We start from the raw sequence: 63,897 nt of genomic DNA, 5'->3' as shown, positions 1-63,897 counted from the left end.
ATATGGAAAAGAGAAGTATTTTGTGTTTTGTGCTCACAAGTTAATAATGTCTTAATGTCTTAAACTGCCGATCTTGTTACTATGCTAATTAATAGTGTTTTCACTATATTTTGGATATAGATATCCATCGCAGAATTGATGTCATACGGCTCGTTCACTGAATCGCTGGCCGTCTCAGTGATCTGCCGTAAAACAGTGATTCTGTCCTAATTCCCTTGCATATTAATGGTGGAGTTCCCTTTAAAATCTTAAATGATTCCCTTTGAGCTAAATTATTGACCTGTTTCCCTTACATCCTTATTTACTTGTTCTATTTTTTATCATCTGTTTTTTTGTTCTGTCAATGTCATTCTGTTACACTGTGGAGGCTTCTGTCACGAAAACAAATTCCTCGTATGTGTAAACATACCTGGCAATAAAGCTCATTCTGATTCTGATTCTGATCACTGGAGCAGTCATTGCTCCAGTCATTCTGCAATAACCTTACCTGTCAATGAACCTGCTATTTATCCACTTACCTGTTGTCTCTGGCTTGATCTGTGACACCCACATTAAAATTTATTTATTTTTAATAGTCATACAAGCAAAGGCTATAATCATGGCAAAGAAAGAAGAAGAAAAAAATATATAAATATATAAAATATTAAAAATAAAATATGCCATTTCAACTACACTACCAAGGTTAGCGGGCTTTTATGCTCACCAAGATTGCATTTATTTGATTAAAAATACAGTACAAACAGTAATGTTGTGAAATATTTTTACAACTATTTGAATATATTTTAAAATGTAATTTATTCCTGTGATAAAAAAAGCAGGATTTTCAGCAGCCATTACTCCAGCCTTCAGTGCCACATGATCCTTCAGAAGTCATTCTAATGCTAATTTTAAAAACCTTAAAGGTGCACTAAGCGATTTTTGAAAAACATTTTTGTCCACTGTGTCGGACCAAGTCCCAAAACACACTCGCAGCCAATCAGCAGTAAGGGGCGTGTCTAGTGATAGGGAGAAGAGAGCACTCAGTGAGTGCACAGGACAGATATTAGCAGATTGACTATAGATAGCGAGAGATGGCAGATAAAAAAAGTAAAATTTCAGAGGAACAATATATATATATATATATATATATATTTTTTTTTTTTTTTAAATTCTACATTTTTCCCAAGTGAAACCTTTTCACTCTTAATGAAATCTCTATTAAGACTCTATTAATGGAATTTCGAAATAAATTAGTTGACTTAAGACAGCAGTCCAGTACAATATGACCCAAACTAAAATGACAATATGACTGATCAGCTGATGGCACCAAAAAAAACATGCACAGTCACATGCACAGGGCCATGCTAACCTGCCAAACCCTGACACCCTACATTGCACTACAGTATATGGGTAAGAAGCTCTATTATATTGGTAAAATCCTCAGTTTACTTGTAAAATGCTTTTTAAAATACTGATCATAATTTACACAATGAGAAACCTCTGCTGAGCCACATTGTCAGACCGGTCTTATAATTAAATGAATAGATGTCTCCTCTAAGTGACATGCAGTGAGCACGGGGACCAAAAATGGTAGCTATTTTTCTTCATTAGTTCTAGTTGCACAGGGAAAGAAGGAAACGTAGCTTGGCAGAGACCTCTCACGTAACACTGTACTTCCACCTATTACAGACTCGAAGACGGTTGAGCCCAGACTGGGGAATTGGGCTAGCAGGTAATTAGAGCGAGGAAACGGTGGTATCTACCTGAAAGGGAAGGCTGGGACTCATCACTTTAGCTGTGGCAGTGAGGTGAACAGCTGGATGGCTGAGGCCTGCTGATGCTGCTGGCAGCTGAATGCTCCTCAGAAGCTCTCTGTGACACTGGGACAGCAGATAAACACAGCCTTTCCTCCTCCCCCTGATGCATCATCTGCCCGCCAATCCTCAGTGGCTCCCCCTCGGGAAGATCAGACCGTGAAAGATGTGTCTGTCACACCATCACCGACCGTGAGAACAGATAACCCTTTGGCGATTGCTGGATGCAGTATCCACTGTTGGAAATTCCTCCCAGGAAGTATCCTGAAGCCAGCAGGGCTGCAAAAGGGGCGAGAGAAAGAGAGAGTTTTGGGTTGGACAAACAAAACAGAAAAAGTTGAAAACATGCCCTGAGACAATAGCACTACTTTATGGACTAGAGCCGGAGTGGTCAGAGGAATGTGGTTTAGTTTTGCTGTAAAACCTCGCTGCCTCCTCCTAAACATCATGAAACCTCATAAACGATCAATCAGGAACACTCTACAGCAGAAACAACTCTCAGACGTCACAGAAATACAGTATCTAAAATCTAAGAGGAGAATGGGGTGGTGGTGGGATACAACAAGACAGTTCGGATACTGAGAGCTGTCAGTTGCAGTTTCAATTATGGAAGGAGGAATACAATTGGAGGATGAGAGAAAGCTAAGACATAGTGATTGGCTGTAGTCTTTTGAATGAATGTAAACTGATAAGAGACTTGACAGTAGGAGGTGTTTGTGAAGTCAGTTTGATACCCAAATGCTGTCACAAACTTTAATTAAAAGGCTATATTCATAAATGAACTGCTTTGTTCTATTTATGTGGTCAAATAATTAGGCTATATCTTGATATTTTGTGATTGAAGCATTCTGTAAGTACAGTTTTCAATAATTTACTATCATCTCAATCCCCTGTGAGCCTAGGCCTTCCTGTTGAGCACCGTTTTTGTTGAAGAAATAAAGTGCTATATGGTACCTCTTATGGTTCTACATAGCACCATCAGACAAAGGAGCTGTATAGCACTTAAAGTGATTCCCCTATGATTACAAGCCAATGAACCACTTTTAGTGCGATTTAGCACCATTTTTGTTTAGAGTGTATTGGAAGAATATCACAGTTTCCACAAAAATATTAAGCAGCACAACTGTTTTCAGCATTAGTAATAATAAAAAGAAAAATGTTTCTTGAGCATCAGATCAGCAAATTAGAATGATTTCTGAAGGATCATGAGAAATGAGACAAGAATGGAGTAATGATGCTGAAAATCAGCTTTGCCATTACAGAAATAAATTACATTTTAAAATATATTCAAATAGAAAACAGATACTTTGTAATTGTAATAGCTGACAATATTACAGTAAATTTACTGTATTTTTGGCCAAATTATTGCAGGCCTTGGTGATCATACGATACTTCTTTCAAAAATATATATTTTTAAAAAGCTTACCAACCCAAACTTTTAAATGGTAGTATATATTCAATGAAAACAAGTCTTATTTACACAATGTTGTCTCATTTCAAGGAAATTTAGATATTTTTACTAGAAAAGACAAAAGTGTTTTATGGCACTGCACAAGGGCATCAAGTCTAACTGATGAAAAGTCTACTTTTTGGACTATATTAGCTCTGATGTCAAATGAATTATGATATCATACGGGTTATAGATGCTAAGGGTCTATAGCCAATAGCATCTTATATCACTGTCTCATTTCACAAGTTTCAGTCAGCACTGTGGGACACAGTACTGTGGCACTTTATCGGCTGTCATCCACCATCAGAGACACTAAAAACAGTAAAGAGACAGAGTTCTGCTGCTTCTGTTCCCTTCTCATGGTTGACATTCAATGATTACATATCAAAACTGCATGGACTGCTCATCCTGCTGATTCTTTCATTCTATTAACACCCCCTGCCCTCCTTCCATCTCTCTTCTGTCTAACCCACTGCCATATATTGACTTCCAATGCTACGCTCTACCACCCTCTGCCAACTCTGACCTCTGTCTTATTTCCCAGAGCTTTTAAGTGCCCACCATTGTGTCCAAAATGGCTTTCCCAAACTTCAAGCATGTGGCAAAATTATTATTTTTTTAAATGCAGAAGGGACTGTACCGCAAAGGAAGAAAGCTGACTGATTCATTCACATTATGATTTCAGTCACACTCCAGTGGTGAGGAGATAGGGATTGGGATTGGAACATTGCTTCCCATAAAATTCTCAACGGAGAGTGTCAGGTTCAACTTTCTGTTGACTCCATCTTGGTGTTGAAGATTTTATTTTCAACAAGCTCTCCAATCCTCAATCCCATCTTTTATTTGGGATAAGAATGTTCTGGTAGCTGTTTTTTTCTCAATGGGAAGATCTTGGCTGTTCACTTCATTTTGCAGGTCCCATCATTTCTCATTTTACTCTAAGCCATTATTAAATGCAAACATAAGAGATGCATTATATGCAACAGGAGAATTGGATGAGTGACATAATAGAATGACTGATTTGAGGATGAACGTGGTTGTTATGAAACCGAGTTCCTCTGTTGGAGAAGGTGGAGTAGTAGTCAGAGTTTAGGGCTGGTAACTGGAATGATGCTTGTTCAGTCCCTGCAAGCAGCAAGCAATGAGCCATTGTTGCTCTGATGGGTCATTCTAGGCAGACTGTTCATGTAATAGGTGTAAAGTAACTATGAACAGAACTGTGCCAGCTTAAAAAAAAAAAAAGAATATCGTAACTTACTATACAAGTGCAATCATGCAGAGGAGATTGGGGTTTTTTAAGTCCTTTCCTAATAAAGCTGAAAGTCAGGTTTAGGGTGGGGGATAGTGAGATTGACAGTGGAGCTGAGCAAGAGTGTCAAAAAGTTGCAAAATGCTGAACTATACAGAAATGTGAAGCAAAAATGCAGACTAGCAGCCTATAATTTCAAGTATTTAAACTTTGCTGCCAATACTGATTGAGTAACTGGTGGATTTAGTGCTAACATGACATTTTTAGATACTACAGTGTCCTAAATTCAGAAAATGTCAAACTGATTATTTCATGCTTTATTATGGATATGCGGGGGCAATAAATATATCCATGCCAAATGAAAAGTTTGGGGTCTGAGATGATGAGAATGAGATGCATATTCTTATATTTAGTAAGGACACATTCAATTGATCAACTGTGACAGTAAAGACTTTTACATTGTTACAAAATTATATTTCAAATAAATGCTGTTCTTCTGAACTTTCTATATGTAGAACAACTTTTTTTTAACATTGAAATAAGAAATGTTTTCAGAGTAGCAAATCAGCATGTGCCACTGAAGACTGGAGTAATGGCTGCTGAAAATGAGCTTTGACATCACAGGAATATATATATTAAAATATTACAACAATTTAAAGTAATGGTTTTCTACTTTTATAAATTGCACAGCACATATTTAGACCGTTTTTATTTTTTATAAATAAATGCAGCCTTGGTGAGCACAAGAAACTTCCTTCAAAAATCCCACCAAACCCAAACAATATATATAAAGTCTAAAAATTCTATAATATTTGAACAACTGAATAATTGTTTTTCCTGCCACAGCCCTTCAATACAACAAACAATTCAGTCTCTCAATTCAGTCCTGTTAATTTATCCTTGTAAATCTCTCAGATAATTCAGATCTCCTGCACCCATGTGCAAAAATCAATTAAACGTCCAGCGGTCATGAGAGAAGGCCATTACACTTTATCATGAGTTTGCTGTGAAGTCAGCACAGGAGAAGGGAGGAAGAGAGAAGAGTAGTAGAGGGGTCAGTGTTGTGAACTCAATCAACTCACTGATTATTGTGAGACCCTCTCCCACCAAACCCAAACAATATATATAAAGTCTAAAAATTCTATAATATTTGAACAACTGAATAATTGTTTTTCCTGCCACAGCCCTTCAATACAACAAACAAATCCCTCACAGAGAGACTCTCAATTCAGTCCTGTTAATTTATCCTTGTAAATCTCTCAGATAATTCAGATCTCCTGCACCCATGTGCAAAAATCAATTAAACGTCCAGCGGTCATGAGAGAAGGCCATTACACTTTATCATGAGTTTGCTGTGAAGTCAGCACAGGAGAAGGGAGGAAGAGAGAAGAGTAGTAGAGGGGTCAGTGTTGTGAACTCAATCAACTCACTGATTATTGTGAGACCCTCAAACCCAGGGGGCCACTGTCATCCTGTCGCCATGACTGGCCCTGCTGCAGGTGTTTAGACATGGATGGTTAAACAAGTGTAGGTACGGGCCAGGTCACGTCGCACATTGATGGCCTAGGGAACATGGAGGGAATTCATATGAGGACAGTCCTACAGTTCTGCACCTTAGCTCAGACAGGACACAAACTTCTGAGGCATTTGGAAACGGTGACATTCATCTATAATCCCACAACCAGGTTTCTGGACACCACTCACAGCACCCATAATAGTAGACTAAAATAACTTCATCACACCCCAGAAATGTAAATCTGACACAAGCTGCGAAAATTGATGGATACGATTAGCTTGTCTACTAGCATATGCTCTGCTCCGATAATTTAAATTGGTGTGATTAATTGTGAAGCAAATGTCTGCAGACAGGCAAGCTTTAAAGAGACAAAGCGGGAGTAGAGGGTTTAAACACAGACAAACTTGAAGCTTTACTGCATGAAATCAATTTCACCCAAATATGATAAGGAAATTAATTTTGAGACAGTTTAATCAAATAGTCTGCCATTTCAATTAATTTGATAAAAACTCTTTGTGAACTAGCTACCAGTAACAATTACATGCAAGGGTATAAACAAGTAGCCCCTGGACTGCAATTATGTTAAACAGACCAACGAGGACGGAAATCTTAATCATTTACTCTAACTACTTTATTCAGAGTCAAAGATGACATTTAAGTGTCAGAGTGTGTCTGAAATTGGCCAATGCCCTGAATTCAATTGATATTTTCTATTCTGACGAGTTGTCAAAAGTTTTCACTTTAAGTTTCAAGTTAATCATAAAACTTAAACAAAGGTTAGGCTTTAACTATATTAAACATCCTCAAATCACTACTGAAAAATACTGCGTAACATAACATTCATTCTATGGTGATAGACGGTCCTTTTAAAATAATTGAAGGATTATTAGTCTTTCCTGTCTATCTCTTTCCTTCAGTATTTTTTCGCCTATGACTAAACCCCTTTCTTTTAGCAGGAGATTCAGTTCAGTTTTGTCTGAGAATACAGAGGGACAATGGCTTTAATGATTCCCAGTGCTTAAGAAACCAGCTGGAATTCGATATTGAAGTGATAGAGCCACAATAAACCACTTTGCCTTTCAATTAAATGCTGATTTAAAAATAAGTTATGGTCAGAGTCAGAGGGCAGAGATCTATAGGTCGATCTTTATCTCCAGCAGCTTAAAGAATCATTCCTGAATCTGTGTGCTTATCTCAGAATACAGTTTGGGCTACAGTGGGCCTGCTAATCCCAATAAATGCATTCACTCATTTGAATGGACAGAGAATAGCTGGTGCAAGCCATTGATTACACATTGTCTGTTTTCCACGCTGTCTGCATATAGCTGTGCAATATCCCAGAGGGTTGAAAAATCACAAATGAGGTCTCTTTAATCCCATTTCTTTCTCCTAGACCAGTGGTTCTTAACCCGCGCCCGCGGGTCACAAATTCAAATGCGGCCCACCATGCTGAACACAATAACTTTAAGTTTTACAATTCATTTTAGTTTTTACATTAATTTAAAAATGTACTAAACAAATATAAGCTATAATGTTTTTGTTATGTAAAATAATTTTGTTTTTCATATATTATTTTCAGACATGAGCAGACCTGTACTCAAGTAATTAACGTTACGCATTTAACGAACACTTACAAGCGCACACTTTGGCAGAATTCCATTCAAATAGTCATCAGCAGCCATTAGTTCGGTAAAATTGAGCATCAGAATGGACACATTTGTTATTAAGGGATAAAAACTAAATGTGGAAAATGCCAGCGAAGGAACACATACAAACAAGAGTAGTCGCAGCAGTGAAGGTAGGAGAGTGCTGGACTTTCTGCATCAACTTTCGGTTTGCCCCGTCACTCACTTGAAGATGTTCAGGCTAGAGCCCTGCACGGGACTCAAATATAGGCTCTAGCCCGGCAGCTTATCAGAATTACCTTTTTAATTATCAGAATAGTATTTTTTCCTCCTTCTCCCAAAACAGCTTATACTACTGTTTCAGCTATTAAAAATAGTTCAGTTTTGTATGTAATTGCAAAGTGATTATATTTTGTTTCGTTTTTTTATTAAGTTAATTTAGATAAACATTTGGAGCATTTTTTGGTCATTAAATATATATTTTTGTTTTTTAAAGTACCAAGCGGCCAGCGGCAGACAGTGAGCTGATCATAGCTTATGTTTGATCAATGTAGCCTTCTCAAATCATCACGACTTGCCTAAAATAAAATCTATAGATATAAAACAGTTCAAGCATATAACAATGTTTTAACGTTAAGCATAGATAAATGTGCGCTATATCTTATAGTTTGTGCGGAGAGTGGAAGCTGAAGCGCGCTTTGCAGGACATGAAGGCGCCAGCGCGATCACTTGCATTTTTTTCAGTGGATACGCTGTCATTTTTACTCATAAAGGTAAGAGTAATACATCATTCATAACTGTAAAGGGTCTACTTTTATTTATGTGCACTCACAATATCAACAAAACGTTGTGCTTTTATAAAATAAAGAAAACAAACACGATGCCCTTTCTGCCATCGCTCTTTGAACAGGACCACTTACAAAAATGAACCAAAACTCAGCGAATACATGCCTCACATGTACACATGTATAGACATGATAAATATATCTATAGAAAGCTTTAAATTACTACTTAACAAAATAAAACAAATCAAAAACAAAAACTCTTTCATTATAATCATAATCCGTAAAGACGCAATTCTCTCTAAAGACGCGTCTGAGGAGATGGCGAGTCAGGATCGGCATCGGCAGGATCGGTTTATTAGTAAATAATTCAAATGTATCCTTACTATTTCTCCCGACACATTCATGGTAATTACTTTTGCCGGTGCTTTGCGGCAAGCTTTAGCATATATACAGTATATATGTGCGTGTGTGTGTGTGTTTATGTATATGTATAATTTTGCAAGTGTGCGTACCTGCAACCTCATGGCCAAAAGTATTCTGCCTTAGTCAGCTACATTAACTGGCTTTTAGGCTTCGCTTGCTTTTGAAAGAGTCATTTATATTATCATGTTCATATATATTATGAAGGCCTGGTCGAGCACTCGCTGATGGGTTGGCGATGGGGATAAGTGTCCCGTCCACAAGGCCAATTACTCACGGGACACCCGGAATGGCATGGAAGCCTTGATGTGCCTCCATCACTTTGTGCCTGGCCAAAAGCATACGTAGGCTATGTAATCAGTGACGTGACGGAGCAAGATGTAGTGGACACACCGCCACACAGAGGTCTTACTCAGCCCATATCCATCCCCAACCACCTCCAGAAAACTCCCCACAGCATAAAAACGGAGAGCCGCCAGCAGCTGAATTTCGGGGCTTAGGGGGTAGCTCCGTCAAGTTTGTCTCTACAAAGTTTGACCAACAAGATGTAAAAGCTGCTGAATTTGCTCCCGTGGCAGGCAAAATTTTTGTAGAATTGTATCTTTTGACATGGTAGCTATTCTGACACTATTATGAAATAGTGCAGATAGACTAACTGGCTCCACGGACGTAGCCGTCTTTGATTTAGGACAACTATTTGCGGTCTCGCTGCCATAGTTTGACCAAACTCCCCATCACATCCATTCCCAAAAATAGACTATAAATAGAGAAATAGACTCCTAATTACGTGCTGCCTAATTGTTTGCCAGCCGATGTGCCTTTGTATATAATGGAAAAATGTCACGGTCTAGTGGCTTGTGATGGCGCCGACGATGATGGCTGCCTCCGTGGAGTGCTCCGCAGTTGTTTTTCTGATGTTTTGCTGGACATTGTAGTCGGGGAAGCAGCGGCGCTGTTCAGACGCTTCAGAATGTGCAGACGGGGGAAGCGAGCCAGCGTGCTTGTGAAGCTCAGGCAGCGCGGATTCAGGACGCCGTTGCCTAGCATCCATCTGGCGAACCTCCGCTCTTTACCCAACAAAATGGACAAACTCCTTCTGCTCTCCCGGACAAATAAGGATTTTTCAAACTTTGCTGCTCTGTGTTTCACGGAAACCCAGCGCGTTGAGTCTCCCGGGCTTTCAACTGTTCAGAGCGGATCGCGATGCAGAATCAACGGGGAAATCACGCGGCGACGGGACATGCTTTTACATCAATGAGAGGTGGTGTACAGATATAACTGTGTTAAAGAAGATGTGCTATTCATATCTGGAAGTGCTCTTCATTAACTGTAAGCCTTTTCTACTCGCCGCTGGAGTTTTGCTCATTCATTCTGGTCAGTGTTTACATTCCACCGCATCGGCTCCGCTTTACAGAAACTCGCTGATCAGATCACAGAGACAGAACAACAACACCCGGACTCTGTTTTAATCATCAGACTTTAATAAAGCCAGACACCTCTCCACACAACCTTTCACACCTCCAGCAACCCCCACACCTGCAATTCAGATCAGCAAAGACGAAGTGTGCCAGGTCTTCAGGAAGCAGAAAAGGAAAAAAGCACCAGGTCTGTCTGAAATCCTGTGATGACCAGCTGGCCCACATCTTCACACAGATCTTCAACAGATCACTGGAGCTGTGCGAAGTCCCTTCATGCTTCAAACGCTCCACCATCATCCCCATCCCAAAGAAATCCAAAATTACAGGACTAAATGACTACAGGCTTGTGGCTCTAACGTCTGTGGTCATATTTACTTGTTCTATTTTTTATTTATTTTTATTTTTTATTGTCTGTGTTTTTATGTTCTCTCACTGTCATTCTATTACACTGTAGAAGCTTCTGTAACGAAAACAAATTCCTTGTATGTGTAAACATGCCTGGCAATAAAGCTCATTCTGATTCTGATTCTGAAAAACTAACAACCATCAGTATAATGACAGTTTTATTCTTTGCATAAAAACACTTCAATTAATTGAACACTAATTGAACACTGGGTGTATTACAACTTTAGAATTGTAATATTTATTTGGTTCTGCACTTTTTTCTTGCCACAGAATTACAATCGTATCGACTGAAATATGAAAAAGGTTTTTGCACAGTGGTGGCCACTAGCGGAGTGAGCTGTGAACAGCAATAAGGTATAGCTAAGAGTGGTCCAGACTAACCTTACGAACGAATGACTTACAGAAGGTATACTTAACTAAGAACGTTTTGGGAAACACGTATTAACGTAAAGGTACAACTTAAGGTATAATTTACGAATGACGTAGCGTTAAGAAGGTTTTGGGAAACGCAGCCCAGATCTCTTCAGCTGCGCTGATGGCACGCATGCTGCTGCTGCAGGACACAAAACACCGTCGAGCCGCTCTTGACAGTCGCGGTAGCACGGTCTTAATTGCAGAAATGTGGCAAAACATCTCTGGAAAGAACCTCAGATTATTAAATTCGAAAGTGCTTTCCATATTTCAAGGGTGGCGAACGTCAGTCCTGGAGAGCCTCAGCCCTGCAGAGTTTTGCTTAAACCCTAATCAAACACACCTGAACAAGCTAATCAAGGTCTGAAGGGTTACTAGAAAGCTACAGGCAGGGAGACAGAAGCGAAAATTGTAATTAAACCCTCCGCACCGCTGTTCCACCTGACTGCTTCACCTCGTTAAGTAATTTATAATTACCACAGCGCAGGCAAAAACATTCTCCCCGCCCTCTATGTGATATGATAACTCAAGGTGAGCAACCGGAAGACTACAAGCTGATGGCTGTCCTTCGTGTGTCCAGGGGGAAGCGGGATTATCCTTAAGCGGGTCTGTTCCATACGACTGCCTGATAACACTGGACCCCCTAGTTGAACAGACACCTGGTTGCAGAAAATCCCAGCAGCCCTCCCCTCCGGAGTAGACCACTAATCAGGCGCTATAGAGAGCGAGCGAGAGAGAGAGAGTGATAGAGCCAGTAAGAGTTGAGTCCTAAGACAGGCCACAGCTGAGCTCAAACCTGTTAAAGTCAATTATGTCAGGGACGAGTTCCAGGAGAGGGGAGCCATGAGTGAAATTAAAGCCTGGCTCTTGAGGTGACAGACGGCCTGTCTGTGTGAAGGGATAATCTTATAAACACCTGAAAAATCCTCAAAATAAGGCCTGGCAAATTGGGCGCTAAGAGGCGAACAGCTGCATCACTTTAGCATGTGGTATTTACTGCATCTTATTCAGATACCAGATAACCAGCCGCTGTGTACATGGCCCCGTTTACACCTGGTATGAAATTAAATTCACCCAATCCATTATATAAATGCATGTTATTGATCTTATTGTGAACAATTCATCTGTGCATGTTTCATTTTTTTTTTTAAGTTCTGACCTCGTAATCCAATTCAGATCTGTCTACATCCAATCAACACCTGACGGATAGAATCAAGAGCCCCATCCTACATTTTCTATATTATCACAATCTATTTCACTATGATGTGCATGGCAGTATGGAAGAAGAGACTTAACACTGCATCCGTTTCTTCAGGACTTTAAGATGAGTTTTATATCAATTTTTTTATTTTTTTTTATACTTGCATACAATGTATGATCAGATGAAGATCCAAAAAGGATCTTACGTCACTTACGTCTTACATTAACATTTCAGACATCTACAGCACCAGTGGAAAAATGGAAAAGGTACTGGTAATTTTCTGCCAGGATATTTCCCATTAAGTTTACAGATAATTTTGTCAGAACAATTTACTACCCTTTTGTAGTATTTTTTGTTTAATTTCCCACATATGCACACATATGTGCAGGTCTGTGTATATCTGGCCTTCTGCCCACTTATATGTTTGCCTCGTAACAAACTGCCCCGTGCAAATCGTGATCAGACTGCACAAATGTGCTCAACTTTGTGTTTGCACCATTACTAATTTGCATAATTCTTCTGGGCCTTAAAACAACACAGACACTGGCTGTGAATAAATTATGCTATCAGCAGTCGCAACTCATTCTCAGTTAAATCACCTTAAATGATCTTAGAATGAGGGCACAGTGGAATATTTGCTTTCTGAGCACATTTTAATCTTGTATGAAATTAAACTTTCAAAATGAAGTTCTCATTTAGTTTTTATAGACTAAATGTGACAATTAAAGCCTAAAGTATCTGTGTCTAACAAACTACACTCAGATTCAGCTAATAAACAGCTTTTAGTGTATTGAGTTCAAACTGTCCAAGACTCAATGGCAAATTTCTAACATATTGAGACAATTCTGAGGTAAGCTTTTTTCTGGAAAGAAATCATATTATAGACAGTGATTTTTTTTAATGCCACCATTAGCTTCAACACATTAGTTAACTAAAGGGGTCATATGATGCTTTTTTAAAGATTAGTATTTTGTGTATTTGGTGTATCAGAATATGTTGACATGCTTTAATGTTCAAAAAACACATTATTTTTCAAATACTGTACATTATTGTAGGTCCTCTATGCCCCGCCTCTCTCAAACGCTTCGTTTTCTACAAAGTCCCTCCTTCCGACAAGCACAGTCTGCTCTGATTGACCAGCTGACCCAGTGCATTGTGATTGGCCGAACACCGCAAGCACTTGTCGGAAATGTAACGCCCCTTACCATAATCGCGAGCTTCATCTTTCAAAATAAATGTAAAGACAGTAAATAATGTCATTAGTTTTACCATCACTTCAAGCCCGAAAGGGGAACAGACACAGTAATGATGCGGTACACAAGCTGCGGTTAAGACAGCTGACTCTACTGGGATGTGACGCTGTCTCTCTCTCTTTCTCTCACACACATACGCGCACGCACGCACGCACGCACGCACACACACACACACACACACACACACACACACACACACACACACAATGCGCAAAACTCGCATTTGAACAGTCAAAACACTAACTGCGGTTACTGAAACCATGCCTTCTTTCTTTGCGTGCACATTTGGGCAGCATTATGCAAATATTTCCACATAGTGAGGTAGATATGTGGGGCGTGTTAGAATGAGCCGTTTTAGGGGGGCGTGGCAGAGTCTTAACTTTGATAAAGAATATCTCTTTGGCTTTGAGACTTTAGTCTTTGCAACTTCAGGGATCTTATCTATGCACAATCAGCTTGTAACACTCCAAAGAGAAAGGAAAACTTGAAATCGCATCATATGACCCCTTTAACTAAGTGTGCAGTACAATGTAAATATGGGATATTTAGTAATATAGGATATTAATACAAATGCAGTTTTATTTCACATTTTAAGTTCCATAACATTAGAGGGCTAGTGTGAAAAAAAGTTCAAATTGGCTTTCTAGTGTGATTGCAATAGCAAAAAGTGCACTGCAAGTACACACACACACACACACACATACAGAGAGAGAGAGAGAGAGAGAGAGAGATACGGCATAGGTAAAACCAAAGTTCAAGGCTTACTTGTCATCACTTAATTTATCATGCTGAAGACAACAAGATTTTATGCTCATCTCCTGCATTTTTTTACATTTACATTGAAAGTGATATATATCATGTATATATATATATATATGTAGGGATTTCATATACAGGATACGGAGATGCCACTGGATCACCATCATGAGGCTTTGAATTAATCTAATCAAGAGATACCACAGAGACCTTTTGTACCAGAGCTGAAAAGCCTTTTCATGACATATGGATGCCTCGTGATTGTGGATGCATAGAACCATTATGTCCAGAACAGGAAAAGAATTAAATAATGCCCTCAGGCAAGCACAGGATATACAGCGTGACGCCACATGACTATCCCATGTTTAACCACCTGCTTCCTGCATGACCGAAACCCTTACTTTCTCGTGTCACAGACAAAGAAACAGAGAGTACACAGACAATCATTAAAAAATCATTGAAAGTATTGGAGCAACTATATTCACAAATAATGTTTTATGTCTTAAATATGTGTGATGTGTTTATCGAAACCATGATACCTCAATCTTGGCCTTATAACTTTTCTTTTAGTGATTATGATTACTGTGTATGCAAAATACCTGTTGTTTAAGCTTGAATGAGAGCTTGTCTTATTCGCCGAACATTGGTGTAAATGAATAATTGATATTCAGCATAATTTTCCGGTGATGATAGTTTTATAAGAAGTTCTTTAACACTTGCAGAAATACTCTCCACAAACAGCAGGCAATAAGCCACCATCTGATTGGACAGCGACCTGTGGGCTGAACAAAAGTTTAGAGCAGGGGTACCCATCCCTGCTCCTGGCGATCGACTGCCCTGCAAAGTTTAGCTCCAACACTAATCAAAGACACCTGCATTTAATTTTTAAGTGATCTTAAAGGGATCACAGACAGATAAACCAGTCCCTCGTTCTGTCTTGCTTCTCGGTTATTTCAGGCAAAATTCTAATTTTAAATGCAAACTGCCCAATTAGCAGCTGTAAAAGTGGCAATGCCTGGCTGCTGTACAGGAAGACAGCTATAAGAGCGGTCTGCAGGAGCAGCAGGTGAGACCTCAGCTCCTCGAGAGAGTTCACAGCAGCTGGCATTCTGCCTGTGTCTGGAGATAGACTGTTTCTTAATGGCTGACTTCCCCCATTGATCTGACTTCTGTATTAGTGAATGGGGGATTAACCCTTTATCCACATTTCCTGATCCTTTTTGGAGAGTTTTGCACGACAGGATAAATTGGGGATAGAGAACACAACCAAAATATAATTTCTTTCTCTATCATTACGGACTGTTCACAGCCCTTTCCAACAGCCACAAACCCAAATAGCGAAATCTTAGTAATGATCTATACAGACTTGAGTGACAATCCCACTGGTAAACAGGATTGGAGTTTACAGCAAAAAACTCTCACTTTTGTTTCCTTGTGGACTCGCATTGATTGCTTCAGGTCAAAAATTCATGCTGTTTTAGTTATTGAGAGCTTTGAAAATGAAATGGCATGAAATGTGTTTCCCCTCCTTTGTGACCCCAGAGGGAGAGAAAGAAAAGAAAAAATCAATATAAAACTTCACATACCTGTATATCGCATCACATGTTATTTTAGAGCATTATCAACTGATTTATGAGGTTGGAATGAAAAATATAAGTGACAAGATGTCTGAACAGAAATATTGATCTGCACTTTAGAAGCAGAAAGTAGAATGCCAAAAAGTCACAAAAAATGCATGACTTAGGTGTTGAGACAGATGTAAAGACAAATGGAAAGGGAAAAAGAAGATCTCTGAGGAAACTCGGGATGATACTCCATCCCCTCAGTCTTAGGAACAAGATGATACACAGCAATCAGATGATCAATACAAGCCAAGCGTTATGCTGCTTCCTGAAAGGCAAAGTCATAGTGTTGATTACTAGTGGCCTCTGGGTAGGTTCTGACTATGCTTTGTGTTTTCTCTGGTGGTCTGTACATCATTTTACTGGGCTGTTCTCTGAGCAGTGACCCTGCTGGGAAGAAGTCAGAGACCATGTACTCATGCGGCCATGCTCATAATTAGCCACTCTCAGAGGTGTAGAATTAAAGATGGCAATTTTCAGAGATCTCCTGGTTTTACACTTCATTGTAATATTTTACACTCTGGAACTCTATGCTGAGGAAACTTCCTCCAAACATTCATTCAACATCATCATGATCTTGCTCAAAGTGATTTCATATCTGGATTTGATTTAAATGGGTGCCGTCAGAATGAGAGTTCTCACAGCTGATTAAAAACATCACACAAGTAATCCACACAACTCAAGTCGATCAATTCGATCAAAACATTGTTTGAAGTGAAAAGCTGCATGTTTAGAAGAAAAAAAATCCATCAGTAAATTTTTAACTTTAAACTGCCGCTTCTGACCAAAATATAAGACCATGATCCGTAGTGAGATAAGCACATCCTCATCCTCTTTGAAATCTGTTGGGCTGTTTTTGCTTGTAAACAGTGCTTGATCTGTGCATATTTCTCTCTTGATTCAGACTAGACCACTTTTTCACTGGAAAAACATTATTATGGATAATGGACCTTTAGCCGGAAGCAATGGTTTGACGTAAAAAAATGCCTTAACAACAGGCTTATTGCAAACACAGCTTTTCACTTCACAAGATGTCAATTGTTCAACTCGAGTCATGTGGATTACTTGTGGATTATTATGATATTTTTTATCAGCTATTTAGACTCCTGTCATTCTGACGGCACCCATTCACTGCAGAGGATCCACTGGTGAGCAAGTGATGTAGGCCTAATGCTAAATCTCCAAATCTCTTCAGATGAAAAAAAAAAATTTCATTTACATTTTGGATGGGCTGAGGGTGAGTACATTTTAAGCAAATTTTCATTTTTGGGTGAACTATTCCTTTAAACAAATGGCCCTGGAGCAAAGTGTTGACAAGACACACAAGATGAGGACCTCTGCTAAACAACGACTTAATACTGTATGAGACTTGCAATGGTTGCAAGTGAATCCTAACCACTGATGAACCACCAATATTTGCATCTTGTAAGAACCAAGAGAATTTTGCACTACCATCAGTTGAGGCTATATACTCAATGACTTCCAATCATCTTTTTTTCATAAGGTTGATTTCATAAGGCTGCTGTTTGTTTTCACACCGCCGCAGGATATGAAGATCTCAACAATGCTTCAGTCTCTTATCAAAGGTGACGGGCACGGCTGCTGGACGCCCCTCTGACCTTCCCTGCTGCTGAGCCTATTACGCACCAATTAGCAGCTGCGGCCTGCTGTGGCCAGGAGGACAGCTGCTAGACCCACATGGCAGTAATTCAATAAGAGCTCCCCGCAGGGTGTGAGGAAACATGAGTGCACCTCTCCCTCTCTCACACCTTCTAGAGGGAGATCTTTCAGATGTGTGAAGGCAGCAGGAAATCTTGCTGAGCTTTGCCATGTGGCTGATTGGATTTAGTTTTGGGCGAATTGGATTAAAGGCTCGTCAGAAATGATGCAAACTCTTTAGTATGATGATGGCCAACAATCGGGGGAGAGGAATTCTGTCATAATTGCATTATTCACAAGTTCATTATGACGATGAAGGCTGTAGCACACAAATTTACGGTTACACAGCGAACCTTTTTGTCATTTGGCAGTGTAAGATCAGTGCTCGAACGGTTTCAAGGGAGAGGGTTTATTGTCAATATAATAGGTGACAATGCTCTGAGCAACTACACCATTTAAACAGATGTAAAAGGATTTCAGTGTTTTCAACGAGTGCTGATAAAACAGATCTCGTGTCATAAATGTGCTCTAAAATCCTCTTTAAAAGATTGTAATTATTCCACTGGGAGCTTCAACCATAATCCAGGGTGATTATCGACGAAAAAATGCATTAATGACTACTAATAGCACTTGTGCAATGAAAAAGCAAAACAAAAGAAACTGAAACACTAGAGCAACCCTGGCAATAGTGCATCTGGGTAAACACAAGAAATTGCTCAATAAATCACCACCCTCCTTCAGAGCTGGAGGCAAAGCTTATGATGTGTCATTTCGGCAGTCTTTTCATCAGTAAATATGAGGGCTCCTTCAGTGAGGAGTATCTCCATCAAACACAGAACTCCTCACAACACTCCGACAACTTCCGTTTGATGGCTCACTTTCAATATAAATGTTAAAAAATGCAGGAGATGAGCATAACATATTTTTGTCTTCAGCATGATAAATGAAGTGATGACAAGTAAGCCTTGAGCTTTGGTTTTACCTATGCAGTGTCTCTCTCTGTGTGTCTGTGTGTGTGTGTGTGTGTGCATGCATGTCAAGACTCGAGTGTGCAATGTGAAAAAGGGGAAAAAAACAGTAAGAACAAACTGCAAAGCATGCATGTGAAAAACGGATAGGCAAAACATTTATCTCTGTTTGATTAATGAATCAAGAATATTTATCTCCGTTTGATTGATGAATCAGGGACGGGGTAATGTATGGAAATATATTACTTCAATAAATGCAAAAATATGCTGCTTTGACCTCTTAAAACAGAGTATAACGAGTATTTGAACTTTTACGCTGCACAATGGATGTAAAATAATCTTTTTTTTTCTCATGTCATAGGAATGATTGATGTGCTAAAAATCATAATGCTAATAGATACAACACATGACTGAAAAGTATGTGAACATGATAATTAATGAGAGTACCTATTTCAGTTACACCAATTACTAAAAGCTACACAAAATCAAACATACATTCAAACAATCCTCTGGTTCAATGGGCGCAAATTACTGCATCCATGTTCAAACATCTAGTGGAAAAACTTCCTAGAAGAGAAAATGGTGAACCAATACTCCATAAAATGCCTAAGGTTTTAAAATGAAATATTCAAATAGAACATACTTAGTATGGGTGGTGTTCATGTATCAACATACTTCTGGCCATGTAGTGCACAATATGCAAGAGTCGTCAACAAATTTGAGAGACCTATAATGAATCTTGAATGATATTTTAATGCTTAATTTCTGGCAACAGAAAAAGAGGAAACAAATAGTTCACATCTAGAAACACTACACATTTAGTTATGTTATTTGTTACATGATGTCCCAATGGTTCAAATATGTTAAAGGAAAAGTTCACAAAAAAATAAAATAAAATAAATAAATAAAGTAAATCTGTCATCAGTTACTCACCATCAAGCGGTTTCAAACCAGTATGAATTTCTTTCTTCTGAGGAACATAAAACAAGATATTTTGAAGAATGATGGTAGCCAAACAACATTGGTGATCACTGAATGGAGGAAAAGAAAAAAATATCAAAAAATATTTATAAAAAAAGAAAGTCAAGAAAGTTTTACAATCCATACATACTACTATCATTCAGAAATAAACTTTGAGAATGAAGTTCCAAAAATTTTCAATAAAAGGAAACAAAGATTTACATTTCTAAAACCCTACAGCTTTAGTGCGCTCAACATTTATCTTTTGATTTGTCTTTAAAAATCCCACAAAATATAATTACATTTGGCCAGTAGGCATGACTTAGAGAAGCTCGTTGGGTTAAAAGTATGTGGGAGTTTGGATTACATCTGACCTTGACTTCACCTAAAGAACTCTGAGAAACTCATACAGCAAGTGTCTCCACGGCAGCAGTGCATTACTTAATCAACTGATAACAAAGCCAGATAAGGTCCCAATTCTATTAGGGACCAAAATAACTCACCAAGTTCTTGTTTGTATCTTTGAGTTAGTGGAGATATATTTGCAGGGTCTAGAAGGGAGGGACTGAGCGCTTAATGAGGTCTTCTGTTAGATGTCTCAGCACAATCGGACAGTGAGAGTGGGAGCACTAGTATAATTAAAGGCCTTTTATGATAGTCCTGCACGATTAGCTCTAGATGTAACACACGACAAATAAGCACAGGTGAGTGCTGTCCGCACCTTGACTCCTCTAGAAGACCATTTTAATGAGTGTGAATGCTAAATTTAATGATAGAAACAACAGCTGTTGTTCTGCTTTACCAGAGCGACATCTAACCATTATGTCAAAATATACTCTCTGATACTTTTTCGCATTTGCTACGGCACAACAACTGCATGTAAGCATTGAAAAGCACAGCAGCAAGATGTAAACAGCTGCTTCTTTCACTGTTAGATATCATCTCGGCTGGCGTTATCTCTCAATAATTGAGGATAAAGGCAGAAATAGAGCAACTTGGATCAACAGCAATGAACTGATGGCTGTTGTTAATAAATAATGCAATCAGTGCTTAATGTACTGAGGGAATACACAGGTCACTGTGATCAGAATAGTAATTGAAAAGCCAACAAGTAATGCCATAATGAAGAGCAAGAGGAACAGGAGGGCTAGTTTAATCTGCTCTTTAGTTCTTTTGCTGTATGTTGAATACAAGCTGCTCTGGATTAAATGACTCATGCTTAATGCTAACACTTGAATAAAAGGGCATTTTAGACCACTTAAACAGTTTAACTTTTTCACATAACACACAACCCTTGCTCTTCTCCAGCCTATTGACCTTTAAAGACCTAAAAGACAAAATGCAAAAAGGTCAGAACATTTAATTTATACAGAGCTAATTTATTCAGACCTGAAGCAACCCTGCTCACTTTCATGTTCTAACGCTGTTCGACCAGACTTAAGGTGATGTGAACTGAAAGTGAAAATGTGGCGCGACACGACACAATGAGAACATATTTAATGTTTAATATACTGTAGCTATGTGAAACAAGATTGTGAGGTAATGAGATTTCATAATGGGCAGGGCTACACAGCATGTCAACAAACAATAGGATGCAACAAATAGGAGTAATAATAAAAGTAGGGATGCACGATATATCGGCCACCATATCGGTATCGGCCGATAAATGCTCATTTTTTCTGTTATCGGTATCGGCCCAATAAGAAAATTTGGCCGATATCTTAAAGCCGATAAATAATGCATTATTTCCTTCAGAGACACTTCAGATGCGCGCTGTTCATTTGCAGCCTTTTGTGCAATTGTACGTTGTAATATTGTGTTTCTATATGATGTATATCTGATTTATCTCATATAGAATGAGTTTGGTTAAGTTAAAAGAGCGCTTCAGTTTACCAGTGATAAACTCAAACAGCAGTGCACAACATTAATAACTATGATTGGGAATGTTGTGTATATAACATTCTAATGAGAAAATTATTATAATAAAACTTTGTGAATTCTATGGGTTTAGTTGTCCTGTTTCAGTGCGTTGTTATGGGAAGAGCGCATCCACAACAGGATCACACATTCTGACTATAGCATGCAATAACTGCGTCATTTTGTACATATATAAGTTGTAATATTATGTTTATGTTGTATTAATATTAATCTCAGGATGCATTTCCTTGAATTAAATAAGCTGCCAGCAAAACGCTTCAGTTTACTGTATTCATTCAGCTCTTCAGCTTCAGCACGAGCAGCTCAAACGGCAGATATTTAAAACAGTGGTATTAATTTGTTCCTTTTTCAAAATCATTGATACATTATTAATAATAACAACCACTTGTATTTTTCTATTATTATTTTCATCAGCAATATGGTTTAGTAATTAAAATCATTTAATTATTGTCCGTGCAGAGGCTATTCCATTTTATTGATCTATGGCGCATTCATTTTGATTCTTTACACGTGTAATGATGTCCAATGACTTGTTTGCATTATTTATGCATTATTTTATTTGTAAGACTTTTTTATGACTAAATTTGGTAATGGGAGAGTAAAATTATTTTTAAAACATACACCGTTCAAACTAGGCTGCTTATGTTGAAGTGTTCGGGATGTGGTTTTTAATGATGAGACCTTTTTTGTAATCAGGCTCTCAAAAAGTATATAAAAATTTGGATATAGATTTATCGGCCAACATATCGGTTATCGGCTTTCAAAAATAAAGGATTATCGGTTATCGTATCGGCCAAAATTTTCATATCGGTGCATCCCTAAATAAAAGCATTCCTTTATTGTGTTGCGCCTGGTTAAAACTAGTTAGATTTGTAGAGTAAATTCCCCTAATAGCTAACTGATTAACAATAAAAAATAAAAACACAAAAATATTTAAAATTATATTTGTACATCATTCAAAAGTTTAAGGTCAATAGGATTTTACTATTTAAGAAATTCATACTTTTATTCATCAAGGATGCATTGCATTGATCAAAAATGGCACTAAAGACAAATATAATGCTATAAAAGATCTCCATTTCAAATAAATGCTGTTCTTTTGATTCCTGAAAAAAATTCAAAGAATCCACAAAAAATATTAGGCAGCACAATGGTTTTCAATATTGATAATAATAAGAAATGTTTCTTAAGAAGCAAATCAGAATGTTAGAATGATTTTTGAAGGATCATGTGACACTGAAGACTGGAATAATGGCTGCTGAAAATCCAGCTTTGCCATCACAGAATTAAATTACATTCAAAAATATATTAAAATGGAAAATATGCAGCTTTGATGAGCATACACTCTTAAAAATAAAGGTGCTTCAAAAGGTTCTTCACAGCGATGCCATAGAAGAACCATTTTTGGTTCCACAAAGAGCCATTCAGTCAAAGGTTCTTTAAAGAACCGTCTCTCTCTTACCTTTTTATAATCTGAGGAACCTTCTTTCGCCACAAAGAACCTTTTGTGAAACAGAAAAGTTCTTCAGATGTTAAAGGTTCTTTATAGAACCATCTAGACAAAAAGGTTCTGTAGCGACACAGCTCATGGGAAATATGAATAATTAACCATAACTAGTTATAATTAATTATGAATATTTTAGATCCGCTGTAGATATTTAGCTGACCTCTCAGGGTCAACTGTCTTGTCAATTCTAAGAACGTTAACTTCCTGGTTAAAGGAAATAACTTTCTTACTGTACAATTCTAAAAAAGCTTGTAGCATAAATCTGCATGATTAACTGACTCCAGTTATAAGCAAACAATGAACCACGTCAAGTGTGATACAAGTAAGGTTTTATTAACTACATAAACACTTAAACTAGTCTAACATACTACATAAACACATTAAGCCGGTCTAACATACACATACACACACACACACACATACAGTTGGTATAGGAAAGGGTTAAAGCTTAACTCAGTACAGAAAAGAGACATAAGGAATGAAATTTATGAAACCATTTGCATATTCAGCAGATCTACACCTGAGGGAAACATCAAATTCTTAGTTCAAGAAAGGTGTCACTGATACATAATGTATCAATTAATAAGACTAAGTTTGATACTTGCAAGGAGTGGCTTCACAACAACTCTGTGACTGTTCTTGAATGGCCCAGCCAGAGCCCTGACTTAAACCCAATTGAGCATCTCTGGAGAGACCTAAATATGGCTGTCCACCAACGTTTACCATCCAACCTGACAGAACTGGAGAGGATCTGCAAGGGGGAATGGCAGAGGATCCCCAAATCCAGGTGTGAATAACTTGTTGCATCTTTCCCAAAAAGACTTATGGCTGTATTAGATCAAAAGGGTGTTTCTACTAAATACTGAGCAAAGGGTCTGAATACTTAGGACCATGTGATATTTCAGTTTTTCTTTTTTAATAAATCTGCAAAAATGTCAACAATTCTGTGTTTTTCTGTCAATATGGGGTGCTGTGTGTACATTAATGAGGAAAAAAAATTAACTTAAATGATTTTAGCAAATGGCTGCAATATAACAAAGAGTGAAAAATGTAAGGGGGTCTGAATACTTTCCGTACCCACTGTATATTGCCTATGTACCAATATATAATATACACGCTTGTTTCGATCATAAGAAGGCGAACTCATAGATACTAAGCAAGGTAGGATTACATATAGTGAAAGGATGACAGGAGTGTGTTTCGATTATAAGCCTGCATCACAGTATACAATTTCAAAGACAAAATACACAATGACAATAATATACCCAATGACCTGAAGGATCATGTGTGTTCATTCAAAGAAAGGTTTTCCTATTAATTAATTAATTAGCAAAGAAAAATCCTTCCCTTGTGGATTTTCCTTAAGGGCAAGGAAGCGATTTTCTTCACCTAAATTCCAGGAGGTCGTAAATGTATCGGGTGTCAGCATTGCTATGGAACCAGGGGCCTGTTCAGCTTCCTGGGGTGTTACAGAGTATTTGTTAAATCTAGCTAACAAAATATATATTGTGTGTTTGAGTGGTCCAGACGCTACAGTTCTTATATAGCATCGTGAAGCGCCTTTATTTTTAAGAGTGTAAGAGTCGGTTTTCAAAAGCATTAAAATATCTACAGACCCAAACGTTCGAACAGTAGTAGATATGCGCAATATGTATTATCTGCGGTAAGTGTTAATTGTCAGGAATAAATTTAGTCTTACTCTTTAAAAAGGCTTTGTCAACTAGATTTCAAAAGAAAATGGAATACAATTAAAAACCCAATCAGATGATAATAAAATATTGTGTCAGAAAGATTCAAAGAATTGTTGACAAGACTGAAAATACCCAAATACTTTAAATCCTTAACAAATAAATAATACTTGATAAGAGAGAATGAAAATGTCATTATAAAGTGCAGAAAAATGGCATGAGAGTATATCTAGTAAGAAGGATAATTGCAACAGAGAATACTGAAGAACTGGGAACCCTGTAATGTTCAACTCAAGTTTCCATAATAGGTGTCGATTTCTATTCATCCTCATATCCAACCAATGTTCTAATTAGGCTCTGATTCCACTCGCAGCGCAAAATCTAATCAGCACTAATCTCGACTAAATGCAAAATATTGAATGATTCATTTTTGACCAGAATAGAATCCCATTTAAAAAATAACAGCCTGAAATTGAATGTGACACATCTCCAATCGCAAACATGTCACACGCAGACTACTCAGTGCAGCTGCGTTTATGACAGACACCAGACACAACATGGTGTCATCCTTCTACCATGAGTGACTCTTTTATGTGATTGCTGTGGACAGCCACCTAGACAAGACAGGAGGTGACATTATCAAGCTTTCTTCAATTCTTTGAGTCGCCTGCCACCAACGACACTGTAGCGGTACGGCAAAGTAACTGTGGGGTAAATTCAATCGGAGGAGGGTTAGGTGACAGGTTCAATCAGTCACCACTTGATTGTGCCTTTTCTTAGATTGAGGTCTGGAGGTGAGATGAAAAATAACACAGTAATTTGTTTCTGAAGCATTGCTGTTAGGTCTCTAAAACTCCAAGTGCCAATATCTTGAAAGCCCAATAGCAAATAGAAAGCAAGATGTTCACTCGATGATTGCTTTCACTGCGTCATTTTTTTTTTCTTGAGCAGTTCAAATTTATGAATCAACATTTCTTTCTTGCTTTGAGATAAATACTAACCATCCTCACTGTTGATCTGTCAGAGTTAATCTACTTTACACAAGCACTCTAGCTTCAAACAACTCCACTTTAAAGCAGATTTGAGGGAGGTGGTTTCACAAAATCCATATGATTGCGCAATTCATCTCTGGTGCATCACTGCCAGGTGTAATGTGGAAATCTTTACATCCCATTCTGCTATTAATCTATTTTATTTCTAATGTGAATCTACTGGTTTCATGCTGCAACTGGATGTTCACAGGGTATTGATCTTTTATAAAGAAACAATACCACTAAAGGATGACCATCAATGGCTTTGATGAACGAAACCTCAAGGCAACCGACAGGATTACACAAAACCTGCTTAAGTCTGTGTGCTGCATGTCAAGATAGAGGAAGTAGGATAGATAGGGAGTGTGCGTTTCCTTTTCAGAGATCTAACATAATATATAGTATAAACACACTGTTACCCAGAATACTGCAGCTGACAGTTCAGAAGATACCACTATAAAACATCAGTGAACTCGCTGACAGGACTGGAAGGGAAGACCCATACAGCACACTGGCATTACAAGAACGTTTAGACAGAATTAGCTTCATATTGGACAGAATTTGCTTATTTGGTGCCAGTCATACATTTCACTATGACATTTGTATCAATAAATCAAAATGTCAAATGCATAGTATTTCATTTCACAAATAATTTTAAGGCGCTTCTAATGAGAATCACCTAATAGAGCACAGCAGTCTGGTTTTGGAAATTTCCAGAGAAATTGTGTCGTAACGATTCTGTATAAATCTTTCAAGAGAGACCTACCATGAGCTCCACAATTGTTAAGCAATGATATATGCTTCTGTACAAGCTATTTCTTTAAAAAGAAATATTAAAAGAAAAAAAACAACAACAACGTAGTAGCCACATTCACAGTGAAGTACAACACTATTCATATACCAATCAGTTGTATTACTGTAATAGAATTCTCATCACAAAAACTCAGCAGCGATTGTACTCAGGAAGTTTGGAAATTATGTAAACAAAGAAGTCTATACACTACACACATTATATATTAATACTTAGCCAAAAATAAATAAATAAAAAGTAAATTAATTTAAATACAATATCATACCTTTGTCTTTCTTTAATTTTTTTTCTTTAAAGTCTATGTTGTGATACATCTCAAAGCTAGTTGTTTTGGTTCACAACCTCTTCATTGAAGTTTCTTTGGATACTCCAGTGAAGAAAATACATCTGAAAAAAAACACACCCAGAACCAAGGCAGCTGGGAAAAGTGGACGGTCACTGTTACTATGCTCCATAGGGGATTATTACACTTTTCACTTGAAGAAAAAATATATACAGTGGGGAAAAAAAGTATTTAGTCAGCCACCAATTGTGCAAGTTCTCCCACTTAAAAAGATGAGAGAGGCCTGTAATTTTCATCATAGGTATACCTCAACTATGAGAGACAAAATTAGAAAAAAAAATCCAGAAAATCACATTGTAGGATTTTGCCAGAGAGCCAAGATCATTCCTATCTACCTCAGACATCAGTAGATATCATATTTATCAGTCAAATAACCCCATAAAGTGACTGCTTAAATAAGCTAAAAGATTCAGCAAAGCGCTCTGTGTTGTGTCAGTCAAATTTTATGTTCTGTGAGTCTTATTTACTGTTTGTCTAAAAGATGCTTATTTCCATGTTTCCATCCTTCCCATTCACAGGAAGTTCCTGAGGTTTGCTTTCAGGGGCAAAGCTTACCAATATTGAGTTCTTCCTTTCGGCCTAGCACTCTCACCCCACACTTTCACGAAGTGTGTGAATGCTGCTCCTGACTTCCCTTCTTGACGGCTCTCCATGGGAGATTCCCATCAGGAGGGATCGCCTCTCACAGGCGAAGGGTATGATTCTCCACCCCCGCAAAGCTTACCAATATTGAGTTCTTCCTTTCGGCCTAGCACTCTCACCCCACACTTTCACGAAGTGTGTGAATGCTGCTCCTGACTTCCCTTCTTGACGGCTCTCCATGGGAGATTCCCATCAGGAGGGATCGCCTCTCACAGGCGAAGGGTATGATTCTCCACCCCGCCCGGTGCTGTGGAAATTATGGGTGTGGCCTGTGAGGGGGCACAACTCGTAGCTTCCGGTCTCACAACCGAGGTTGTTGAAACCATCCTCCAATCTAGAGCTCCCTCTACGAGGAAACTGTATGCCTTGAAGCAGAAACTTTTCACTTTCACTTTCTGACAATTGAGACTGTCCTTCTTCTGGCTAATACTTCTCTAAAAAGAGTTGGGGATCTTCAGGCCCTCTCAGTGGCCCCTTCTTATCTGGACTTTGCGCATGGCCAAAGTGTTTCTCTACCCTCGTGCGGGGTATGTCCCTAAGGTTCCCTCTGTTACACCACAGCCTATCATGAATAATTAACCATAACTAGTTATAATTAACTATTCATATTTTAGATCCACTGTAGATATTTAGCTGACCACTCAGGGTCAACTGTCTTGTCAATTCTAAGACGTTAATTTCCTGGTTAAGGGAAATAACTTTCTTACTGTACAATTCTATAAGTTTGTAACGTAAATCTGCATGATTATTGACTCCGGTTATGAGTAAACAATGAACACGTCAAGTGTGATACAAGTAAGGTTTTATTAACTACATAAACACTTAAACTAGTCTAACATACTACATAAACACATTAAGCCGGTCTAACATACACATACACACACACACACATACAGTTGGTATAGGAAAGGGTTAAAGTTTAACTCAGCATAGAAAGAGGCATAAAGAATGGATTTTATGGAACACTTTGCATGTATATTCAACAGATCAAAGCCTTCAGGGATACGTCAGATTCTGAGTTCAAACACACCTTTGTAAAAAGGTGTAACTGATACTTAATGTATCAATTAATAAGACTAAGTTTGATACTTAGCGAGTCTCGGCGGTCTGAAAGAGATTCCTGATGCAAATCTTAAAGCTTCCCGTAGATCTTTGCTGAATTCGGGTCGATGAGAAGAACCAGTTTGAGTCAGTGTTACTTGATGAATGGAAAGGACTAGGCCGAAGAAAGGCCTGGCACAGATGCTTTGTATCCTGAAGCGTTTTTCTCACATCATCTTTGCTTCTGACTGAATCACCGACTGGGGCGGGTCCCTGGAGCCGGGCCTTTAAGGTCGGAGAAGATCTCCGCCTTTCAAGATGGGCTTGTCCAATGAGCAAAATGGAATTTCCGAGCGGGAGGTGGCAATTGCTGGAGGGTTTACGACCCTTTGTTCTCTAAGCATGGTAATTTGCAAATGGATTTAAATCGAAATTATTAACGATTCTCAGGGCCCTAATATATATTGCCTATGTACCACCATATAATATACCCGCTTGTTTCGATCATAAGAAGGCAAATTCATAGATACTAAACAAGGTAGGATTACATATAGTGAAAAGGGAGGATCAGGAATGGGTCCTCTCACAAGCATACTAAAATAGTCTAAGAATATCAAAGACAAAATACACAATGACAATAATATACTCAATGGCCTGAAGAAATATGTGTGTTCATTCAAATAACGGTTTTTCTATGAATTAACTAGAACACAGTCCATTTCTACTCTGCTTTTCCTTGGGACAAGCAGGGATTTTCCATTTACATACTTTTGGCCAATAAACCCAGTGATATCAGCGTTGGTTGCCATGCAACAAAGTGGCCTGTTCGACTTCCTGGGGTGTTACGCATTCCAGGGGGAAGGGTCCATGGGTCCTCATATGGCTTGTTAACTGAGGTTACAGAGTATTTGTCATATAAAAAGAGAATATATAGTGTGTATTATTACACACAGATGCTACACGCCAGAGAGCCAAGATCATTCCTATCTACCTCAGACATCAGTAGATATCATATTTATCAGTCAAATAACCCCATAAAGTGACTGCTTAAATAAGCTAAAAGATTCAGCAAAGCGCTCTGTGTTGTGTCAGTCAAATTTTATGTTCTGTGAGTCTTATTTACTGTTTGTCTAAAAGATGCTTATTTCCATGTTTCCATCCTTCCCATTCACAGGAAGTTCCTGAGGTTTGCTTTCAGGGGCAAAGCTTACCAATATTGAGTTCTTCCTTTCGGCCTAGCACTCTCACCCCACACTTTCACGAAGTGTGTGAATGCTGCTCCTGACTTCCCTTCTTGACGGCTCTCCATGGGAGATTCCCATCAGGAGGGATCGCCTCTCACAGGCGAAGGGTATGATTCTCCACCCCCGCCCGGTGCTGTGGAAATTATGGGTGTGGCCTCTGAGGCGGGGCTCGACAGTGCGACCATTTCAGTCGCATTTGCGACTGAAAACTACTGCGTGCGACTATGAAATTGCCCGGTGCTGTGGAAATTATGGGTGTGGCCTGTGAGGGGGCACAACTCGTAGCTTCCGGTCTCACAACCGAGGTTGTTGAAACCATCCTCCAATCTAGAGCTCCCTCTACGAGGAAACTGTATGCCTTGAAGCAGAAACTTTTCACTTTCACTTTCTGACAATTGAGACTGTCCTTCTTCTGGCTATTACTTCTCTAAAAAGAGTTGGGGATCTTCAGGCCCTCTCAGTGGCCCCTTCTTATCTGGACTTTGCGCATGGCCAAAGTGTTTCTCTACCCTCGTGCGGGGTATGTCCCTAAGGTTCCCTCTGTTACACCACAGCCTATCGTGTTACAGGCCTTTTGTCCTCCTCCCTTCAGGGAGCCTGACCAGCAGAAGCTGCGAGCACTGGACACATACATCCACAGAGCTGCCCTGTGGAGAAGGGTGGACCAACTGCTTGTATGCTATGGTCCCCCTAATAGGGGTCTCCCTGCTATGAAGCAGACACTCAGTCGGTGGATAGTTGATGTCATTACTCTTGCCTACGAGTCCTCTGATCTCCCCTCGCCTTTGGAGGTCAATGCTCATTCGACCCGAGGTATGGCTGCCTCCAAGCCCTTCTTAGCAGGTGTGTCTATGCAAGATATCTGCAACGCAGCGGAATGGTCCATGCCCCTCACATTTGTCAGATTATATGACTTAGATATGCAAGCCACTCCTAGCTCTTCTGTTCTCTCGTCTTAGCTGTGGTCTTCCAGACTAGACTGGGATTTGCAAGTCTGGCGGCGTGGGCATTCTCGTTCCCATAGCTCAGCTCAAGTTCCTGAAAGGGAATGTCTCCAGGTAACGTATGTAACCATGATTCCCCGAAGGGAACGAAACTTCCGGCATCCCTGCGAGTGCTTGCTTCATTCCTAGAAGCTGACGCCGGTTCCACCTCACGTGCTTTTATAGTTTCCTGGTCGCTACATCACCCGCCTATGACGTCTCGCCCTTCCATTGGACTGATTACACATGTGATTCAGAGCATGGTCACGCTGGGGGCATTCCCATAGCGTTTCCGATGCAGCATTTTGTTCCCTTCGGGGAACCATGGTTATATACGTAACCTGGAGACATTTTTACTTATGCTGGGTCATCATATGTCAACCAACAACTGAAACCAAGTTAAGGCCCATTGCAAATGCAGGTGTGTGCAGGAAGAATAAGCAAGTAGTATAAGCATAACCGATTCAAATGGGCTCAGGTGATTTGCTTTGTGTGCTGTTTAAAACTTGCAGATTATGTGGTTTTCATTTAAGCTCAAAACTATCATTAAATAAATTAGAAAGCGCAGGTCAAGACGCGTTTCTGTTCTGTCCCGTACAACCTTCAAATTCAAGCAGGCATTTTCATCCACTTATTTATTTAAAGGCTGTTTTATTTAATCTAAGATGCTTATTCTGGGATTTGCAGCATCATGGAAGATTTCAGAAGTAACTCATTAAATTACAGCACAAGTGAAAACAATTCAAGCTGAACTTTTAACAGCACACCACAGCTTGACATGATGGTCTGTGACGCCGGCCTGCTGTGCTCTTTTCTCTCAATCATCGATTCAATGAAACACGAGCACATCTTGGAAAACCATGTAGTATATCAGTCACTAATTTTTGATGCAGCCCAAAGTTTATTTAACCTCAAGAAAATCACAACGTATTGACATCTTTTAGCTGTAAGTTTCTTGATTATATAATAAAATACATTATACTGGTAATTTGAATAGCATATGAGTTAAAAAGCTTATGATGCTTTGTGTCAGAGAATAATGACACCAGTCGTTTCCTCTACTCCTCTAGTATAGTTGTGTAATAACTGAAACATGAGCAAATTTGGACTATATTAGTGTTGATTTATTGACATTAATATGACTGGAAAAGCCACTATGTAATGATGTCTTCTAACTTCAAATTTCACCATTACATAACCAATTGCATCCTGCTCTAACAGCTCATGATATTATGGAACACAAGGTCATGTTATGCAGTAAGTTGTCTGTTACTTTTAATAAACGAACATGCCTGTGTTTTGTAGTAATTTAAGTAAGCATTCCTATAAAAGGGTGAAGTAGACTTTCAGAAACATGATCTGCACTTCTTTATTAATTATTACTTTATTCATTGGAATTGAATTCATTGTAACTATTAATTATATTATTTAAATTATATTATTAACTACATATTTTTAGACATACACTATCATTCACAATTTTGGGGTAAGACAAATGTTTTAATAATGTTTTAATAAATGTCTTAATTTCTGACTCTGAAGACTAATTCAGCTTTACCATCACAAGAATACATTCAATTTTAAAATATATTAAAATAGAAAACAGTTACTAATTTTTTTTTTCTATTTTACAATATTACTGTTTTATACTGTATTTTTCGATAGGAACATGAAAAAGTCACATTTAATTATGAGGGAATAAAAGAGCTGGATTTCCTCTTGTACTCTTGTACTCTTGTACTCTTGTACTTGCAAATCACTGATAAACTGAAACACAAGGTAAATTAAAACAGCATGAGTGAAAGAAATGCCTGGATATCTTGAGGTTATAACAACTGGCAAAAAACCCTATGCGCTCATGTCTTCCGACAGTAAACATCTCAATTACATAATGCAATCCAATTTGGTAATTTTCCAATATCATATAATACTGTGGACCGCAGAGCAATATACTTAACTATGAGAGAATGAATAGAGTTTGGACTTGCAGGCAGCTGGTTATATTCCCTCCTGTATTAAAAACCCCTACAAAATTACATCTTAAATTGCTGGCTCAGCAGTTAAGCCAAGACCAGATCGCCATTATTCACTCAGAAAGCGAAATTCTCTCTATTCCCACCTAATCGGAGCACATAGAGTGGAACCTGTGAACAGCTGGGGACCGTGGAGCCATTTAATACAGAAATAGTTTGTAATGCATCTCCCCACGCTTGCAGTCAAAATGCATCCTGCCACTCCAAAGAGAACACAATCAATATAACATAGCAAGCTATTGACCTGTGCATTGTTCAACAAAAACTGCAAAAGATGCAATTTTCTCAGAAACGGATGTGACGTGTCAACGCGTTTGCGTGTTGTCCACTAGCTTCTAAGTCTCCCTCATAAACAACAAATCAGGCAGATGCAGAAGGCCAATTCTATTAGCCGTGGAAACATTTTCTAGCAATGGATCCTGCTTTTACAATATTGTGAAGACGCTGCCTTTGATCTCTAGTACTAATGCCAAGGGCTTTACACTCGCGGAAGCCGACTTTGCTCTGTTCTGTATAGCTACCGATATTTTGCTATCCCAGTCTGTTGCTATATCTACAGAGCAACACTGCCAGTATTCCCAGGTGGCTTTATGATAGCCTCTCACTTTCAGCACTATCCCTGTAAGTATAAATTAGGGATGCATAGTTCAATGTGTAGTTGCTAATGGCCACAGCGCAACACTTTTTTTTCCCATACACCCCCAAGACCTTGGAAATGACACAAGTTCCTGGATTTCTTGGCACAAGGCATTTGGCTGGGAAACGAGAGAGTGCAGGCAGCTCTAGTCATTATTTCATTGTTTGTAGGCAGGCTGTGTGTTAATTAGATGCAAGGCGCAGCAAATGTTAAGGAGGATGTTAAGAGCCATAACCGGGCACAAGCAGCCAGAAGTAATGATCTACCAGGGGAGAATTTCCAGGGCAAAGTGGGAAAACAGTATCTTAAATAGGCACACAGCGAGTATATGAGCACCAGTCCCAACTTCAGAAAGCGTGCAAGAGGGGATCGGTCTGAAAACATCCAGGTTTTGGAAGGCAGACGGCCTAATGCGATCATCATAAACAAATGCTGCTCACAGTGGTTGGGCCACGGATCTCTGGAGAAGTAGCTTTATGTCTGCTAGACTCCAAAAATTGCAAGTAATTTTCTCATTTTGCAGATATAACTCGAGACCCCTCAGTGGACAGACTGCTATCTGAATTTGACAAGTGCTTCAAAGCTATCCGCTAAACTGAAACATCTGTCTTAACCATATTGTGCTTCAAATCAAATACAAAAAGAGCCTGTATTTTTCTATGTATGTGAAGATATGCACGGTGGAGTGGTGGGATTTGGTCACTATAAAGATAGTTGTCATGCATGATGTGTCTGAGGTTTTTGGTCTGCACATCACCCAAAGGATTCTGTCTGCTGCAAGAAAAAATTCACATTGGGCACAAAAGCGTCCTCTTATTCCCTTAAGTCTTATCTCTTTAAGTTCTTAAAGTGAATGGTTGTCTGTCATTTCTGCACTGAGGGAGGAGGGTTGAAGATGTGAAGGAGAACACAAACCCCTCCAAACCTGAGAGGGATTAGGAACTTCAGAGGAATGGGGCTAATGGAGGAATGAGGACGGAGACAAAGAATGGAGCACTAATTGTGTGTGTGTGTGTGTGTGTCAGGTTTTGACTACTTTGTGGGGACTAAATGTCCTCACAAGGACAGTAAAACAGAAAATTAGCAAGACCAGCACTCTACATGACCGGTTTAAATGGTTTCTGCGAGGTTTAGTTTTAGGACACAGAAAATGTAATTAGATCAACATTAAGAAACAATGTGAGTGGGGGAAAAAATCACCATGAAAGAAAAACAAACATGTGAGTGTACGGAAAACACCTAAGCAATCAAGTCGTGCACTGTAGGAATGCTTGTACATTATACATGATATTACCAGTGGAAAAACTTAGAATGTCAATAAAGAATCAAGTCAGAAGCAAATGTTATTGATCATAATAGGTTGTATGCTGTGAATGCTGACTTGCCAATTTATTTTGCACATAATTTGTGTAGTGTTGATGAAGAATAGCAATAAATCCAGCAGAAAACACTAATAATTTAGCTTATAGGCTTGTGCAAACAAACTATGTTTTCCATGGCTTTCAAATGCAGCAGGAAATACTGTAAAAATATTTTTTGGAAGTTGTAAATAAAAATATTATAGCAGGAAATTTTACAAGAGAAAATTATTTCAGATTTTAAAATGTCATGTTTATTTCAATATGTTACTTGCTGTTTCTTTGTCATTTTTTGTCGCATTTAGCCATTTCTAAGTTAATTGTTTCTTAACCAAATTGTATTCAGTGTACACACAAAGCATCAGGTATACACCTATACATGCACATCGTTTACACCTATTCCATTAGCTGTTGTGGAAAAGGTAAAAAGATACAAAATTGCCCTATTGTATTTATACCAAAGCCAAACATAACGTTGTGATTAAATGATGGGAAAAAATGGAAACTGGTTGTTGAAAATGGTAATACATGCATCTGTATGTGGGTGTTCTTCTGTTTACACATAATTATGGAGTGCCAAAACTGGCAGTTAATAATAAGGGTAATTAACAGATGCTAAGATATACAGCAGGCAGGCAGACATTAAAAAGACTAACTGCTTTAGCTATTGCCTGAATACAAAGATTTTTCTTCTCTGGTACCATAACACGTTTCCTATCTGTATCCACAAAAACACATCACCAAAGCCTGCTTCAAAGATACAAAACATGAAATATTAAATAAAAAAACCCCTGATAAATAGCTTATATTAAAATTCTATATTAGTTCTAAAAAGAAAGAAAAATAGAATGAATGAACGAATAAATTAACTTTCAAATGTGTGGTGTCAGCAAGATTTCTTTTTGGAAAATGTATACTTTTATTCAGAAAGAATGCATTAAATTTATCAAAAGTTACACAAATCAATTCTAATATATCTATTCAAAGTAATTCACAATATTCAGAAAGAATGCATTAAATTTATCAAAAGTTACAGAAATCAATTCTAAAATATATATTCAAAGTAATTCACAAATTAGTATTATTCAGATATCAATTTTGGTTAATTTATTTTGTCAGCTGCATGAATCTTGCTACAATAATATGTCAAAGTGATACAAATTAAGTACTGATTTTTGTTCTGAATATCATAGAAGATAATATATTGTTTTTCTTGCATTCGAATAATGGGTAAACTTGAAATGATAGAAGAAGGATTGGAGATTAATTTCATTTACAAATAGGTCTAAGGTAGGTAATGTACATACTTTTAAATCGACACCTGCCACGGTGTTTCTTAGCTATTTGTCATCTGTGATCCCTTTTGAGTGGGGGTTCTTTTCACTCAGCATTCCCAGTTAAAAAAGTCACCGCCTGCCACTTTTATTTGTAAAAGTATATTTATGTATTATTATTATTTTACAATAATTATTATTTCTGTTAAAAATTTTGTTAAACGTATTTAATAACTATTGTAAATTAACATTCCTAATCTCTTACATAATCTCTGTTTCTGCCTATGTAGTGTTCCCAAATTGGTCACTTATTAGGTTCCATTACGGTTAGCATGCGTCCTTACAAGGTAGTTGCCTGTATAGGCAGTAGTCAACAAGGTGGCACACTAGATTTTGGAACAGAACTGTAGTGTGGGTTTGTATTTGTGCAGGTCTATGTCTGTGCTAGGAGTCTTGAATGAATGATGCATTTATATAGCGCTTTATTGTGTATTGCTGTACACCCGAAGCGCTTTACAATCATGTGGGGGGTCTCTCATCAACCACCAGTATATATAGTCTATATATAGTTATATAGTCTTGGTAGCAGTTACCCTGGAGAGCAGAGACTGCATGGCTGGATCTGCATTCTGCTTCACACTTTTCAATTACATCACCCCCCACCCCGCCACCACCACCACTACCACTAGACGTCGGCATGCTAATACCGTGGCGGGTGGTGACGTGATCTCATGGGCCCTTGTGCAGTTGCTGTCTTATTGGTTCAGGGATCTCCTGGCCAGAGAAACAGGCCCTACAATCCATCCGCTGACTCTGAATTCAGCAGGCAAGTCACTGGGGAGAAGTCACCTTTATGCACTCAGCACTGCGTAAAGCCCTGCGTGTCCATAACCTCTATTAGTCCAGGATCATAGACACTCAACTGAGCTCCCTGATGCTCAGAGAATAATCATTTTGAATGACTGCATTCTACCACATTCTTATTTATTGTCTAATTGCTTTTCATCCCTGAGCACTTGATCTCATTGGGTGCCACAAGTGAAGTTAATGTCGAAATGCTTTGGAAGCAGGATGAAAACATTTTCATGCTTGTCAGTATTGCAAGTATGTGTCTGTTCAAATGTTATTGCCAGGGGCGCGGGAAGATGTTTTCGGTCGGGGGTGCTGTGTGTGAAGGGGGGGCACCTCATTTGACAGCTCCACAAAGCACTACAAGTGTGTCGATATGATCACTCGTTTAAGTGGTATACACACTGGGACGTCTGACTGCATATTACATTTTTGAAATGATCGATAGCAGCTGATCAATCTCGGGGGTTGGGCTGGGTCCGCTAGGTTTACTTGTCTCCGTGCTGGAGCTGGAGCTGGTTCACTTACGTCGGTGCTCGTACTGGGACTAGTGTTGGATGCCTATTTTGGAACGTTTTTCCTGGGATGGGCATTTAAAAAAATCTGAAATTCGCTTTTGCGAGGGCGCGGGAAGATGTTTTCGGTCGGGGGTGCTGTGTGTGAAGGGGGGGGGGGCACCTCATTTGACAGCTCCACAAAGCACTACAAGTGTGTCGATATGATCACTCGTTTAAGTGGTATACACACTGGGACGTCTGACTGCATATTACATTTTTGAAATGATCGATAGCAGCTGATCAATCTCGGGGGTTGGGCTGGGTCCGCTAGGTTTACTTGTCTCCGTGCTGGAGCTGGAGCTGGTTCACTTACGTCGGTGCTCGTACTGGGACTAGTGTTGGATGCCTATTTTGGAACGTTTTTCCTGGGATGGGCATTTAAAAAAATCTGAAATTCGCTTTTGCGCCATTATCTCCTTGTATTAAATGTAATCTTGTTCGCATTCTGTATAGTTCATGTCTGATACCACGCGCCAGCGTCACGTGTTCATGAGGATTAGGCTAATCATCCCGAAAACATCACAAGTAAAATGATTCATGTTTATAAAGATAAACATGGGTTTGTTATAGCCCACTTACAATTTACATTTCAGAGATCACTACAAATAAATTATTAAATGCTAAAACTGAATAAATTTAAATGAACAAACTTGCCGTTGCATTTGCAATCATGTGAAAACAGGGGGTGCTGCAGCCCCCTCAGCACCCCTACTTCCCGCGTCCCTGGTTATTGCATATGATTTCTGGAGGCTAAATTGTCTTTTGCACCAGTGATACAACAAATTAGATTTTTTTTTTCAGTCTGAGAAATATAGCTGGTTTTCCAAGTAAAAACAGGCAAATAACGTTTACAAGTAGTTACATTATGATACGTAATCAGAGGGTGTTGAGATGGGGGGATTCCCCCGGTCTATGTCTCTGCATCTGCTAAATAATTTTTTCATTCCCAGTGAATAGGGGTTAAAACTCCCACGCGGGTGACACTACTCCAAAAACAAACCATGCAAAATACCCCAAAATATTTAAAATATTGCAAAGTAACGTTGCAACCTTGCAAACAACAATACAATCAGAGAAGGACTTTAACTGTAAGCGACACGAGCATACGCAAAACAAAGGGAACAATATGATGTTTGTTATTATTACAATTTTACATAGCCCACGTTTTTATAAACTTTTTTTTTTTTTTTACCGCTTAGGCAATAACGTTTACAATAAGGTATATCTTCAACATACGTTGTCTATGACCAAAAATGTAAGAAGATATGTTTTCAGTGGATTTTTAAAATTTGCTTTGCTTGAGAAAAAAAAAATACCGTTAGTGTTTCTTTTTTTCTTTAAATTTAGTCGAGTTGGTTTTGCATCAAACACAATGTGATTTTCGGCAATCGAAGATACAAAATTGCCCTATTGTATTTATACCAAAGCCAAACATAACGTTGTGATTAAATGATGGGAAAAAATGGAAACTGGTTGTTGAAAATGGTAATACATGCATCTGTATGTGGGTGTTCTTCTGTTTACACATAATTATGGAGTGCCAAAACTGGCAGTTAATAATAAGGGTAATTAACAGATGCTAAGATATACAGCAGGCAGGCAGACATTAAAAAGACTAACTGCTTTAGCTATTGCCTGAATACAAAGATTTTTCTTCTCTGGTACCATAACACGTTTCCTATCTGTATCCACAAAAACACATCACCAAAGCCTGCTTCAAAGATACAAAACATGAAATATTAAATAAAAAAACCCCTGATAAATAGCTTATATTAAAATTCTATATTAGTTCTAAAAAGAAAGAAAAATAGAATGAATGAACGAATAAATTAACTTTCAAATGTGTGGTGTCAGCAAGATTTCTTTTTGGAAAATGTATACTTTTATTCAGAAAGAATGCATTAAATTTATCAAAAGTTACACAAATCAATTCTAATATATCTATTCAAAGTAATTCACAATATTCAGAAAGAATGCATTAAATTTATCAAAAGTTACACAAATCAATTCTAATATATCTATTCAAAGTAATTCACAATATTCAGAAAGAATGCATTAAATTTATCAAAAGTTACAGAAATCAATTCTAAAATATATATTCAAAGTAATTCACAAATTAGTATTATTCAGATATCAATTTTGGTTAATTTATTTTGTCAGCTGCATGAATCTTGCTACAATAATATGTCAAAGTGATACAAATTAAGTACTGATTTTTGTTCTGAATATCATAGAAGATAATATATTGTTTTTCTTGCATTCGAATAATGGGTAAACTTGAAATGATAGAAGAAGGATTGGAGATTAATTTCATTTACAAATAGGTCTAAGGTAGGTAATGTACATACTTTTAAATCGACACCTGCCACGGTGTTTCTTAGCTATTTGTCATCTGTGATCCCTTTTGAGTGGGGGTTCTTTTCACTCAGCATTCCCAGTTAAAAAAGTCACCGCCTGCCACTTTTATTTGTAAAAGTATATTTATGTATTATTATTATTTTACAATAATTATTATTTCTGTTAAAAATTTTGTTAAACGTATTTAATAACTATTGTAAATTAACATTCCTAATCTCTTACATAATCTCTGTTTCTGCCTATGTAGTGTTCCCAAATTGGTCACTTATTAGGTTCCATTACGGTTAGCATGCGTCCTTACAAGGTAGTTGCCTGTATAGGCAGTAGTCAACAAGGTGGCACACTAGATTTTGGAACAGAACTGTAGTGTGGGTTTGTATTTGTGCAGGTCTATGTCTGTGCTAGGAGTCTTGAATGAATGATGCATTTATATAGCGCTTTATTGTGTATTGCTGTACACCCGAAGCGCTTTACAATCATGTGGGGGGTCTCTCATCAACCACCAGTATATATAGTCTATATATAGTTATATAGTCTTGGTAGCAGTTACCCTGGAGAGCAGAGACTGCATGGCTGGATCTGCATTCTGCTTCACACTTTTCAATTACATCACCCCCCACCCCGCCACCACCACCACTACCACTAGACGTCGGCATGCTAATACCGTGGCGGGTGGTGACGTGATCTCATGGGCCCTTGTGCAGTTGCTGTCTTATTGGTTCAGGGATCTCCTGGCCAGAGAAACAGGCCCTACAATCCATCCGCTGACTCTGAATTCAGCAGGCAAGTCACTGGGGAGAAGTCACCTTTATGCACTCAGCACTGCGTAAAGCCCTGCGTGTCCATAACCTCTATTAGTCCAGGATCATAGACACTCAACTGAGCTCCCTGATGCTCAGAGAATAATCATTTTGAATGACTGCATTCTACCACATTCTTATTTATTGTCTAATTGCTTTTCATCCCTGAGCACTTGATCTCATTGGGTGCCACAAGTGAAGTTAATGTCGAAATGCTTTGGAAGCAGGATGAAAACATTTTCATGCTTGTCAGTATTGCAAGTATGTGTCTGTTCAAATGTTATTGCCAGGGGCGCGGGAAGATGTTTTCGGTCGGGGGTGCTGTGTGTGAAGGGGGGGCACCTCATTTGACAGCTCCACAAAGCACTACAAGTGTGTCGATATGATCACTCGTTTAAGTGGTATACACACTGGGACGTCTGACTGCATATTACATTTTTGAAATGATCGATAGCAGCTGATCAATCTCGGGGGTTGGGCTGGGTCCGCTAGGTTTACTTGTCTCCGTGCTGGAGCTGGAGCTGGTTCACTTACGTCGGTGCTCGTACTGGGACTAGTGTTGGATGCCTATTTTGGAACGTTTTTCCTGGGATGGGCATTTAAAAAAATCTGAAATTCGCTTTTGCGCCATTATCTCCTTGTATTAAATGTAATCTTGTTCGCATTCTGTATAGTTCATGTCTGATACCACGCGCCAGCGTCACGTGTTCATGAGGATTAGGCTAATCATCCCGAAAACATCACAAGTAAAATGATTCATGTTTATAAAGATAAACATGGGTTTGTTATAGCCCACTTACAATTTACATTTCAGAGATCACTACAAATAAATTATTAAATGCTAAAACTGAATAAATTTAAATGAACAAACTTGCCGTTGCATTTGCAATCATGTGAAAACAGGGGGTGCTGCAGCCCCCTCAGCACCCCTACTTCCCGCGTCCCTGGTTATTGCATATGATTTCTGGAGGCTAAATTGTCTTTTGCACCAGTGATACAACAAATTAGATTTTTTTTTTCAGTCTGAGAAATATAGCTGGTTTTCCAAGTAAAAACAGGCAAATAACGTTTACAAGTAGTTACATTATGATACGTAATCAGAGGGTGTTGAGATGGGGGGATTCCCCCGGTCTATGTCTCTGCATCTGCTAAATAATTTTTTCATTCCCAGTGAATAGGGGTTAAAACTCCCACGCGGGTGACACTACTCCAAAAACAAACCATGCAAAATACCCCAAAATATTTAAAATATTGCAAAGTAACGTTGCAACCTTGCAAACAACAATACAATCAGAGAAGGACTTTAACTGTAAGCGACACGAGCATACGCAAAACAAAGGGAACAATATGATGTTTGTTATTATTACAATTTTACATAGCCCACGTTTTTAAAAACTTTTTTTTTTTTTATCGCTTAGGCAATAACGTTTACAATAAGGTATATCTTCAACATACGTTGTCTATGACCAAAAATGTAAGAAGATATGTTTTCAGTGGATTTTTAAAATTTGCTTTGCTTGAGAAAAAAAAAATACCGTTAGTGTTTCTTTTTTTCTTTAAATTTAGTCGAGTTGGTTTTGCATCAAACACAATGTGATTTTCGGCAATCGCGATCTGACAGCAACAGCACATTTTTCCGCTTGGGAGAGCGCTTCGCGAACATCTTACCTCGCGCATTAAATCTGCCGCAGACCAGCAAATCACTGAGAACACGCCACAATCCTGACGAGTCATAGCAACAGAGCTGAGGCGAGAAAGCTGCGGAGAATCCACTCACCCGGAAGCAACTGGTAGATTTAAAGAAAATTACTGCCGTTTGGCAAATAAATCATTGTAGTTACTTATTCCTAACTTTTTAAGCTTTAAGTTACACAAGGGATCAACTTATAATCATGTTTAAATGAATTATCCCGTGAACTTATTCTCTCAAATGGCCTGGGTATGTGGAGCATTTGCAGCTTATATGGACAGAACGCCACTGATATACTGTATATATATATATATATATATATATATATATATATATATAATTCTACATTTTTCCTTACAAAGCATAAATTTGTTCTTTCTACATGAACATATATAACAGCCTTTACATTTTATAAAGGGGATTATTGGTAACAAAAATTTTTTAAACCTGCTCAGTTAAAATATATTTTTTTACATACAACCCAATTTTTAATTAGACATCACTATGTTTTAGTGACTCTCTATGAATCAAATATCATCAAATATCACCATCTTGGATTTATTTTTCATTAAGCTCATCGCAATGCATTCTAGGGATACATTCTCATTTTAGGATTTATGTGATGCTGGCCTATAGTTTGGATAAGAAAAGATATCTTAGACACTCTAGATGCCGTTTCAAAAAGTATAGGCAAGTCTTCTGATGCCTTAAAATGCTGCCTCTGTAGGCTGCTTACTAGGTTTTTAGAGCTGAACCGTTTTGCACATGCATAAACACAAAGGCCGTACACTACACACCGACTGTGCCTGGAGGCTTTGTCACAAATCTATCATTTAAAAGAGGTTGACCTTCATTTTGTGAGTCTGGGACTCCTCTGATCAGAGGGCATGATGGTAAATGGGTATCTCCGGTCCTCATGCCTGCAATCTTAATGTTGCTGCAGGCAGCACCCATCAGCCTAGATTGACACATACCTACAGTACAGGCTGAGTGAAATCACCCCACGCCTCCAGCTCCCTCTGCTATTAATTATCCAGAGCTGGCGACAGCATGCCACCGGCCGGCCGACAGCACGCTGGACAAACATGATCTATATATTGGGCGAAAGTGACACCTCCAAAAGGACAGAGTGGAACTGCATTCAAATGCAACCTCATGCATTTACTGTGAAGAGCGGGAGATTCTGCTGTCCTGTGTAATTGGGTTGGATAAACAAATAATGTAGGGAATTGTTGATGCATGGGCAGAACCAGTATTCAATAGTAGTATTCAATATAACAATTAGTTCCAGTCCTTGAATTTGATTGGTTGAGCAGCATCCCAAAATTGCTGATGTACGGTTGAACAGCACTGGGACTTTCCACCGTTCCAGACAGACTGTTTAAAAAATGAATGTCCAATATTAAAATGCTATATTAGTTAATCTAAAATTCATTAAACAAATTAATCAATGATATTGTTTCAAATGCTACAAGTGAAATTGGGCATAACATTATAATGTATTAAAAATTGTATAGCATTTTTATATATTTGCTGAAGATTACATTTAACTTATTACTTATCTCATATTAGTTACCTAACTTATTAACTTATAACTTATCTTAAACTTAGATTAATTTTAAGATTAATGTCAACTGATTTTTAGACAACAGCAAACGTAATTTAAATGTAAAAATGGACATGAACAATCAATCAAATTTTCAATACTGTCTCACGCTGAACTAAATAATAAAAAAATTAACTAATAACTAACTAACTATAACTAATCAACCAAATAGCTGTAAAAAATTTAAATAAAATCATATTAAATCCTACAAGTGAATTTAGGCAACAAGAATATTATAATGTACAGCATGAAAATAGATATTCATTTTGAGATTTGCTAAAGATGTAAAATATCCATGATTGATTGATTGATGAATAAACAAAGGGGAAAAAAAGAAAGGAAAGGAAAAAAGGAAAAAAAGAAAAGTTTAAAATACTAACAGTGAATTTGCTAAAGATTAAACTTTTAAAAGTTGTATCTAAATTTAGATCATGTACTTTTAAAAGAAAAAAAGCAAATACCATTCAGATTTTCTTCATAAAACTCTTCAGGCCTCAGAGAAATTATCCCATCTCAGATTTATGAGACATCTGTGGGCAATATATCTTCACATCAGTAGGTTTCATTTAAAATGATAAAACAATCTGCATCTTGTACCGCACTACAGAGACAGCAGCACGTGGAGAGGAGGCCATTAAATTGCACAGGAATCAGGCTGGTCAGTTCAGCTGTCGTTGACAAATAGCTTTCCACAAGCCTATTCCTTGCTTTTGTGGCGGCTAAAGCATCCATGCACAGATCCATTACAGAGAGACCTGAATATGTATGTACGAAGGCTTTGTCTTCCTTTCATCATAGGGTAACAAGCAAAGCTCTGATTCACAGACACACACACAAGAAAAAAAAGACCTTATGAGCTGCCTTTTTAGTTTGGATAGAAAAAAGCAAGCCTTTCAGTTCAAAGAGACATTCAAATGTTCTCTACTGGTCAACATCATCCTTCAGAATTAATCACCATGTTCATTTTGGTTGCTGTGTTTCAGTTTATAATGCTACTTCAGAGCCATAAACAAGCTCCCTGAAGACATACAGTGCACTCAAACTGCATTAAAAAACAGCAGATGACAAAAAAAAGTGTCATTTCCTGGTTTCTGATGAGGTCGCACTTATGTGTACTTATACTTCAACATGCTCAGATTGTAAAGGTCAAGGTAAAGGTCAAGTAGTTCCACTATAGGACATATTTACAGATAATTGCTGTTGATCTTTCTATGTTTCTCTCTTGTCTTGTCCTAAGCTGACTGCTGTGATTTTCAAAAGCAGAATTGTGATGTTTAAGAGAAGCAACTAAGAAAGGAGAGCATGATCAGATGACTGATAGAGTGAATGGTTCAATCGATAAACACTGGAGAAGGGGAGCAACACTGTTTGCACAGAAGCCAGATGGAGAAAGCTGTTGAAACCTCATACAGGCTGAAATCATGTTCCGGGCCACCAGGGACACATCGTTTTTATCTGCGAGGGCGGGGGGAGTGCTGAGGGCTCCGGCTTTCCTGGCATTCCTCGCCCATTACCGACTCACAGAGGAACCTGTCTGCCAAAACCTTAAAAGCTCCAATACATCTCAGCGATATGCGTGCTGAGATGTTCAGCATTTAATTTGAGTATTCATCAATCGCTTTCATCAACAGATTAATGAGTCTTTGGGTGTCATGAACAAGCAATGGCAGAAAAATAGCAACAACTGGTTTCCACGTGACGTGTATTTCAATTAAATTACAGCATTTTTTTGTATTAAGAAAGAATGCTTGACTAAACACTCTCTTGTTTCATTGTTTCATGCTTTGTTGTAACATCAACCACACTGTTTGTGCTGCATCAAAAGCTAGAAATCAACTTGATTTGGGTCAGTAAGTGTGAAAAAACTCCTATTTGTACCAAAACTTAAAGTTGCACATTTAACAGAAGAAGTGACATTCATTTAATGGTCAAAGACAGAAGAAACACATTTCTTGATGCTTCTCATAAAATTCCTTATGTCAAAAATACACACAGGTAAGTATGTGGTATACAAATAATATGGACAGCATAAATCAGATAATTTGGTCTTGGAAAATCTGATGAGATATGTGTGGGTTTGTATCAGGAAATATAAATGTTTAAGAAGAAAAAAACAAATGCTAAAACAAATATTTTTAGCAGAATGTAACAGAAAATATAACCAACCTAACAATGTTATTATTTTGTTCTGATAATTTTTCATGAAAGCAAAGACAAAATAATTGTTTAAAGTAAATCTGTTGAATTACATCACTTGTATGTGTTATCTATCAATATCAGTCAACATTATTCATGCAATTACACTAAAGTTTAAAAATGTGGGGTTGTTTTTCAAAGAAGTCTCATGTGATCACCAAGACCGCATTATTTGTTAAAAAAATACAGTAAAAGCAATGATATTGTGAAATATTATTACAACTTAAAATTAAAATTGTTTTCAGCTTAATACATTGTAAATTAAAATGTCATCTTGTGATGCAAAGCTGAATTTTCAGCAGTCATTACTCCAGTCTTCAGTGTCACATGATCCTTCAGAAATCATTCTAATATGCTGGTTTGCTGCTCAAAACACATTTCTCATATGTTGAAAACTACTGTGCTGCTTATTATTTTTTGTGGAAACTATAACACATCTTTTCAGGATCCTTTAACATATATAAAGTTCAAAAGATCAGAATTTATTTGAAATAGAAATCTTTTATAATTTATAAATGTATTTTATGTCACTTTAGATCAATGCATCTTTGCTAAATAAATAAAAAACTACTCTCATTTTAAAAAAGGGAACATTATTTACCATTCTTTAATTTCATTCTAACCAGGCTTGTATTGAAATCTCTGGCTTATAATAGCAGACTTTATTAACTTGACAAACTTGAGCAGTTTGTGTGAAAATCTGAAACTATAGAAGAGAAAATCTTGAGATTATAAGTAGATTATTTTATACAGACTGTTCTCAATAAACTCTTTACACTGTAAGCAAGATACATAACACAATGAGACTAGACCACTCTCAATATAATCACCGAAGAGTTCTACACTGCAAATCACACTCTAGCATAGTAGACAACTTTGTTGACTATAAGGGAAGCACTCTAGTTTTATACCGATGCTGGCTCTTGGAGTTGACGGGGTGTTACACTGTAAAATCTAATTAGTTGGGTTTACTTAAAAAAAGCATGCAAACCGATTGCCTTGAAAAAACTAAGTAAAGTGAAATAGGAATAGTATGTTGTACTGACAAATGCTTAGTTAGTATAGTTTACTTACACAAGAGTTTTAGTAACTAAAACATAACTGTAGGGGATACTTGATCCTTTCATTTAGGTTTACTCATGACTTAGTATAGCTACTCACTGACTCGAGTGCATTGCGGCAGAATAAATTATGCAGTTGCTTTGTTTTACAGTTGTTGATTTTATTTGCTGTCTTGTGTCTGTAGTAGCAAAACAAAAAGAGCAAATAAAATGGTTATTGTTACAATTACTGAAAATAAATTAAATCGAATTGTTACCATTGTTGTGATTCATGTGCTGATTGTTTAAGTCTGTGTACGACTTTAGCATATTACCACACACAAGTTATGAAAAATGAAATTAGAAACACAAAAACACACCTATTTATTACTTTTCTTACCTTGAAATCAAACAACTCTGACTTCATGATGCATTTTGCATTAACAGGAAGAATATTACAGTAACATAAATGAAGTTCCAAGTGCCCAACCAAAGGGAACGCTAATCACTACAATGGTGAGTTAAAAAAAAACACATTTTAGGAAAATCAACATCAATTTATGAAGTTAGCTTATGTGATGTTCTCTCAAATATTTCAGTTGTATTGAAAATTCAACATTCAAGATGACTTTGGGAAACGAGTGAATGCAACTAGTGAAAGATAACTGCAGACGTGGAGGAAATGGGTGAAAAGTAGGGATGGGCGTATCGATCCAAAGTATCGATATATTGATACTGACGTGAGTATCGAAAGTATCGATACTCAAACAAAAAATATCGATACTAAGGTCTGTTTTATTTACCAGTGATTTTGTTAATTTAACAAAAAAATAATATAATAATAATAAATAATAATAATGCGTACAATATGCATTGAATTGGACGAATAACCTTTGTTAGCGAGTAATTGTGTAGGATAGAACTATTTTCCTGCTCATCTAAACACGCAAATGTTGCAAGACAGAACTAATCAATCACAGAGAGCGTTCACTCACTTCTGACAGTACATTCAAACAGGGCTGCTTTTCCAAAAGTATCATAAGAAAGCATTAAAGCTTTTGGGAACGGCAGCCCTGAACAATGCTTATCAGAGGACAGAAGGACAGAGTTATTTCACAATAAACAAACTGAAATTGTAGCCTACATAGTTTGTGAATTACAGTTATTTAAATTGAACGTTGAAAGATAATATTGATCATGTTCTATTCCGTAATGTTATCATACACTGTCAGAATAAAAAGGTTGCATTTTATGCATGCAACAACCTGTCACTGGCAGTCCCTTATGAAAATGAACCATGGTTTTATTAAAGTGACCATAGTTCAACTGTAGTATTTATAGATTTGAATCATGTGTAAACAAAAAACATATTTGAACCATGTGTAAACAAAAATATAACCTAATAAGTTACAATTAAGGTGTATTGAATGTTAAAATGTGTTTTAAACAAAGTTAAATGCTTATCATTACCCATTTTACTCTTAGTCATTTAATAATTTAATAAATTTCATCATTTAAAAGTTTAGTTCAGAAGTATCGAATCGGTATCGATATCGGATTTTACAGTGTAGAGTGATTCACACCCAGTCTCTGTGCCTCGGCACAGTCGGCCCCTGAGCTCAACGCATCTTATTTATATGAATGATTCAAGCCTGCGTATATGCATCAGTCCACACCTGCCATTACTCTGCCTGATCGTCACACCTGAGATGCCTCCAGAAACGACTGCAAAAACAGAGCAAGCAGCAATGAACACAAGCATAAGATACACAGTTTTTCATTTTCAGCTTTAATTCACAGCTCTCACCTGCAACAGAAAACAAATCGGGCGAGAGGACGTATATACACTAACTCTAATAGACAGGAGAGCTCAGCTGTGCTTGGTTAATCACAGTTAGAGATGACTCTCAGAGGGGAGGTATGTCTACGTCCTGGTTGGCTGAAAGTCGTTCAGATAGAGACGATTATCAAATGTCTGATGGTTGATGTTGATTAAGGCGAAATGCTGCCGCAGAACAGTGCTCTTTCTCCACATGGCATCAAGAGTATAAATGAAATATAAGACACACACGTACATTACTTATGGAGTATGTGGACCAAATGGAGCTATTTTCAGTGGCGAGCTGAATTTATTTATTCATCAGAGAAGGAGACGATGTGAAAACGATGACTAAAGTAGTGACTTTAGCGTGTATTTTTAGTTAGAGCTGCAAATTTGCATCAAACTCGCAGTAATTCCACCACAAAACTCATTTGCATGTGAAAAAAAAAATCCAGAAGTTTTCAGCATCTTCCATATTTTCTAAAGGGAATCAAACTGACTCAAAACCCCTATTAAATGGCAACACAAAACGGACATGTGGGCCGCACACAGCTGTCTCCATGTGTCGCCTTGACTGAATAAAACAAAGCATTTTCCCTTCTGATATGTTGATAAAACTTTCAAGCATCGTACTCTTGAGAAAATGGGGCAAAAGCAATGCAGGTAATAGATTGTGAGGCTTTCATCTGAATTCCTACATGAAGTATGAAACATACTTTATCATCCTTTTCTCAAAGTAGGGCAGGAAAGCGTCAGTGAGTCAGGGAAGTTCAAAGACATGCTTCAACATCCAACTCCTGGGACAAAAATATCACTACAAAACAACAACAGCCCACAATATATCTGCTGATCGATGAAATTTTGTAGATATCCCACATATCCAGCATGAATACTTCAAGCACTGATAGTAACAACTATTGACAACCAGAGTCAGCTTTAAAAACCCTGCAGTAGACATAAACCTTCCCACATTGTTGTCTGCTTCACACATTATGGAATTGATTAGTCTAAGCACACCCCCCTCGAACTAAAATATTTGGGGTAGGGACCCTGGATTGAGTGAGAGCCGACGGGCGCTAAACAGCATTTGTTATAATCAGGAGAAAGATAAAACATGCTGAATGCAGTGAAAAAAAATCCGTAGCTGTCGTTTTAACTTGAGGTTATGCAGCATCTGAATGGCGATTTACCTGCCTGTGGACCGGACCACCTGAACCGGCATGTTTTGGAGACCACACAAAGTGACTCATTTAGAGCTCTCCTTTATTTATAATTCATGCACTCGGGAACAGCGGATCTCAGAGCTGCCGCTGTGACTCTCTCCTCTCGTCTCCTATCAAAGTTTTCGTAAAATCAGCTCTGAGCCACGGCACTTACATAAGAACCTCCTCAGTTTCTCTGAGTGCACCTCTATCAGGAGAAACTCACATCTAACTCCCACGAAATGGCAAATCAGACACACTTTAATGACCATTCAGGCATCCTTTGCTAATGTGCAGGCAGAGACGTAACATGCAAGTCTTACCTAAGCTGTGGCTTCCAGCTGACAGCCTGCGAAAGCGAGCGGGAGCTTGAGAATGTGTGCGTTCTGGAGAGAGAGAGGAGATAGCAACTGCCGATGTGACAGTGCACAGCTCATTGCGCTCTTTTCACCGAGGGTGCTTGAGCTTGCGGAGGTGGTCCTTCTCACTCCTGTGACATCTGCTTCTCTCTTTAAACTCATTGGCTAAGAGGGATGATTCCTATTTAGCCAGCCCTGCTCCCCTCAAGTAACCCCCTCCCCTTCCAAACAATCGCTCTCTCTCTCTTTCTCTGCATGCACAGACGCATCTTTTATTTTCCCTTCATGTTCTTTTCCTCATTTTCATTTCAACCCTGGTTCCTCGCTGCCGTCAGAAGCCGTTGCACACGCTCGGTAGCCCTTCATTGAAGTGCAACACTATTGTTTTGGTCCCTTTTCACTGCCTGTCTGCATCCATAAGTGTCTTTTCGCTGTCACAATATATTTTTATGCTTCTAGACAGTTCCTCCACAATGCCTTGAGATGCTTTCAACACTGACTTGGGAACGGAGGTTTGTTTTCTTCATTTTTGATTGTTAAGGAATCAGCTCTGCATTTTCAAAAAAGTGGAAATGACAAAACGAATGTGGATTTAATGCTTCCAAAATGTCCAATTTTAGTGCACTGGAAACATCTTTCAGGTGTCTTTTTAAAGCATTGCGATGTATTTGTGTTACACAAATTACTGGAATGTTTATAAAGTCGCAAGTGCACAAGGGGTGAAATTTGTATGTGAGGTATAGTTATTTTTAATGGAACTGACAGCACAAAAGATTTTTCGATGAGCAGCACTGCTGTCCATTAGCTCAACAGGACGTGCATTAAATTCATTGTACATTAGATGTCCATTAAGCTCTATAAACTTTATATGCAACTGAAAAGCATTTTCAGTTTCAGTGTTGCAGTATGGTTCAATTTGTGATTAATTCTGACTCATTGCATTAAAAACGAATTGCAGGTACTACCAGGGTTTGGAAAAATGTGTTAATTTCTGCATCTAATAATACTTGCAATAAGTATCAATATTTGTGATATCTAGAGGATCGATCTTCACATAAAAATATTGATACTAAAGGTTCCTCACTTTAAATAATTGATAAAAAAAAAAAATGATGGCATTTTACAGACATTTAAAATATAAAGTTCTCTTTATGTTGTTTCCACATTCATTTGGTGATTCAATGTGGAAATTATTAGGAATGTCCACCGGGAACAATGTCACTTTTCAACAAAAATTTTGTAACCGACTAGTCTAACTACCTCACGTCTGTATAAGCAATTAATTTGAAAGAGCCTACTTAATCTATGAGTCAAACTTAAGCGTTAGTCAATGTAGACATATTTATTAAAATAGCCTGTTATAAACAGAATCCCTCAAATAAAAGTTAATCAATATAAGTAAGCATATGTCAAGGTACTGTAGTTCGTTACCATGTTAACCGCTTGCGCATCCAGGTTTAAACACACATTGTGTGTATGACATATTCACCAGAAAATAACATTGAATTTGCAGTATTAAAATACTATTGCTCATTGTTAATGTTCATTCAGAATACATTAGTTAGTTTATAAAACCTGAAAGGTTAAAAACATACATGTAGATATCAAACATCAACCAAGATTAATAAATGCTGTAAAATTATTATTCCTTGTTAGTTCAGAATACCCAATGCATTAACTAACATTAACGGATGGAACATTAAATAGTTACCAAATAGTGAACAGACTGACATAAATTTAAAGCTGTCACATTGAATCAAATTGAAACCAGTTATTCAAAGATTTCAGAGCAATAGTGCAATTCACCATCCATTTATCCTAGGATCTTTTACTTGCTCTCATGCCATTTCAGACAAGTTTGGTGAGCGGTCACCAAACTTGTCTGAAATGGCATGAGAACAAGTAAATGATGACAGAATTATGATTTTTGGGGTCATTGAGCCATCTTAATGGAGAGAATTAAAGAGATACCGGATGCCTAAAAAATGATAATGCATTACTGGCATCACAACCACTTAAGGGCTACATAATTTGGAAATTTCCTCAAGCATTACATTCTTCCTTGACTACAGTTAGTTCAATAGTTTTTACAATATGATTTTCCTGGAAGAGCACTTTCAAGCATAAAGGCTGAGTGGGGCAAAAGCCGCCTGTGCTAGTAAAGAAAACTAAAGGCTTCTAAATATAGCAGAGCACCAGCAGAGAAAACAGCACAATGTCTCTGAAGAGTCCAGAACTGCTCCCTAGCACACAAACACTGCATGCATTAATGACCTCTATAGGATATCACCATATTTTGGCCAATTTAGAGTGAGCAATTGAAAGAGGAAAAGGGTTCAGAAGACAACGCATTTGATATCTCTTTGTGGTCAAATCTCTTCAGTTTACCCATGATGCATCTAGTCTGGAAGAAAAGTCATGTACATTAAAGCAGCATTGGTTTCCAGTTCAGAGTTTTGCTGTTCAAACAACAACTGCTATGAGTCATAAGAGGCCCTTTGATCAGCCCATTGTTTCTTGTTTCGTGGGTAACGCAGTAATTGGCAAGGTTTGTGATAACCCCCTTGAACTCCTGTCACTGTTGTTTGATACCCATCTGCTCTTTCAGACTTTTTTGCCAAAGAAAAATATGCTGTGCTATAATTGGAACCTTCTCCCATGCCTTAGGAGGCTTCAACTTGCCATTTGCAAGTAGGACATGTCCCGGCACCTATTTGACAAAAGCCAAGAGATAAAACGCAGAGGCGGTCAGACGTGCTGGTTATTGTCCAGCTGTGATTTACACTCCGACTTAGCCAATTAACAAGACCACATGACACATGCTCCATTACCAGACTGTGTTGCGTTATGTGCAATAAGAACTAGGTTTTTGCACAGAATCTACAGTGACACCTCTTAACCTCATAATACACACTGTAACACACAGTGGAAAAAACCCTAGTGCTCAAGAGACATTTCTTATTATTATCACTGTTGAAAGCAGTTGTGCTATTTATGTGGAAACCATCATACATTTTTTCCAGGATTCTTTGATGAGTAGAAAGTTCAAAAGAACAACATTTATTTGAAATAGAAATATTTTGTAACATTATAAATGTCTTTACTGTCACAATTACTGAACTGCAGTCCTGCTGAATCTGCTGAATACAAGTTTCTTTAAAAAAACAATCTGACTGACTACAAACTTTTGAGCGGTAGGGTACATACTGATATTTTTATTATAATCGTTTTTATTATCATTATAATCATTCTTGAGGGCTCTTAAAATGGACTTTGCCGGTGGGGTTCAGGACTGGTTGCAGGGTTCAGGACTGTGTTTGTGCTCATGGTGCCATCAGGCAGTCAGCACGTCATGAAGTCGTCATTTTTCTACAGCTCCAGAGAGATAAGATAGGTGATTGGCTCAAAAGGTTATGTGAGCAGCAAGTCCTGAAAAAATGGTCATGGAGATTAATGAGAATGCTAATGCATAGAAAATACTATTATTCCATGAATCCATTGATGAGAGAGAATTTTAATTGCCAGCACATTTTCACTCTTATTCCAAAACCAGTATGGTTTTACAGTCTGATGCCTCATGATAACCTTCTTCTTCAAAGAGCTTATAATCTCTCTCTCTCTTTTTTTTTAAGGAAACTATAATTTAGAGAAATGAACCTCGAGCGGTGGGCTGGAGATAGCAGGGTAAACGATATAAATGATAAATCTTTATTGTGCAACAATAAAATATAAATGTGCATACTTATGATAATAAACATGAAATCACTTTTATATCACAATAAGTATGCGCAATCCCTATCAAAAGGTAAAGGAAATGCCAGTCTTTGCAGGGCTCGACAGTGCGACCATTTCAGTCGCATTTGCGACTGAAAACTACTGCGTGCGACTATGAAATTTATTTTAGGAGCACCAGTGCGACTGACCCGATCATCATCATACTTGTGATTGCGCTCAGGGGAGCTTCAAAGCTTTCTACGTGTTTTTGCAGCGTCGAGTAATGTATCAGACATATCTCACCAATCCTTCATAAGCAAAGTGTAGACAGGGTGTAAATAAGAGATTCATCACACAGTGTAGAGAGCTTCGTTGATTATAAATGTGAGCTCGCGATGAACTAAGATGATGAGTGACAGCTTTGAATGATTTTTAAGGGAGTTTGTAAATGTGATAACTGATTTAATACAATACAATTCAATAATAGCCAAGTGTGTTTACACGAATACTCGCCAAAACAGACAATTTGACATCTTTTTGTGTGTAATTGTCAGTTCAAGTGCAATAACACGTGAAAGAGAACTGAATTCAGTACTTGTGCACTAAGACACATTTTCTGTGTGCGCTCGGACTAAGGAAAAAAAACAGACCAAGTTAAGTTCTCTTTCGCATCGTCACACTTTTTCTAATTTATCATATGTCTGCTCTTTTCTTACTCCCAGACTTTGACATTTTTGAATGTTTAATGAGACGTGCAGCAAGTGTATGCAAACTTATGTCTCGCCGGGTAGATCAGAGCATTACAGCACAAATGTGCTCATCTACCCTCCCTACCACACAGATTAGTTCTGACTGGATCTCATCCCAAATCGCATTTTTTCGTTGAAGAAAATGTCAGTCGATTTTCATCATGGTTTTTGTCATTCAGAGCTGATTTTTAGTTTGTTATCATCTCGTTTTCTTCTGTGAAATATTTGAAAATTATTCATCAACAAATTAACACTGCATTGTGAAGAAGGAAGCAATATTTAACCACCTCATATAATCAAGTCGTGTTTGCGGAACGATGCGGGGTATGTTAAAAGCACATGTCCAGTTTGTGTGAGTGAAGGAAATCCGCTTGGGAGTGGAGAGATTCGTCCTCGCGCACATGGATCGCGTAATATTATGCGCTCTCGACATTGCCATTAAGATCACACTATAGAAACCGCCTAAAATTAGAAATTTACTAAAAACAAGCCTATGGCAAGACATTTGGTAGGGGGGGCCAGCCAAATTTCAGGGGGGGCCGGTGCCACCCCTGGCCACCACGTAGACACACCCTGATAACTTCATCTTAAAGAGTTTAATGAATGTCACTCAATGTATAGATCAGGAAGACTCTGGTGGATCACTGTCTCAATAATCATTGAGGCAGGAGTAGAGGTCCAGATTTCACACCATTTATGCTTAAATACAGCAAGATTAACACAAAAACCTGATTAAACTTTGACCAATCAATAAGGAGAATTAATCACACTCAATGAATCCAGTTAATGTGTCACATCAACCACAGTAATGTTCACCTCTGCTCTCACTTTAAAAAAGGGTAAAAGCATTTGTAATAACAGCACAATGGCCAGGGAAACCATTTTTCTGTAATACTGACTACAGACACCTCTTCTCTGCAAACACTTAATAGCGTCTGTTTCTTCACGTTGCTGTGTTTTAAGCAGATGCTGCAATCCATAGACCTCTGGCTGTGCCTCATATTGCTCCTTCCTTCATTTGCGAGTCATAACGACTCCCTGCTTCTGCGTTTGACACACCTACACTGAGATGAAGACATTTAAACAGAGGATGCAAGCTGGTAAGACAGCAAAGGCTGGAAAAAGTTGTGAAGCGTAAAAACATCTAAAAGTCTTCTACTTTGACGCCAAACCTGAAATGTGCTCCTTTTAAACTCGTAAAATTATTGAACATTGTTATTAATATAATTAAACTGGCCACCATCACAATGAAAAAAAATACACTGTGTAATAAACGGACTTTGCAAGTCCCTTTGATAAAACACCTGAGCTCATGTGGCTGTTTTGTCTATGAGAGAAACACTCTGAAAGAATTATCAGTGAATTTATTCATAAATCAGATCCAGATGGGACATTTAACAGAAGTGAAGTCATGTGTAGTCTTTGCAAGGTGGAATTTAAAAAGCACAGAAGCTCAACAAGTATAAATATCACCCGAGAGTGATTACACCATCATTTGTACAAATTTAATGAGAATTTACAAGACTTACAGGTTTACCAAAGCAAATCAAACTCTTTCTAAGTACCCCTGGGACCAGCTTAAGTACATGTGGTTGGGAATCACTGCTTTTGGATATTTTGAATAACCAAATGAGATTTCATATCTTAAGAGTTACAGAAAAGACTGAATTTTCTTTATCAAAGCCTAAGTGTATAAGCAAATCTTTCTAATTAAAGAATTCTCTGCTGTGAGAGTGATAAATAGCTTATCATTCATTAGGATATTAAAATCACAAAGCTGTTGACTTTTGCACAGTCATTGAATACCATCAGGGAGAACTGAATTTATCTCTGATTACAACAGCAGCTTTGGATATAAAGTCAGTCCTCAGCGTTCAAATTTTTTTTCCTAAATTACAATGATAATGCTGTTCATCAGACTAATTGTTACGGGGCTGACAAGACGTGAGACGTGCGGATCCATGTGCAAGCTTTTATTTAAAGCAGAAGAGGTCAGAAGCACAGGCAGGGTCAAACAATGGCAAACAGGTATATGGCGGGCAAGACACAAGAATAATCCTAGGGCTAGCATAGGTCAACGATCGGCGAACAGAATCAAAAGGGCGAGACCAGAGGGATAAATCCAGGAAAACAGGCAAAGATCAGAAACCAAGAAAACAGGCTAGGCTAGGCTAGGCTAGGAAAACTAACGAGGGCTCTGTAAAGTAGCTATCACTGCTGGCGATAAGCACATACAATACTCGGCAGTTTGATAGGAGTCAGATTGAGTGACATATAGTGAATGTGTGATTGGATACAGCTGTGTGCAATCAGTGCTGTGTGCAATCAGTACAATGGATGATGGGATATGTAGTCTGGGGTGATATGCAACAGTTTGTGTAGTGCGAGAGTCAATGTAATGGAAAGGGTGACCTCTGATGGCAAGCAGACGGAAGTTCATGGACCGGATTCGTGACACTAATAATACAAGACAAACTTTACAGATTTTAATTTTCTTATAGAATAAGGGACTGCCATTTAACGTTTTGTCTGTGATAAACAGTCTTAAAACAATAATTTAATCTAAATCATAATGATTTTTTTATATATATTTTTGAAATAAATATGTTATGCTCACCAAAACATTTGACCTAAATACATTAAAATTCAATATTGTGGAATAACTGTTTTCTATCTGAAAATATTTTTTATGTAATTTATTCATGTGATAGCGAAGTTGAAATTTCAGCAGTTTTTACTCCAGCCTTTAGTGTAATATGATCCTTCAAAAATTATTTTAATATGCTGATTTGGTGCTCAAGAAATATTGAGATGTGATACATTGTTTTAGGATTTTTTGATAAATAGAACATTTAATAATTAGGGAAAAAAATATTTATTTCAAAGAATAAAGACTTAAATAGTGTTACAAAAAAATTGTCACTTGATGAATTTAATGTATCCTTGCTTAATAAAAGTAAACTGTTTTTCAATAATAAAAAATAAAAACTTACTGACCCCAAACTTTTGAACGTTAGTGTATATTATTTAACAATGAATGTATTAAATTAAAAAAAATTATTATAATTTAAATAATATATTTATATGTATTTACCTGTTTTGCTGTAGTATGTTTGCATGCAGAAATATGCCTAAAAATGCAGCCTGCTGTGGCTGCGTTTAAAATATGCATGCCATATTTTAACATTTACGCTTCTCAATTTCTCAGGTTTTAATTAACAATGTTTATTCCTTTATGGCTTAATTTCCATACAATATCCTGTTAAGTGGCTCCTTCTGGCACTATTCACACATTTTTTCCCGTGATATTTTATGGAGGGAGCCCGAGGGGCGAAAGGTTGAAGGATATATAATAGCCATAAATTAATTTTACCATGGGTGGTGGTGTATTTTACAGGATAAAAAGAAAGCCTAGTTTAGGATGAGGGCCGAGAAAGGCAGTTACTTCTAATAAAATTATACATGCAAGTTACAGGATACTATTTAATTTGGCGATTAATTTGCCTCATACATATGATTGAGTCTCATTTTATGTGACATCTTGTAATGAGACTATAAATCATGGAAGCTTCACTCGTGAGAAAAAAGAACCAGCCAAAAAATTAAATGCAGATGATGCCCAACAGGCATTTAAATAAACAAATTAATAAGAAATACAAACAATTCAGGTCCTTATAAACTAAAGAAATCTGTGAAAATATAATCCTATATTCAATAGGAAATCCTATTCAACACATTAATAGATGCCAGTTGATGGTGACATAGAAACTATTAATTCCCATAGTTCCTGTAAAGTATGACTACTTCATTAATTAATCAGTGGCTTCCTCACACAGTGGTGGCAAAACATTGTTTTACCCAACACGTTCTCATTAAATCATAACCCTTGGTCTTTTGCTAACCTTGAATTATTAGATGCAGCTCTCAAAGTACCATTAATTAGCCTCCGAGAAAACAGGGAGTGGGATTTTGTGGGATTTTAGCACCTGTATGCAAACCAAGCACTTATCGGCACTCTCTCAGAGCGGAGAAAGAGAAGGGCGGAGGGGTGAGGTGAAGGGTAGGAAATAAGACATCATCGGTATTTGTCGAATGTAAACCTGACTCCACAGAGATTTGTATTCAAACACATTGCACTGCTGTTTACATGTGTCATGCGCTCGGTTTTCTCCTGGCCTACTTTTCCCTCATTGTCGCTCGTAATTGCCGCCTCTCGCACATCCACCATGTTTCTACAGTTTCAATAGCAGTAAATGATGGAGTGATGAATAAAGCGCAGATTAAAGGAGTCCATCCTTGTACTTAAATCTGAACATTTATGATTAAGTTTAACTCCTGTACACAGAAGACATTTTAAAAGAAGAAGAATTTTAAAAATGAAGAATTGAGCAAACAGAAACGTCAGGACTAACAAATGCCTCAAGGCTAATGCAAATGTTTACCTGATTTGCTCTTTATCAAATGATGGATTTCATATGATGCATCTTTATTAAATGATGCAGCTCATAAATACTATATCACTATAGCATATAATGATATCAACAGTGATACCTGTATTTAACTGCACTTTTATAAACAACTAAATCAATAAATCACCAAATCAAGTATTAGAATTCCCCTTCAAACACCATCTATACGAGCAATATGAATTGATTGCTGATCCAGGCTGGTTTATGATGGTTTGATGCTGGTCTAGCTATTGTTGACCAACAAATCTTGAAAGCACCAAAGACTCTCAATACCACTTTTAATGAGACAAATATGGCAGAAAATCTTAATCATTGTACTTTCATGACAACTCAAACAAATACATCTAGCTGATTTTAAGAATGTGCAGGAACATACATAAGAATATTGAGGAAGAAATGTGCAATCAAATGAATAAATAAATTATTTTTAAAATAATAAAATTATTTTGTAATAAAATGTAAATTGTATGTATGGCAGAGATTGTTTGTTATGTGCAAAGAGGACAGATAGGAACATGTTACACCAACATTCATCTCATTCTGTCAAATTATAAAACAATTTCCTGACCTTCAATCAGTCACTGAGAGAACGCAGAATGAGGTGTTGAAAAGTTTGCAGAAATTCACAAGGTGGCTCTGTCGAGCACAACAAAGCGAGATATCCAAAGACTCTTCATGTCGACACTGACAGATCATAAGTGGAGTAATGGAAACACCATGGAGGAGAGACAGTGAGTAATTACTGACCAGGTGCAGTTATCCATTACAGCTGAGCTTCAGGGAAACCTGTTCTGAGACGCTTCACTTATTTACATTTAGACAATCCTCTGCGTCCTGCACGGCACCTCCAGAGTGGACAAGTATGCTTATGATAGAACCACTAGTTAATATACCATGTTTGGTATTTATGAATTCATATTGTGATGATCTAAATGGGAGTGCATCTTACATGTTGAAACCGATGCAACATATTAGTGCTCTAAGAATCTTTAATAGTATTTGAATCAGCACCCAATCCAGTTATGTATGCAAAATACCATGTTCGAAGACGTAAACTTTCCCTGGCTCACTGACCCCCTGGAGGTGTGACCTTCATAGAAGTTAGATGGCCTCACATCAGTCACCCGCCTCTCTCTTCTCTCTTCTTTGGCGCTCTCATCCCCATGCCTCTTGGACATCCAGTCCGACTCTGAACCACGGGACCTCCCCCGTGCTGGCAGGACATCAAAGTTGCAGCAAGCCGTGTTGCAACTTTTCACCCAGGAGAGAACTCTACTGACCACCATTGAGTCAGAGTAACATCTTTGGAGTTCATCAATTTCAAACCCGGAAGAACATGATCGCAATTCCAATGCCACCAAACCTTCAAACCATCAAGACTTTCATCTGAGAATGCATCCGGACGCTCGTTCAATGGCCAAGGCAATGCAAGTATCGTGCATCTAACTAAACGAAACAGAGGTTTAGTATAAGCTGTAGACCCTGTTGTAAAACGGTTCTGATGGTTTCACTCAGGTGGTTAACTTACTCATTTTCCATAGCTGCATTCTCTGGTTTCATTCATCCACTTTAACTCCTCTTTGTACGAAGACGTAAACTTTCCCTGGCTCACTGACCCCCTGGAGGTGTGACCTTCATAGAAGTTAGATGGCCTCACATCAGTCACCCGCCTCTCTCTTCTTTGGCGCTCTCATCCCCATGCCTCTTGGACATCCAGTCCGACTCTGAACCACGGGACCTCCCCCGTGCTGGCAGGACATCAAAGTTGCAGCTAGCCGTGTTGCAACTTTTCACCCAGGAGAGAACTCTACCGACCACCATTGAGTCAGAGTAACATCTTTGGAGTTCATCAATTTCAAACCCGGAAGAACATGATCGCAATTCCAATGCCACCAAACCTTCAAACCATCAAGACTTTCATCTGAGAATGCATCCGGACGCTCGTTCAATGGCCAAGGCAATGCAAGTATCGTGCATCTAACTAAACGAAACAGAGGTTTAGTATAAGCTGTAGACCCTGTTGTAAAACGGTTCTGATGGTTTCACTCAGGTGGTTAACTTACTCATTTTCCATAGCTGCATTCTCTGGTTTCATTCATCCACTTTAACTCCTCTTTGTATGCATGTGTGTGTATGTTTGTTAGACTAATATTGTGTTAGTATTTAGTTTCTAAAACTTTTGTGCACAAAGTACATGAGTTACTGATTCTGTCACTGCTTGTGTATAATGTCCCTTTTATGATCTGATCTTACTACATGCTCTAATACACTAGTAGTGTAAGAAAGTATTTTCTGTTGCCACGGAAATATAATTTCTTAGAGTTGATATAAAATTCCACTGAATGTTCGCTGGACGAACAGATTAGTTGATTGTAATATTAATTCTGCTACAGTTACAGTCAACTGATATAAATAATTGTAATTAATTATAATTAATAATTGTAATTATTTATACATTTCCCTTTTGAGCTAATTTGCTACATGAGTAAAGCAGGGGAGCAGTTTGTTATCATCGGTACTAGGGCTGGCAATAAAACACAATTTAGTGATTATTAATAAAATAATAATAACAATAATACAATGTATTCTAAAGTATTTTATATATGGTCTATTCAGTGCTTTTTTTGCCACAATAATTTAATACATTTGAATTATCTTTATGTGGGGTCATTTTACAGCAAATATTGATGTATGTGACTAATTGGAGTAATTAATTTTAATATTATATTAGTAATTTAATTAAAATGTAATTTCTAGATTGCACACATTTTCACCATCATGTAAATCAGTGTTCATTGATAAAAAAATGTTTTGTCTTCAACCCATTACGAAATATAATACATCCCATGTATAGCCTTAAACATCCCAATTCCAGGAAAAGAATGCATTTATTTTGCACAACAGTGATGATGAAAGCTCATGCAAAGACGACACATTCACATGGTACGCAGTTTCAGGAGCATAGGTGCTCAAATTTTCAACCTGCTCTCAGAAAACTTTTAAAAAATAATCAACAATTACCTGTTGCATCCTTTCAAGTGCATCTGAGGACCCCTGGATTGAGTGCAACACTTAAATCAAGTAAGTGAAACATTTATGTAAGGATTTTATTTTGAGCTGAGCAACCTGAGTTGTGGCATTAGGTCAAATCACATGTCGACTTAACATTGTTAAGTCTACATTTCATTTTTCTATTTGTCTTAGATTTAACTGATGGTATTACTGGAATGATTTTAAGGATTCATATCTTGTAGGTTTCACAGCATTAGCATTTTCATAGCTTTGCTTTGAAATCGATCTCTTAGATTCAGCAGAGAATGAAACCTGCCTGAAAGAGAGAAGACGGGCTACTTCAAATGCAAGACAGTCTCATTCAGCCCAATATTTTTAAGACTTAATGCACAAATAGTGTAGAATGAGTCTTTCCTTTTAACAGAGAAGAAAGGATTTTACATCTTTCATCCAAATATATTTGACCAAATCACCCTGAACTGTTTTTATTATGGGGCCTGAATGAAAAATACATATTTAAAGAAAACACTCCAAAAGATACGGCCTGTTTAATATTCCTTCGATTTAAATATATAATATTTTACCAAGTGCTTTTCACAGATGTGTTTGCTAGCCAGACAGGTGTGCCTCAGGCATGGATATTTCAAGATGGCAGTAATCAAGGGGCAGGATCTTGTTCTGTCATTCACACGTCTTTTGTGTAAGGGACATCAGAGTCCCCTGCAATCAAATTGTAAACTGACTTTTCTGTCAGAGGTCCAGATGGATTGTCAAGATGGCTGCAAACAACACTTGCAATGAGGCCCACAGATTGTTAAACACCTTAAGTGGGTCAGGCCACAATAATTTAATACATTTGAATTATCTTTATGTGGGGTCATTTTACAGCAAATATTGATGTATGTGACTAATTGGAGTAATTCATTTTAATATTATATTAGTAATTTAATTAAAATGTAATTTCTAGATTGCACACATTTTCACCATCATGTAAATCAGTGTTCATTGATAAAAATTTTTTTTGTCTTCAACCCATTATGAAATATAATACATCCCATGTATAGCCTTAAACATCCCAATTCCAGGAAAAGAATGCATTTATTTTGCACAACAGTGATGATGAAAGCTCATGCAAAGACGACACATTCACATGGTACGCAGTTTCAGGAGCATAGGTGCTCAAATTTTCAACCTGCTCTCAGAAAACTTTTAAAAAATAATCAACAATTACCTGTTGCATCCTTTCAAGTGCATCTGAGGACCCCTGGATTGAGTGCAACACTTAAATCAAGTAAGTGAAACATTTATGTAAGGATTTTATTTTGAGCTGAGCAACCTGAGTTGTGGCATTAGGTCAAATCACATGTCGACTTAACATTGTTAAGTCTACATTTCATTTTTCTATTTGTCTTAGATTTAACTGATGGTATTACTGGAATGATTTTAAGGATTC

General features: G+C 37.7%; 1 long non-coding RNA gene across 1 annotated transcript; it reads right to left on the bottom strand.

Annotated features, from left to right (window-relative positions):
* Positions 1-14,794: 14,794 nt before the first annotated feature.
* LOC107568344 (uncharacterized) lies at positions 14,795-30,975 on the bottom strand. The gene is made up of 3 exons (XR_001606745.1): positions 30,964-30,975; positions 27,057-27,061; positions 14,795-14,989 (listed from the first exon to the last, which is right to left on the bottom strand). It is a non-coding gene; the product is annotated as an uncharacterized lncRNA (long non-coding RNA).
* Between the last annotated feature and the right edge of the window lie 32,922 nt (positions 30,976-63,897).

Source organism: Sinocyclocheilus grahami, unplaced genomic scaffold (genome assembly GCF_001515645.1).
Source record: "Sinocyclocheilus grahami isolate Dianchi unplaced genomic scaffold, SAMN03320097.WGS_v1.1 scaffold1236.1, whole genome shotgun sequence".
NCBI lineage: Eukaryota > Metazoa > Chordata > Actinopteri > Cypriniformes > Cyprinidae > Sinocyclocheilus > Sinocyclocheilus grahami.
Note: the sequence above shows the minus strand (reverse complement) of the source record. Positions and strands in the feature narration are given on the sequence as shown.